General features: G+C 27.6%; 1 protein-coding gene across 1 annotated transcript; it reads right to left on the bottom strand.

The window, feature by feature from the left end:
• Positions 1 to 2,966: 2,966 nt before the first annotated feature.
• On the bottom strand, positions 2,967 to 42,774 carry LOC129957931 (homeobox protein rough-like). Its single transcript, XM_056070184.1, has 3 exons — positions 42,102 to 42,774; positions 13,267 to 13,501; positions 2,967 to 3,442 (listed from the first exon to the last, which is right to left on the bottom strand). Exons 1-3 carry the CDS (start codon positions 42,601 to 42,603, stop codon positions 3,277 to 3,279), a joined length of 903 nt encoding a protein of 300 aa, XP_055926159.1. The 5' UTR covers positions 42,604 to 42,774; the 3' UTR covers positions 2,967 to 3,276.
• Between the last annotated feature and the right edge of the window lie 29,315 nt (positions 42,775 to 72,089).

Raw genomic sequence — 72,089 nt, forward strand, 5'->3', positions numbered from 1 at the left:
AAAAAGGCGGGGAGAATGAATGGTTTTGGCAAGAGAAAAAAAAACTCCGACTTTTTAGAAAAAGGCGATATCAGCAGAAGCGTTTTCCTTTCTTGACATACATTGTTTGAATAGGTTGCAGCATCAGTGGGGAAGATACGTAATTTTAGGTAGGTTAGGTTAATATGGTAGTACTACTTATTTTTATTTCATGGCAAGTATAACAATGATATGTCAATGGCGTCAATTCGCTTTGAAAAATTTTATCAGCTTTCAAATGAAAAAAAAAAAAAAATTGAAAGAATTGTACATCAAAAAGCAGAAACTCTAAAAGACTTATTGTGTATCAGACCTAACAAGTAAGGGGAGATATGATTAAATTTGCTATGTTCTTCATAAACTCGACTTGAAATGCTTAGATAGATATAAGATGTAACTAAAAAAAAAATCCTATCTGACTTGGTTTCTATCAAGGAACACAAATACATGCTAGTTCCAAAGAAATTAATTCAAGTAAAGGGAGAAATTTGTGGAAACTGTAATTGTGTAAATCATCTGACATTTAACTATACGTAACTTTACTGGCTATGGTGACATTTTAGCATTTGCAAGACGGAGAATGAATTGCAGGACTAAATTCTCACAGCGCATTTGCCATGTATTATGTAAACCTCAATTAATTCCATTCTAAATTTCTCTAAGATTGCAATGTTTAAATACGGTCCAAGTGCAATATAATCTACTATTCCAGTATATATTCAGATCAGTTTCAAATAACAGGAAGGCAACAAGATCTTTTAAATATCTTCTAGTTCAAACTCAAACTTTTATGCTATGAATTCTTTTTTCAGACTACTGATGTTCGGAAATAAATTTATGCTGCAAATAAATAACATCTACTAATAAAGAAAGTATTAATGTTGATAAATAATTACGATGACATTATAATTGGTAATGTCAGCCATAATTACCATTCAATGGCCATATTCCACCATTCAATTATCATTCAATGGTAAACATACTGCGTATTTTATCAAACATCCAGCTGTAAACTCCTTATGTTGTGCTTGTGACATTACGGTCTATTTACATTAGAATACGCACAAGGAATTCCAAACTGGCCAATATGGCTTATGTGATGTGTATCGTGTGAGCATGAATTTATCCTCCAAGGAAATGTGAAATACAATTATTGAAATTTCAAAAATAAATAAGGTAATAGCTAATACGTATATATTCCATTTAAAAAAATTCAATCTTGTTTGGAAATTGAATATATTAATGAAACAATGATTCATTCATTAAATTCATGATTTATTTAAATTTTATTTATATATACTATACACATGGTTTATGTACAAAAGATAGTTATTTCTCACAACATACATTTGTTCAGGATAGCTAAAGTTAAATGTAGTGCTAAAAATAAACACAGTAAATGTATTCATTTCAAGGCACAATGCAACAGCATTGTTTCATGCAATTAAAATTCAAAACTTTGAATTAAAATATTTCAAAACACTTTATTGAAGATTATGAATATAATAGTCTTATGCACGATAAGTTTAACAAATAGAAATAATTCAAAATCAATAATACAACTTTTTAAAGTATGCAACATAATGTAAGAAGTGCATTAGCCTTTTTTAATTTTATATAAAAAGGACATTGTTTAAAATCAATCGTTAATTGTTGTATTTAATTTTTTCTATAAAATTAAACACAGTTAGCTAAGGAGAATTAGATTTCAGCTCATGCTGAAAAACATGCGAAAAATAGAGTGCACAGAACTACATGTAAGCAATATTTGATGTTATTAAAATTATTATAAACCTCTTAAATTTACCTTCAAAATAATTATTATAATTTCCAATTCATATTGCATATGTTTAAATTAATTTCAAATCGATTACAGAATTCTTGCTCAAAACTTTAAAGTATAAAAATAAACATCCGAATCATGATTATTCTAACAAATTTTCAGCTTGCGTTATTTAACATTCAACTAAATTATTCTGAAAAAGAATTACTGCTTCCAAGTAATAATTTGCTTTCATTTGACAGTGATTATTTGCATCAACATGAAAAAAAAGCATTTTTTTCACTAATACAAATTGAAATATTCTTCAGGAACCATTTATAACCAATACTGGTTTTCACTCTAAAAATCTTCAAAACAGTTTTGACTCATTCACTTTTGAAATAGTAATTAACGGACCATTGCTGCATGCATCAATTCATATTTTCGGTATCTTGAGGTTCTGAAGTTCCCTTCTTACGCTGATTATGTCTGCGAAAATTCATTGTGCTCGTCTAAAATATAAAACTACTATACAAAATGTACACATTAACTGATATTACATAATTAGTTAAAAATCAAACGAGCAGTAATATCACCTTTTGCCCACAAAATTGTCGAAGTTTAACATTTTATTATAAGTGAGCAGTGCATATCGAAAGAAATGTACACAAGCATCCATTTATATGAATGACTTTCGAGTCACCTTCAGTTATGGAGTTTTAATGCTCCAAAAGTTCATATTCTTGGTAAACTTTATAGATTAAGAATGACTAGTTGTCTCATCTTTGATAATGAGTAATGTCATTAAAGATATCTTCTTGTAAGTCTCAAGAATTATTAAAGTTGTCAAAGGATATTGTTGTCATCTTCAATTGTTTCCGCATAAAATTTATGAATTCTTCATAAAACGAAAATCATTTTTTTGTAAAGTAATCTTAAAAAGAGAACATTAAATATGACGTGCTGTTTCAATTCAACATTATTTTAATACAAATATCTGCTCATATCGTTCCTGGATAGCACATTATGACGTCAGTTGATGCAGAGTATGAAACGTCAGAATACAGAAAACTTATGGTTACAGAGTTCTCTGCAACTCATTTATTAAAAGTCCATTTTGAAATGAAACTTTAATTTATTATACAAATAAGACTTATTCAAAAATAATTTGTTAATATTCATACCATTTAATAACATAAAGTCCAATTTCTTTTTGATAGAATCATTTTTATAGTTAAATCAACATTAAAAAAATGGGGAGCAATGTTTTTTCCCTTGCATATACTCCTTAAAAATGAAGTATATTATCAAGTATATCATCATAGCATCTTCACAACGGCAAAACCATGAATAATTGTATGAGCATAGCATTTGTTAATGATTTTGGTTTTATACACGGAATTGTCACCGGGAAAATTTCGATTATTTGTAATTTACACGTCTTCTATCTTTCAATGTTTGGTAATCCAAATGAATGTTGATATTGATTTCAATTTCTAAAACCTGGAGGTCAACATTGATGTAGGAGTAGCAGATGTGGAACTCAAAAGCGGTGATGTACCCGGTTTATAGTAACAGGTACCACAAAATGAAGGACACACACCAGCACTTGAAGTTGGAGGAGCATACAGTGATCCTAGTGAGTTTGCTAATGCCATGCATCTGTAAAAAATATGTATATTAGATTAAAATTCAAACAACATTAAGAGTATGAAATAAATATAATTTCTTTAATTAACATTCAAGTTTTAATAATCATGAAAAGAGTGTTATATCAGCAAAACTGCTTTTGAGGTGATTACTGGAAAGAAAGGCATTTTATAAATTTTGAAAATACCTATCATCTTACAGTCGTTGATCAGTGTCTACTAACATAGATAATATGTTATTAGTTTATTTATTCTCATTCAATAAATAATTAAAGAATAATACTCAAAAAAGTTACAGAAATCTTCAATTTATTATTATTTTTTTAATAAATATTTTATTTTGAAAAAGAAAAGAATATGGGAAGAACAAGATTATGTTTAAGATATACGCTAATTCCGAAAAGGCTCAGAATAAAAATGTTAGAACTAAAATAAGGACTTGAATATAAAATTCACAGGCTCGTCTTTTTGATTTTTGAATTGTTTGTAACTCAATTCATTTTTAATCTACATTTCAGAAACTAGCTTCATTTCATTGCATCAAGTTCAGATCAATATCTTGTCCCATGCATTTTTCAATACATTTTTATATTTTCTGATTTATTTAATGTTGAAATTTTTTGTTCTTCGCCAATTTCTATTTATTTTCCCCTTAAACTTTGTTCCCTGTTTACTTTGAACATATGTTTCTTATAGTATTTCTTAATACTTTTACAAGCCATGTTTTTTCCTAAACTAGGATCAATAGAACCTTGTTGCCAATTTGTTTATATATCAAGATTTATTCCAAACACATAATGCTGAAAAGGTTTTCAATTAAATCCGAATTATTTTGTATAATTTTTTAATATGGTAAAAGTTTCTGAGCAGTCTTCGACTGAAATAAAATAAAATAAAAGGCATGCAGCTCGTCTTTGTATTGAAACTGAAAAAGTAAAATCACACAAATGGCATCTGTCAGATTTAATTACGTAATTTCTATGTTTCCAGTGAAATGAAAACGTTAAATCGAACATCTGTTTCAGGTAATAAACACTGCGGGGGAGAACTCAACGTATCGAACAACAAAAGAGATGATACTGCAGGTGAAAATGATTTCTTATGTAAAGAAAAAAAAAGGAAGATGAAAAAAAAAAAAAAAAAAAACTTGTCAAAAGATTATATTTTTTTAATTGTACGCAGTAAAAATGATATTGGTTATCAAATCTGAAATTAAAACAGAATGTAATATAATATATAAATATTACACTTTATTAAAGAATAAATAGTTTCTACACAACAGCTATTAATGCATCTTCAAATATAAAAAGGATCATATAAAAATCAAAGGAAAAGGATCATATAAAAATGTAATTAATCTTAAATTCATTTCGAAATTTCCTACTCATGAATCAAGCATTTTTAATGTTTCTAAAATATCTTCTGATGGAAATTTTGAAAGAATAAAATTTTATGGAAAAAAAAACATTTTCAAAGGGAATTTTTTACTTTTTTTAGATTAAAAGTTAAATAATAGGAACAATAGTTGTACATGTTAAAATTATATAAATTTATTTGAATAATTGTTTGCTTTTATCAGTGCAAGCAAATCAAATTTGAATTTTATTTTAAATACTTCGATATCAAAACGTCGACCACTATTGTCTTTTAAAGATTGATTTATTCTGAATTATTAATTTGATTATCAATATTTTTTTTCCAACAAAAGAAAATCTCTTTTCAATATGAGTGACAGTTCAAACGAAATTATAATTATAATAAACGTTATATCTCAACCGTCTCTAACATTTATCTGTACGCTATATAACGCTATCTGTTACAATGTGTTCCTCCTTTTCCTGGGATGTTGTGGAATACATTTTAAAATAATATTGGAGGGGGCTGCTTGAAAGGTATTAGTCGGTATATATTTAATGATTTCGAAATATTATTTGTAAACAAATTAATACAAATCATTGTTTAAATAATGAATCATGCATTAAAATCCGCGTTAATTTATAAATAAAAAATAACAGTATTTATATTATTAAAACTATTAATCTGAAAAACTTATGAGATGTGCAGTTACATATTATGTAAGCTGATATAATTTAAATAAAATTGAATAAGATTAACTTACGAATGAAATTCGTAACGAATTTCTCATGCATTTGTAACAGTCAACTACTTACCAACTACGGCAATATTTTTCGTTCATGCATTTTCAGAAAAGTAAATTTAATAAATTAACAAGCAAAAAAAAAAAAATTGGATAAGAAAAGAAAACCCTGAGGAAAACAATTATTCTATTTAAATATATTTCTTTTATTATTTTCACACATTCAATCAATTCATTTATGTTCACGATATACAGGTCAAATGCTCAGCGGCATTTCCATTTTGGATTCCAGTGACATTTTTGCATGAGGGAAGCAAAAATAACATAGTTATGCGGCATAAGATAAAGTACAATCAAACAGAGTATGATATGTGCTTCAAACAACGATATCATGTGAATGCTCCTCATTCTGATCACTGTAATGTATGCCAAAATATTTTAAGCAATTGCAAATATATTAAACAATTAATAGAGCATGATATGTGCTTCAAACAATGGTATCCTGTGAATGTTCCACATTCTCATAACTATAATGTATTCCGAAATATGTTAAACAATTACAATGTCAAGCAATTACATATTTGTCATCAAACAATGAATCATGTAAATTCACCTCATTCCTATCAAGTTAACGTACATCAAAACAATCATTTACAGATAAACACTAAAAACATATATTCCCTGAACATTATTTTCTTTTCTTTAGAATTAACCACGACAATTTTTCTATAACAAAGTAACAATCTCATGAACAAACTTCTTGCAATGTGATCATTATTATTATACAGTTAGTTTGACATAATTTTAAGTTGAACCAGATAGTTCAAAGTCATATGAACAAAATTCTGAATAAAGCAGGAAGAGTGCCTCTTCTAGAAAAGTGCTTTACCGCTCTTAAATGCAGATCATTCTTCATCGCTAACCTATCATCTCCATGATCATAACAATTTGACAATTGGCAACTCTATCACATGCACGACGTTTAATAAGGGATTTACCCGGGCAGGGAATGAAAGCGAAAGGGACCAACGCCCGTATCACCTGCTTGTTCCAATCGTTCACTTAATCATCTGGTGATCAACATTAATATTAATTAGGTTATAAAGCGGCTACTTTAAGCGGAAGGGGAAATTAAGCCCTCACTTCAGATAAGCTCAAAGTTACTTCGGAATTCAGCACGTAATTGGCCTCATTGGAGGGATTGCTGGAAAAGTATCTATGGAAACTACTTATGTTTGAGCAATGTGTAATGGAAAGGAACCACACTTCCGTTAAGTTTTTTTTTATTCATTTTAAAATTTTAGTATTTTTTTATGATGTTTAAAAATATATAGGGTATCACTAAATTAAACAATTAGGCAAAATAAAAATTTAAAAAATGTTGTAAAAACTATTTAACGAATAGTTTCAAAATGCATAAATGTTTAATGTTATATTTTGGTTCGAAAAGTTATTGTCTGTATGACAGAAGAAGAAATTTTCCATTTTCATTTACGAAAAAAATGGAGGGAAACTTCTGAAAGGAGGAAGTTGAAATAGCATTCAAATTACAACTAATGTTAATGTTTTAAAGAAAAGGAGTATGATATTCATGTTGGAAATGTTTGATAAATAATGAAAATAAAGTTTAAAAAACACGCTTTTATTAATTTGCTAAGTGATAGGAAATAGTTTTTCTCCATCAGAATTAATGGTGTCAAATCAAAATCATGAAAGCTAGCGATAGTCAGTATTTTCAATTCACAGATGGCCTTTTTGTATTTCATTTTTAAGATTTCAATTTTATTTATTTATTTATTTTCAGTAATTTCAAGACGCTAGTACATCTAAAATGAATAAAATTTGTATTACAAATTTCCATCCCCACAAGCTAGAAAAAAGTCATTGCAAATAAAATATTAGAAAAATCTTTAATTTTGTGATTTAAGCCAAATAATAAATATTTTGTCTATATTTAGTGGCACAATTTTTGTATTATTTTTGTGCCTAATGATTATTTCACAGACACCTTGTGTCATTAAGATGCTGTAATATCCTTTTCATGAAATAATTTCATTTTCGTAGAATATACTTCAAAAGAGACGATTGGTTTAATTTTAAAATTTCATTGGATATCTTACAGCATGAAACATGTAACGTCACAATGCTGAGAAATTCAATGAGCAATCAGAATTTAAAGAGAGTGCGCAATTATACTTTTCATTTGATTAGATTCATTAAGTGTAAGCAACTCCGTTTCACAACATGACTAAATAAAATTTGTTAAAATCATCCCTTGTCTTATTCAGTTCTTTGAACTGTTTTAATATTTTAGAGCTAAACGCTTCAAAAAATTTGAAATTAAACTAAAAAACAAAATCTTGTTCTTTTATTTGTCGAGAAAGTCGTCGTAATACACAAAGTATTTATTTTATTATTAAAATGAACTATAATAAATATATTATGAAACAATGTGCCTGCTTTTAACACAACAGAAATACAAAGAGATACTTTTACTAATTATTATACTGCCCCTAGTGTACAACTAACATGCATAGTTTTAAAACTTGCTATTATCGTATTTTTTTCATTTATTGGAATTGCACAAAACAATTTATAGTTAAACGTTTTTAATTTATGTATTAACTTAATCAGATAATAAATAGAAATTAATTATAATCAAATAAGGAATATAATCCGGTAGTGGAACACAGAAATCCATTCGATAAGAAATTTCCTCATCTTCACCTCTAATTCTGAATAATTGGCTCATTTAATATAAATGAATTTATATTATAAATTAATTTATTTTTAGAACATATTCCACATTTTTCAGGATAAAAATAATGCGACTACAAATTTTTTAAATATCTTGCAGTCGAAATGTTTCTATTATTCTAAATATTTTTTTTAAAGAATTGCAACTGGATTAACTGTAAAATACTAAAAGCTTCATCCCATATTTTGAGTATCTAGGAGAATGTTGTTCTTTTTTAAACACATGTTTATTTTTTAAATAATGATCGTAATTATTTCATTTGAAAAAAAAATTCAGCTGATTTTTAAAAGATCGTTAAATACTTTGACTAATTATCAACAATAAAAGGTTGTCAAATGAATTGTTAAGCAATGAGGAAACATGTTTTTAACCAGGCGTTTAAATTTCTAGTAGAAAGTAAGTGACATTCTCATTCTTTCTTTATTATGTATATGAACTCTAATACACTAATTACGTAATTTGCAATGAAGAGCAGAGAAAGTTTAGTTATGTATCTTGTTTCTTTCTCTTCATCAAATGATTATTTTTCTTCCCGAGATACTTAAAATGCTTTTTTTTTTTTCAAAATATATCAAATAATATCTATCATTAAAATTTGATTAAAAATGATGATATCAATTTTTTCTCTCTCTTCGTAGAAAGTTTATGAGATTTGAACTCATGCTTAGTGTTTTAAAAAATACATACTTATCTGATAATTATTTGATAATATTAATTTATTCAATTAAAAAATTGTAATAATAAATTTATTACAAATTTTTAACTGAAAAAACATAAACTGACTCGAAATACTTTTAAAAAAAATTTTTTTTAATATATCAAACAATATCTATTATTATCAATTGATTAAAAAAATGATATCGATATTTCTTATTTTACTCTCTTAGTAGAAATTTAATAAAATATGAACTCATATTTAATGTTTTAAAAATATATAATCATTTGATACTTTTTCAGGTTTTTGAATCATAGAAAATCCATATAGTAAATTCCAATAAATTTAATACAATTTTTTAATTGAAGAAACATAAAGCTGACTCATAATACTTAAAAGACTCTTTTTTTAAATTATTATCAACTAAATAAAAATAATGATATCAATGTTTTATGGCTTATAAAAACAATAACCTCGACAAAATTACAAAATTTTTTTTTATTTATGTGCATAATGAATCAAAAGAAGCAAAACAATATATTGCATCTTTCAAATTCACGCCTTGCTTTTGGTTATAGAAATTGAAAAATGGAGCAGGTGGAAATTAAGTTTTCTGCAAGTACAATTTTCATTCGATTAACAACAGGTAGTTATTTAGAAACATTTTCTCTACATATTGATCAAACAATTGTGGCTCACAAGGCAGTCCCTCCCCTCCTGGGCCGTCTTATTGGCTCCTAACATATCACCTGGACAATTTCCGTTTTGTTACTGATGACGGAAATTGTGTTAAAAAGCAATCATATAAATACCTCACTTCACTCTGTAACACGCATTATTCTTAGAGTCATAAATTCGAACCTTTTTTCATGCTATAAAGGACATTTTTGCAGGTGCTTCCGAATCTAAAAAGAATTTGCATTTCCGTTGCTAGTGGCGATAGCTTTGCAACAGAAGTGCAAAATGCGTTTACGATATTGCTCATTGTTTTTCTGATATCCGTATGCCTCCAACTGCAATAAAGTTTGGTCAGTTTCTTATTGAAACATATCCGTTTGGCCTCAAGTTGTGTCGTTAAAGTGAGCACGTAATATAATTGAAAGTAAAATCATTGATTTAGACAAACACTTTTTAGATTGGCTTCATTTACTTTGGAGGCGTGTTGAACGAATGTTTACCGTTTAATACATGTAAACAAGTACTAATAAATTAATGAAAGAGTATTAAAAATGAACTGAAATAAAGATTTTTTTCCTTCACAAAGGTAAAGGCTTAAACTTAGTTTCATTTACTCATTACGTGAAGAATAAAATCTGTACTCTTTAAATCATAAAAAAACTTCCAATTCCTAGAAATTTTGTGAAATGAAAGTGTTTAAAAAAATTTAATGCGTCAGCATATTTTAAAGCAGATTATTTTAATAGAAAATCATTGTAAATATTCAACCCACTTTAATTCGCTTTAATTTTTTTTTTTTTGTTTTGTTTTGTTTTAAAGAAGTCCGTTATTATTCCCATTCCAAGAATGAAATAAAAATTTTAAAATCCTCATAGAAACGAATATTTTCTACCAGGTTTAGAAAAATATTAATGTCAATACAGTTTCTGCTTTAGATCATATTTTAATTACGGTATTTCAAAATTTTAAATTAAATTAGAAAATAAAGGAACCTATGTCATTGAAAAGTTTTTTAGATGCATAAATGCATTCGAAATGCCAAATCGGCGGCCCTTTTTTATAAAATGCAATGACAAAAATCATGGATAATTTTTATGAAATGCATTATTTACAGAAATATTAAAACACTGTTTAGTATTAATTACTGTCACTTTCAACATTAAATCAATATATACATGTTGTTACTTGTTATTTAAAACTAGTCTAATACATTATCAAAATATCGATGTGAGGAATGCCCGATTGAGATTAGCATAGAAAGTGAGATATTAAATTTGAAGAGCCTGAAAACTTTTACCTTAGATCAGTTCCAGAATCATTCGTTTTGAAACGTTTCATAAAAATCTTCAATATCTTTTATTGAGCAATAATACAAACTCCGTTCTAGGTACATCGAAACAAAGAATATTGGGGTAAAGGATTGAAAGAATAAAATTCCCCGATATAAAATAAGGAAGTGTTTCTTTCTCTAACATATATTTGTATTAAGGTTTACAAGTTTTTATTTCAAAACATGGGTTTTAAATAAGCCAAAAATGTCCTTTTAATACGTTACTCATTACTCCTTTTAATTAGGAGTTTTTACACATTACTCCTTGTTTTTAACAGCTCTTTCAATCATTGGATGAAATAGAATAGCATAATTTATCTAAATAAACCAGTGTAAATGGAATAAAGAAATTTTTGAAGCAAAATCTTCAATCATGATTTTAAAAACTAGGCCGCAAATAGTATTATACAGAAGTGATTGTTTATACTTAGAATCACAATTCATCACCAGTGTTTCATCAGTTCTGAACGCCAATTGAACATTGGAATATACAACCTTTCATCTGATTGGTTCTTTGCTAATTTTTTCTGAAAAGTACCTCACCTAAAAATCACATTCCGAGGTTTAAAAGTTGTTCGATATAAAATGTTTACTCTTCTAATATATCAAAGGGAATCAGAAAGAAAAATTTTAAAAATGCATGCATATATATCATCTTACATCTCCACACAACTTTATAAATATAAAATGGAATAAATATAACTATTTTCTGCCAGACTGTACAAATAATTCCTTGAATACTTTATGATCCTCTTAAATTAAATTTGAGCATTTAAAAAATCTTTTAGTGCTTCAAATATGCAGATGCAGAAAAGATTTTTTTAATTAATATGCTTTGGACATAAGAAGTTTTACATTTGCATTATACGATAAGAGGCTTAAAGTCATATTTTAAATGGAGACATGAATTTCCTCACGCGGCAAGACACGTGGAGTCAAAAAGACTCCATTGTTATTTTTCTTTTTTGGCTTTTGTAAACAGCCTTGGAATTTATTTTGGAAACAAAATGCATTCAAGAAATTACCAAACATATTAAAAATATTGATATTAAGAATGTTTTAGTATTAAATGTTGGAAAGATGTTATAAGAAAAATACAAACAATCTTTTAATAAGTATTTATTTCATTTAGATATTACGAAATGACACTAATGTTAATAACTGTTAGAATTTAACTAACAAAAATGAAGAATATAATATTTTAAATTATTATTTTAAGAATATATTTTCATTTCATTATTCAAATTTAAAAGCAGCAATGCAAAAGAGTACGCCCGTAAAGTCGCGTCATTCTACTTTATCCAAATCACGCGAATCTGACTTCCCTTGTTCTGTATAGTTTTGCCTAGTTGAAATAAATTTAAAATTTGTATATTTTACAATTCTAAGCAACCTGTCAGTCGAGAAAATGTAGGCCTAGACTTCATTTTGAGTCAGATATAGCAGCTGCAAATTAGGACGAATTCTGGGTAGCTTCGAAATAATATTGTGTTGAGGCGTCCGGAAATGCGAACTCACTAACGGCTGTTTGAACCATTTGAATCTATTTTGTCCTTAGAAATAATTTTCCTAGTCAACCAAATCGTCTTTCCCTTTTTCTGAATCTACGTTCAAATTTTCTTCATTTTCTTGTTCCCTTTTTTCTTCGTGATCGCGTATAATCGCTTCTACATCACTAATATCAAAATCATGTTCCGGCATTTCGCATTTTTCAAATCATTGCATTATAGTTTTATTAAAATCTGTATCAATTTTGTATCTGAAATTTTTTTCTTGAAAGGTCCTGGTTGAGTATTATTCCTTTGTTTTAAACAACAATATATTATTTTAGGCAAAGGAAGCGAATTGCAATACGAAATAGGTAGGAATTAACTGGTGCATTATATATTTTTTGCAATCCCCAGTTTCATAGACGTGAAGTTAATGACTCCCTAAATAACAATAAAAACTTTGAGATAGAATAATTCGGTTATATTCACATGTTCATTTTTAGACCTTTGCCAACATACTACTAAAAACTAAAAGAGCAATTGAAAGTATTGGGGAAGATTGTGTTCAAGGCAAAAAAAAAAAAATGTGATAATAAGAGCTTATGAGCAACGCGTATTCATTTTGACTCCCGTCTCCAGTTACGGGTTAAGTATTCATCATAATTCAAGACTTTATTAGACTTCTGCTCTTATTAACACCATTTTACTTCAATAAGGCCGTTGAATCAAAACTTTATTGGATTATTTATTCCAATCTTATTAAAGATGTTATTAATATTATTTCCAATAACTCTATTAAAGCAAAAGAAGAAAGATTTGCTAACTCACCGAAATTGTTGATCCATTTGAGCTTTTTCTATCCTTTTATCTTTCGCCCGTCGATTTTGAAACCAGATTTTGATCTGGGTTTCAGTGAGATCCAAAGATTCTGCCAATTCGAACCTGCGCGGCCGGCTGATGTATTCGTTCCTGTGGTATTCCATCTCCAGTCGAAGAGTTTGCTCGCTTGTAAAAGTGGTTCGCTGACGACGCTGACGTCCATCCTTGCGCCTGCGACGGTGGACTTCAGGATAGAAAGGAAAAATGAAAAGTAAGTTATTGTTATACAGAATCATAACTTTTCTATAAGATATCACTTTAGAAATTCATATGGTGTAAATAGAAATTTGGTTCATTCGACAAGGGAATCTTTTTTTTTTTTTTTTAACTTCTAGATAGCTGAAAATGAAAGCTTGAAACAAACTTCAGGAACAAGGATTTTGGTGATGAAACAAAAAGTTGATTTTTCCATCAATACAGTTAAAGACAAATAAGATCTGTTATCTCCTAAGATTTTGTGTGGTTTATTCCTTTCTTTCTTATTAAGATTAAATCATTTACATTACCGCTTACGTCTTGATTATATAATACCACGAAAGCGCAAAATTACTACATAGCAATTAGATTACAATTAGTTACTTAGATAAACAATTAGATAAACAAATTAGTTACTAATTAAAAATTAATTTCTTATAACTTAAAATGTCTTAAACCCATGCATCCGTCATTGTGCTCAACAAGAATTTTTTTTACTAAGAATTGATGCTGCATCGAAGAAGAAAATTAGAATTCATGAACTAAATCACTGTAACCAAATCTGTAATTCTGATTCCAAACTGAATCAAGGAATTTAAAATATAAAAGTGCCATATCAATAAGCTATAGGCGTTTTTCTTCTTCATTTTGAATGTCTCTGTAATAAGTATTTTTCAAAAGAAAAAAATGTAAATTTAAAATTCATTTCTTTGTTAAGTGGTTAATTATATTTTACAGTTATTTATTATCGAAACAATTATTCACGCTTGAATTTTTAAAAACAATTAGGTATTGAAACTTTAGATTTATACCTACTTTCAACTGCATCTTAATATGTAACATCATGAATAATGAATTGTAACTGGCATTTTTTTTAAATTTATACAAACTTCATCGAAAAATGAAAATTTTCCAAAAATGAAAGCTAAAGTTTTAAAATATAAGTAATTGACAAGTGGAAAGTTTTTTAAACTTTAACTTTTAATAAAGTAAACAAGATTGATAATCAAATTACTATTGTATCAATGAAAAATCTTTCTCCGGCCTATATTACCATTTTAATAATTCATTTCTAAACTAAACTTTGAATAATTATCAAACATTTACTATTATTACTATTTCTTTTTTCATCAGAGCATTTCAAAAACATCTTTGAAGGCATACAGTAAATGAAAACGGAAACAAATTTTCAATGAAATTTTTTCAAGTACTTTTCAACAATAAAAAAAATGTTTATCTATGTTTAAATCGTTGTTCAGTCTCGTAATAATGTTTCAGGCTGAATCATACAAAAGTAACAGCTTTTTATTTAATAATCTACTTATTTATTTATTCTCAGTTTTAAATTCTTTTAATACTTAGCATAATAAAAAGAAATTAAATGAGAGTTTTAATGACAAACTGTTAAACACATATAATCAATCAATTACAAATTAATTAAGTTTTTACTTCTTTTGCTTAGTTTCCGTTTATTTTTAATAAGCATGTATAAGAAAAATAGCAACAACAACAAAAAAAACTGAAACTCAAAAAATTTAATCAGGTAGCTAGGTAATTAAACAAAAAAATATCTCATACAAACTAAGAAACAGTATCGAAAGGAAAATAAACATTCAGTCGATATGCTTCGTTTTATAAGAAAGTTTCCAAAGAGTAAAACTATATTCTCTGGTAAAATACAGCAAAATGCAATCATTAATTGTTAGTTTTTCACCTGTCATATATGAAGGCTTAATTTGTTTCCTCACGGAAATAGAATGCTGCCGGCAGCAAAAAAATTAAAAACCTTTTAAGCTCCCTAACTACTTAGTACTGTAAGAAAGGAGTAAAACAGAATAGGATGCATTTTGCTTTAAACGTTCTTTTTTATCTTATTTTTTGTATCATGTTTCTAACGCATTCTAATGCAGTAATTAAGACTTATTATAATTTCCATAATTTAATGGCAATTAGAAAAATTAGCATCGAGAGACTAATTATGAGAGCGAACAAGTGGTAACTGTAAAAAAACATTTTAGTGAAACTAGGTTTTAAAAAACTCTATTTTGTGTGAACTCAACGTTTTAATTTAGAAAGTAAATTTTTTAAGATTGATGTTTGTTTATGTATAAACTTTTCTTACTCTTGTAAATAAAAAAATAAATGAAAGTTTTGTTTTCCGCTTTTTAAGCATTTCTGAATAGTGATTTAGAAAAATGTGGTACTTAAGCACTTTCCTGTAGATTTCCTTAATTAAAAGTGCCTACTTTTTCTTGGAAATTCATGAATGTAGAACAGTTAGAAGATAAAAAATAAAACATCTTTGAAATAATCTGTTTACAATAAAAAGAGAAAAAAAATACGACGAATTTTTGATAATATAAAACTTTTTTTAATTACTGAATTTTGTAGGGAATAAAAACGCCTGTGAAGTTATATAGGCAAAGATTAAACAAGTTTATATAATTTATTTATTTTCATATAGAAACAGATTTTTAAATTTTAATTGAAGAACTTCTGTTGATACGTAACAGTAAATCCTTTAATAAAATAGATAGATCTATTCAATTAGATTGATTATTAATTCTTTATATGCATACGAGCATGAAAATAAAATATCTACATCTTATTATAAAGGGTACAATTAACATTTAATTTCTTTCATCTTTCTTTTTTTCTATGAATCTACTTTTTATTCAACAATATTTAAAGTCAGCAACTGTATTTTTACTAAAGTATATATAGAATATCCGCCCTTATGGTGGCCCAATTGCTAATTTTTAAGTAAGAGACAGACAGAAAATTCCATTTGGAAAAATGCTTTAAATGGTGAGAAAGAAAATATTTAAATAGTTTAAGACAATAAACATATTTTAGAGAAATGCAGGAATTCCACTTAATATACGGTTCCCAGGCTCTATCAGTCTAATTTAGTTTTAAAAAATGTTGTCATACGATAAAAAAAAATCTCCCAGTGTTTTAAAATTAAACCAACTAAGTTATAGGGATCGAATAGAACTTTTTCGGAACAATTTGGAGAAAAAAAATATTTGGATGAAATTGGAAAGGACATTGTTTTTTTTTATTGTTGTTGTTGATGTGTCAAGTAGGAAGGTATAAAGTAAATTTCCAAAAACAAATAAAATAAATTTCCATTGTACAAAAAAATAATAGAAATATAATACATTTTCATCACTGAAATATATAACGGAAAGTAAATAATTTTTTTTTTTTTTTTTTTTTTTTTACAAAACAAAGTAATATTTAAAAGGCAATTCAATCAACTATTCTAAAACCGTAAAGTAAAAGTCACTTTGCTGCTAACTTTTAAAAATTACTTACATTCAAAATGATTTAAACTCTCAAATTAATCACTGCTTTGCCACATAGAAGAAGTTTAAATAACAGTAACAAAAGTGTTAACACACAGACGCATTTTTAATTCAAAAGTAGTCACTACATATAAGAGAAAATATAAGAAAAATTAAGAATAACATATCGCTATAAGCAGCTGAATTTTTCATCGTAGAAGGAAGGTTTGAATTTTCATTTACCTAGTGACAACTAGTCTGAGATCTGTTAGGCATAACTAACGTTATCATTTAGAAATAGATATTTTAGTTTCTTTTCTTTCATTCTTCCTTTTCCCCCCTTTTTGAGTAGTTAATAATTTACAATCTCAAGCCTTTTACAATCTCAAACACAAAGTGTAAATTTTGAATAAAATAGATTAGCTTAAAAATATTAAATAGATTAGCACAAAAAGCATTTATAGTCCTATAAAATACAAATTCTGCAAATATATGTTCTTCTTAAATATAAAAAAGCGAATATAAAAATTGAGGAAATAAAATTAAATAAAGGATTGTTTTATAAAATTCTTATTCATTATAAATATTTTCAAACCCTTAGTAATACTTCTTCACGTAGACTATTAGAAAAAATCTCAGCTTAATAGCACAGCCATGTATAATATCGCATTTGCAAACGATCCTATAATATCTGCCATAATATATGTCCCGAGATCTCAAATATAACAAAATTCGTCTAATATAGAGATTTTCAATCAGTTTGGATCAGTCGTAGTAGCAGTATAATAATATTTTTTTTGAAGTGTAACAATGTCAAAATTATTTTGCTAAATATGATTTATAGGAATGGTGAAGAGTAAAAACAAAAAGTTGGATTTTGTAAATTTTTGGCATATGCATTTATTGACTAAAACAATTCCTTCATTTAAAATATTTTTTTCAGTTGGAACTGTTGCCCATCTTTAAAGGCTCAGAAATTATTTTCTGGGCCAAGTTAAGAGTGGATAACCTTTGTATACAAATTTAACAGACTTTACAGCTTAATTCCTTCTTATCTGGTATGACATACATATGCAGGTTTTTGTTGTTTATTCAGTGTTATGTCTTTCTATCACATGTCATCTGTAGTCGTCTCAAATATTTATTTTAAACAAAGTGTAATGCATTGGAAGGACTTAATTTGTGCAATACAGCGTATTTTTCTTATACCTAAAAGCGTTTTTTTCTTATACCTAAAAATATTTGAAGAAAGTATAAACATATAATATTTATTTGAATTTTCATAAATTGCTTTCAGAAATAGTAGTGATAAGCAGACACTTTAGTCTTTTTGTTGTTGTTGTGTGTGTATGTGTGTGTGTGTGTGTGTGTGTGTGTGTGTGTGTGTGTGTGTGTGTGTGTGTGTGTGTGTGTGTGTGTGTGTGTGTGTGTGTGTGTGTGTGTCTGTCTGAGTGTGAGCATAATATTTTTCAAAGCAGAGTCGATCCAAAGACAGAGAAGACTGAATTATTAAGTTCATTTTATTGCATCCCGAGAAGCACGAATTATGTAGCACAGAAGCGACGAGCACAGCACAGAATGACATAAAACAAAATGAGGAAAAGCTAAAGAAAATTTTATTCCTGTGAATATATATATATGTAATGATATTTTAAAATTTAATTTAAACTTGATTAATTTCTATTTTACTGCCAAAAAAAGAAGCTTTCTAAAATTTTAACTTTAATTTATTTCACTATGGGACTATTATTACAAACAGCAAAAAAAAAAAAAAAAAAAAAAACGATCAGAGATGTGTCAGTCAACACAGCGATGCAAGAGCTAAGCGACCGAAATTTTTTTCTTTCAGTGATTCTACTATAAGATAGGGATTTCTTTCACACGTGTAACTTAGGAAATATAATCTTATATATTTCTAAAAAAATGTTTATAACATGTTATAAAAAATATATTATAATCCCTATAACATTATAATGTTATAGGGATTTTTATTCCTTTTTTCGGAGTGTGAGAAAAAGCAAAATCATCAATTTCTTAGAGTGTGTTTTAAAAATAATTAAATAAAAAGTGGGAACTGGATCAGAAAACAAAAGAACACTTTAGGCGAAATCAACATGGATCAATTCAAGATAAAAACCAAGAAATTAATCAGGATATCATTTAGATTTTAAAATATCATTATATATATATACACACACACACACACACCATAGAAATCTTAATGAAATCATACACAATCCTAATAAACGCGAAAAGGAATGTAGTTGCATAATAAATGATTGCTAAAGACACGCAGGAAGATACTACTTAAAAATTCGAAATATATTCAAAATAGAAAACCTTTTTTTATTATTATTACTAATCTTTTTAACTTGAACTTTGACTTTTAATTTACGCGCTATGACATCAAATAACTGAGCTTAAAACCTACATTTGATACAGAATTTTGGAAGAAAAAACATTTCAATATAGTGAATTTTTCTAAAAAGTATTTGGTTTTCTTGTGTACCATGGATTTAAGACATGAAAACGTTAGCAAACTTTAGCATATTTAAAGCTATCTGCCCAAATGCAAATGAGCAAACTAAGAACATAAAAATCATCTTATTTTCAGAGAGCAATCAACGAATTTTCCAAAATAGAACACCCATAAAACGTTTTCTTAATAGACTTAATAAACATGAAAGCTTCTACCTCAAAGAGTAGGAAGTAGTAGCCTAAAAATTATAACTTATCATTGGCTGTTTGGCAGAAAACCTGTAATTTTTAGACAATACTCGTAACGCTATAATGTGATTCACGTGTCGGAAGTCACAAGTAAGCGCTGACTGCTCTAAGTGCTTCTTAAAATGGTGATGAAATAGTGCTGATTGGCGAAGAAAATAAACTGATGACGATCATAATGGGCAAAACCAGTTTAATCACTGTGATTAAACGACTCGAGGGGACAAGACTGCTTGCTGCGCACGACAGATTAGTATTAAATGGTACTTAAGTTGTTGCCATTTTGTTTGGAAGAAAAACGCTTTTTTTTTCTGTTCTTGCTTTTGAAATTGATCGTGTAAATGCAAAATAATGTGCTCGTTATTTTGCAAGATGATAGAAATATGAGCAGTTTCACAGTTTTATAAATCAAATTTTCCTTCCTTAAAAACAGTTGTAATGTAAATGCTTAAAAATAGTTAAAATTTAAAGTTGCTTAGTTTTGTAGGTAATTAAATTCGTTATAACAGAACAAAAAGTGAGATGATGAGAGGCAGATAGAAAGATGTGGCGGAAAGATAAATAAAAATACATTTTTAATGAAAGCAATTTTTATTTAAAAGCAATTTTCTGTTACATATTTACGTTACTACCCCTGCAAATATGAAAATAGGTATGAAATAGCTAAATATCCAAACGTATTTTTATTTAGTATACATTCATTTTATTTTGATTTCTACTAAAAATCTGGGTATAGTTTGGAGCAAACCATTGTTGAATTCCTTGTTAGCTCTCAAATTTAAGAAGAAAAAAAACTTTTCACAATGATATTAAAGTATTTTAAGGAAAATAAAATGATATTCAAGCATTTGGATTTAATGTAATAAAAATCAGTTTAGGTGAGGTAATCGAATAAGTTTGTGGGTAATCGAATGTATAAAAAAATATATAAAAGAAATTAAATTTTCAATGGTAGGTTCGTTCATTAGTATATTAATTTTATCATAGAATCACATTTCTGATTTTATAACACAAACAAAGCTCTTGATCCTACAGGAATATTCAGTGCATTGTAGTATCATGGGAATGAAAATAGCTTAAAATAATGAATTAAAATTCATCATCTCTCAGCATATGGAAATACTTTATTCTAGCTTATAGAAAATTACCTTAACTTTAAACTGATGCAAGAATCAATTTAGCTGGTTTAATCATTTTTAAACGCACTAAATTCTTATAAAATATACTTTTGTCATCATTTATATACTTTAAAGCTATGAATACTTGTTAGAAGTACATATTATACTTTTAAAAAGAAGTAAGTAAGGTAAATGAAGTTGATATAAAATCAAACTGAATGATTTCAAATCAACAAAGCGAGTTTTTTTAATCCTTTCTAGGGCCGTGAGAAGTATGCTTCCCACCAAATTTATCAATCTTTGTATGACAATTATGTAGGTTGGCATAAGTTCTGACAAATTTTTTTAGAAGGTCAGAAACTTAGATGCTTCAGTTCTTTATCTCAGACAAAATGATGTGTCTTGGCTTGTCACTTAATTATTAATTAACCAAATTAATTAATTAATCAAATTAAATTTATCTAATAAGCTAAATCAATCCCTTTTCTTATTCTAATTTCAAGCCTAAAAATATTTTAACATAATATGACTAGAAAAAAAATGGCCCTTTAAAGGGTTAAGTAAAAAAAAAAAATGATATCACAAACTTTTTTTATTAAAAAAAAAATAAGATATTCCGCTAAATATGTTGAAATAATTTTAAAATAAAGAGTAAAGCAGATAACAATTTATTAATGTACAAAGTCTAAAGCAAAATAATGTAAGATTTGAAACGCTAAATTTCAGGAAATATTGCACCGTTTTAGCTATCTTTATACATCATCAGATTTTACAACTTTTGATCACACTAACGAGTTAAGAGAAAAATTATACAAAATAAAATATATATGTATTAATAAAAAGAATAAAACCTTCTTAAACTGTAAGATCTGATAGCTGTTCTCATTTGGTATGACATCTGTTGAGCTCTTCTGCTCGAGGTCTGACCATCCTCTGACCTTAAAGTAAAAGATAATCAATAGAACAGATGTCACGGAGAGGGAAATTACACCTCCGATCTTGGGGCTGGTATCCGATCCTAATAGTTATTGTTATGAGCACTTGCGGAGCTTCCGGTAAAAAAATCTGACGGTTGACGGTAGAAAATGGGATTTTAAATAGATATTTGGGGAGTCAATCGCGATGCCCCGGATAGTGAACTTTAAAAGGCCTTGCTTTTAGAAAATAAAGCGAAAGATGTATTTCTTAAGTAAGAACATATAAAATATATGCTTTTCTTGAATTTTTTTCTTTTTAAAATCTTTATTTAATTTTAAAATGCATGATTAGTTTTAAGATTAGTTGCTCTTAATTGTAAAATTTTAAATAATGAAAATTTGAAAAGGAAAAAGAATGAGAAAAATATTTTTAAAAAAGCGAATGCTTCAATATTTTTGCAAAAAATAAAATTTTTATTGGATAGTTGACAAGTACCACATGCGCATAAATTTATTCTGTTTTCTGTATAAAATAGTTTAATATTTTATGGGAGACTAAAATTTTAAATTTTCATTTTCTTGAATTCCCTAAGAAATTATACAAAAAATACGAATCTAATTATTTATATTAACTTCAGTTCAAAGGAATTCGAAGTATAAAACTACATTTGTCTCAATGTTTTGATGTTTTTGAATAACTTCATCAAAACAAAATTGATAACAAAAATAACAAAAGAATCGCTCTGCCTTGAACACTGATTCTTTGAAATAAAAAATAAACGAATTAGTAATTTTGATTAGATAAAATTTCATATATTTCATTTAGCAATAAGAAATCATCAAAAATTTAATACATTTCAAACTTCTAAATATAAGTAACTCGTTCAAAAAATAAATCCCACTTTAAAATATATAAAAATCATTAAGTTATAGCCAGTTATATGTTCATTTCTATCATGAAAACAGTGGATTTTATTCCAGAGATATTAAAACTTAGTTTTTTACTGAAGCTTTTGCAAATGATATTCTCATATGTACATATATATCGTTAAATATTTTAAATTGTTTCTCTTTTAAGTCTCTTTTAAGATATCTTGCGCATTTAAATGTTATGACGCATGGCATTGTGAATTATGTAAAAATGATTAGTTATAAATTACGTCAAACATTACAATCATTTTCTTGGTAAAAATTATGCCTGAACAAGTTGTCATAATCATGTTAGCTAGTTTATAAATTCGGCTAAATTTTTACAAGCTCACTAATTACTATCTAGTATCTAGTATTTATCTAGTATCTATTTTGACTTTGAAAAGGATACTAAACCATAACTTAAAAAGGTCTAGATTTTATCGAATTTTTAACTATAAAATTATGAAGAAAATAAATGTTTGAAATAGTGGTGTAACTATTTTATACTTTAATTTATAAGTAATCTTCAGAAACTAATCGTTAATTGAGTAAGAAATCAGAATTTCGTGTAATTCTGAAAAATTGCTTTAAAATAAAAAGACATACACATTGTGTTTTATAAAAGTTCTACGTTTTCATCTTCATTACTATCATTCTTTTTCAAAAACATCTGTTGACATTCAACGGTTGATAACAGTCACTGGTACGAATCGTTGAAATCTAATTAACTGTCAGAAAGGCGCACATAGCTTATTTTTCAATCACAAAAACTCTACGGTAAGCATTAGAACATTATTTCTACTGTCATGAGCGAACAAATGTTGAACCAATCTATTTCACTCGCTTTTTTTTTAATCCCAACTTCCCTTATTATTATACAAGAGACACAAATAGAAAAAGGGGCCAAGGAAGCGTTTGACCCATTCCCCCTTTCTCCAGTTGGGGGGGAGGGGAAGTTCAGATAGTAACAGATGGAAAGCGGATGGCTTCCGTTTGCCCTTTAGTAGAAGTGTCGATCCTGCCGAATAGGTGGATGAGAAAAAAAAAGAAAACTAATTCTATGCCGATGCCAATGATTGCACTCATCACACAGTAAACGGTACTGTTTGTAGGATTCTTAAGCCTTTCTATCCTTGTTCTGGTATTAAGTTTCAGCTACGCCAGAGTAAGCAAGAACAGAGAGTAAACACGCAATAATCAGAATATCTTTTCTCAGATATTAAGACAGTGCGTTTTTTTTTATTGTCCTTGTATCAGATGTTACTTTCGAAACTTTGGTTACAGTAAATCATCGATGTTCCAATAAATATCTTGACTTTAGAAGTGTGTATGTTAAGATGATGCTTTTTTTATTGTCCATGTATTTCATGTTACTCAAGAAACTTTGGTTACAGTCATCGATATTCCAATAAATTTCTTGACTTCAGTAAAGCATATGCACGTTTGATCATCAACTTAAATTTTGCGCAATAGATTTCCGTGAATTGTTAAAATTAGAAAAAATATATTTGTAGACAAATTATCATGTAGCCATCATTAAATGTGATAACTAAATTAATGTAGTTTTTAACAATATCAATAATATTTTATGCTTTATTTTATAGATAAAAAATTATTATTTGAATATAAATTAAAAATATTTTTCAAAAAAAAAAAAAAAAAAAAAAGATCAAGCTCAGAATTGACCTTTTTTTTTTTTTTTTTTTTTTTACATGTTTTGAAGTTAAAGGCCTGCAAATCTACTTCTAATTAACGTATTTTGTTCCAATTAAATGATTTGCTTAAGTTTTAACATCTTTCTTAAATATATCCAAATCGGGTTGGAATGCGATTTAAGAAGTAAAAGATTTTTTTTTTTTTTAAATCTCATGTTAGTATTGCTTTTTCTGCCGCTGCTGTTTGAAAAGTTATTAAAAATTGTATATTTATTGTATATAAGTTGTATATAATTGTATATAAGTTGATATCAAAAATAGTCTTCGTGTTTTTATTTATATAGTCTTCATGTTTTTATTTCCACCGAAAACTTAGATAATTTTGAAAAATTCGACAAAAAATTAGCAAAGAAGCTTTTTCATGTTTCTAACATTTCGATATAAATTTTTAAATGTTAATTAAAAAAATATTTTATCTATGAGTAAATGTAACGGCGTTTTTTTAAAAAAAAAGATATTCTAATTGTCGTCCAATACAAACAAGAAAGGAAAGATTAGAAATTTAAAAAAATACATACATGTTTGAAAAACCATTGTTGATTCTGTATTTATTTTTATAATTTCTTTATTCATTTATTTGTATTTTTTATTTAAATACACAATATTTACTTTTTTATGATTATAAATGCATTGATATAGGTTGAAACCAAACGTCAGTTATAAAGTCTAAGAAAGAAATTAGTACTAATAAAATTAACTTTCACAACAGTTTTCTTTAATTTATTTTCCATATAAATTAATGGTTAGGAATTTTTATGACATAAGCAAAAGAATTTCTGATAATAAACTAGCAATATCTGAAATCGCAACGATAACTTTTCATTAAAAAGTTCTTAGTTTTGGTTACGAACAGAAATACATGTAGAATTCATGTCTTATTTCGAAGCCCTATAAATTGTCTAGTTACCAAAAAATAAGATTAAAAAATCAAAATCACTATCAATTTATCAGTTAAAATCGTGATGCCTAACTCAATTGAAATGCAAAAAATTGGCAAACAGGCTTCAAGTCATAATAAACAAAATCTATTTTAGTTTAAAATACTAAGTGCTTTATCGCGTTTGAAAGTAATTGTAATAAGGTTAAAAAGAAATATTTCTTTGTTTCTAAGGCTTTCTCAAATTTAAATTTCTCGTTAAGCTATGGAAAAACCAAAAACCAGGCTTTCAACAAATTTGCAAGATTACACAAACAGTTGTTCTGCGCAGTTCTTCACTTTTCAAATACCTTTTTTTTTATTTTATTTATTTATTTATTTTTCAGTAGTTTTATCTAAAATCATATATTTATTAGCTTAACATATTTAAAAGCAAAAAAAAAAAAAAAACTTATAATTTAAGATGTACAACAATGATATACAACTATCAACTAAGATGTACAACTATTGTTGTACATTATTATTGTTACTAGTGTACGACGATAGTTGAAATCCTCAGTGTAAATGATCATCGCCAATTTGTTACCAACAGTGCATATCTAAATAACAGCAACCCACATCATATTTAAATATACAAGAATTTTCTTCCATTTCTTTAAGATCTGGCTAGCTAAATGAATAGATAGAAGAAAAAAAAGAAGAGATATTAAATTTAAAATAAGTACAGTTGTACTAATAAAAGTCAAAGCCAAATTTTAGTTCCCGTGTCTTCTATTATACATATAAGTTATTTCTGAAGAAACTCAGTCTATATTTTTAATCTAATGCCGAAACAGTAAGAAGGAAGCATTGCTTAATGCGTAATTTAACCCATTAAGCAATTTACACTAATGAAAATCGATATATTTCATTGACATGTACTAGTATAAAAAAGCATAATAATGAAGTATTAAAATAAAAATCTTGTTCGTTTATCACATTTAAATGACATAATATCAAATTCTCTTGCATTCGTTTCATTCATCAAACTTTAGTAGAACGCTTTCAATATGTATTTTTAAACCTAATTTAAATTCCAAACGAAAGCTGAGGCACTTTCTCCGAAGTGAAAGTCATAATCTTAAGTTTCCATTAGCCTTAAATTTCGAAATGGAATTCCACAGAATTCATTTGCATTTGGTTACAAATCTTTTTCACCGGACTACTCTCACATGCAATAACATCATATTTAAATATACAAGAATTTTCTTCCATTACTTTAAGTTTTGGCCAGCTAAATGAATAGATAGAAAAAAGAAGAGATATTAAATTTAAAATAAATACAGTTATGCTAATAAAAGCCAAAGCCAAATTTTAGTTCCCGTGAGTTCGATTATACATATAAGTTATTTCTGAAGAAACTCAATCTATATTTTTAATCTAATGCCGAAACAGTAAGAAGGAGGCTTTAAGGTATTAAAGCCATCAAACGAAACACTGTAGTAATGGAATAAATTTGAATATACTGTGGTGATAAGAGAACAAGCTTTTGATTATGTATTATCTAAGTCTGGATTGTTTCGCTATCATCTTTGAATATAAACGAGATTGCTTTTGAATAAATAAGTTATTAAGCAACGAATGTTTTTTTAGAGGGAGAAATACGAATCCGCCGCTTAATTTATATGCATGAAAAATTGCTTGAGATCTAATCTTGTGACGTGGCTGAATGAATTTTATCTAAGCAGTATTAAGATGGAAGTACCGTTTTTAGTTAATGAAGCGAAGGTTTTTGAGTTTACTTGGACCAACTTCAATTCCAGTTTATTGTAATGAAATGTTTCAATTTGGTGATAAATGAATGCCAAGAATGGTTTAATGTCTTCTTATTGGATTTTGTTTTTTAGTTTGGATTTTCATCAGATTGAAATTACCATTTTACTAAATTAGATAGCATTTTTTTTTATATCTTGCTTAATAATTTGCTCCGAAGTAATAATAAGATACAATACTTTTACTTAACTCATTTATTTTATAAAGTTAAGAATTTTTTTTTTTTTTTTTTTTTTTTTTTCCTTACTAGATAATCTTCCAAAGTTTCGATGAATATTTATTCGCAGTATTTTTATTAACAAAAATAATAAGTTTCTTTGACTTTGATGAAGAAATATTTTAATGATCAAACTTCATGAGTTCAAATTTTTCTTTTGAGCCAAATAATGTTTCTAGTTTACAGTGATAACTAAAAAATATAAAAAGAATGTTATGTGTTCAAAAACTGTGATTAGATTTTCCAGACTCATTTTCTATCATCAGGGACTGATTATAAAAATACAGATAGTGACTATCACACTAAAGCTGTCATAAGGTTTAATTAAGCTGTAATCAGGTCATTAAATCAGGTTTAATTAATGTTTAGAAAGAGTAGTGAATAATTATAAAGTGAGATATTTTTTTTCAAATTATCGCTCATTAACGTGATTATTCTGAAGCATTCATGGAATATCTATATATATATATATATATTGAAAGGATTTCATGAAGTTTAAAATATTTAATTAAGTGAAAACGAAAAGCATTTCAGTTCAAATTGGAAATAAAATAATATTTTTCATCACAAGCGAATTTTATTTATTTTACTTTTCATTTCGCTGATTTCAAGTTTATTTACTCATGGCAGATACTGAAACTTTGTTTTCGGATCTAATCCTGATCTTGATCAAATACCATTATCCTGATCTTGATCAAATACCATTGTTTATTAGCATTGCGCTTATTTAAACTCTCTTTTATGTGTGTGGCAAGTAGCGTTTTTTGCACCCCAGAACTTCCGACCTCGTGCCGTGGCACGTGCTACCCTTCACCGCCCTCGTTGATTGGCCACTTTTCGAAAGTAATATGGCATTATTGGCCTATTAAACAAGAACCCATCCCCAGGATTGGGCGAGTTGCGCAGAGCGGAACAAATTCAATTACTATTCAAGTCCTCTTCCTTCCTTTATGCGGTGGTTCTGTAATTGAGTTTCCGGGACTAAATGGTGGCAGTCTCCCCCTCCCTCTCCCAAACCCCATAAAAGGAAACACTTTTCTTTTTCCCATCTTCCCTCAGGTATAGTAAGTTAACCTCTCAAAATGGTGACCGATGAATGTAAATATTATGAAAAATAGAGCAGCCAAGAATAAATTCACAAATTATTTTAAATATTTAAAAACTGATCAAAAAGATCACCAGGTGAAGTGAATATGATATAATTTATAAAAAATAATAGCTGTTTAATTTTACTATGAAAAAGATAACATTTCATTTCGAAAACGCAAGGAATGCACTTCGAAAACTAAAAAGATATTATTTTAGGATGAATGAATGAATGAAAAATTTCGAAATATTTTAAATTTTTGGTTTTATCGAAAAAGAGTTGAGTTCACCAAGGGAGACAGAGACGGGATCAAAAGGATTAATTAATATTATCTGAAACTCTTCTAGTATTAAAAAGATGGAAATACTTCACGTTAATGACAACACGCATTTTGGAAATAATGGATGGACATTTTTTCGATTAAGTGTTACTTTAAGTCAATTTTAAAATATTAGCTGCCAAGTAAAAATTTGAAATTGATGTAAAAATTATCACTATAAGTATATAATTCAAACAGAAGATGGTAAAAAAATTTTCCTATATGTTTCAAAATGCTTTATTCCCCCCCCCCCTCAAATGTCTCCGCATCAAGAAATATAAAAATTTATGAAAAAAATTGCAAGTTTATTACAAAATAAATTCATCTTACTTTCAATTTTTGTTACTTAAGATTATTCGTGTTACTTTAATTTGCTTTGACAGTTTCTTCCACAATCAATTCAAAGCTATTGCATCTCATAATTTATAAAATTTAAAATGCAATTTCAAAAAGAAGGTGTTTTTGGAAAGAAAAAAGGGAAAGGGAAACAGATACAGGAATGGATTTGATCTATTGACATTTAAGGATCTATTGACATATTAAGTTAAGGTATCCTACAAGGTTCGGAGGGGATTTTTCAAAAAAAAAAAAATTATTATTTATTCTATGTGTTTTTATTAATATAAGGAAAAAACAACGAATAAAAGTGAAATTATTTAAAAATATATATGTAGGTTTTGAAGAAAAAGCCTACTTTTATATAAATTTTAGCATTTATTTACAAAAACTAAAATTGTTCCAGAACAAAAAATTTTTGCAATTTTTCCTTTTTCTTTGTAACATTACATGTGTAATATATCTTAAAATGTAATTAACTATTATCTAAGAATTATATTCAAAAATAAAATTTTTGTGCGCAGTATATGAAATTATTTTTGAAATTTTGGAATTTTTTCTATTCATAGAGCATCTATTCATAGAACATTCAACACCAAATCCATAGTTCATTACATTCTGCATAACATATCGAGCACTAGTTATAAATTTCATTAAATATTGATTTTTTTTTTTTTTTTTTTTTTTTGAGATATGATGATAAAATAGAACTATGAAAACATTCGTTCTTCAGAAGTTGTATTTAAAGTGTTTAAATGCTTGTAAATAAGAAACACTTACATGCCAATAATTTGCTATAACTTGTCTTCTAATTGATATAAGGACAAAATAAAGATACCACAGGAAACAGAAACGTATTTAGTTTCTGAAACTGCAAAAAAATAAATCAATAAATAAAAAGAAAAATGTGAAATTTCATCCATATTAACCTAGTCTTTAACCTAATCGGATACCTTAAAAGAGATGCTCTGTATACTTATTTATTAAATGTCCTTCAAAAAATCAATCATTATATAATGCAGTTTAGCATCTTCTTAACATTTGACGAAATTAAATATTCTCACATTAAAACGGATGCTTCAAAACGAACGCCCGAAAACGATTTATGAATTTAAATCAATTAAAAATTTCATTCAATGTCTAACGAAAGATACTCGAAACGGAAGAAAATTATGTCATTTCTTCACGTGAAAGCAATCAATTAACAAATTAATCAACGTTTTGTTTTCATTTAAAATACTATTTGAACATTTTTCAAAGATCGCGTTTTAATCAGATTTGAGTTTTCCCAAAATCCATTTACACGAAATTCGCATTCATTTAGGAATGAAGTAATAAATTCTCGAAAAAACAGTTTGTTTTTTTAATAACCGAATGTGTCTAGGGGTAAATTGAAAAACGCCAAATCAATGCCGTTCATTTAACATCTTCAGAATAGAGGGATACGGGGATTCGAAGAGAAAAAATCTTTCTCCTAACCCCACGGAATCATTAGGAAAACGGCAAAAGTTAATTTTTTTCATCAATTTCATCTATTTTTTTTCACTAAATTCTTCTCGAATAAAAACGGACCGGCTCTGCGTGAGAATCTGCGAAAAAAAGTTAAATGACTCTAAAATAAAGTAAGATAACTGTTTTATACGTACCTTTATACATTTTTTTAACTTCCATTTTCCAATGGCTTCTTGAAAACTCATAAGTTTTTTCAAATTAAGATGGCAGAGAAAGAGCAGAAAACGTTTTAAGTCGTAGAGGAATTACAAGTTACGAATGTAAAAGAAAAAAAAAAATCTGCTCTTTCTTTTCTTTTCGTGCATTTTTTTTTCTCTCTCTCTTTCTACCTGTCTTTGTATTAGAAAGAAAGAACTACCGCCAGCAGCGTTCGGATGATTCCTTAAGCCTTAATGATATTGCAGATTAAACACTAAGAGAGCATTAGCAAAAAAGAAAAAAAAAGACAAAAAAAAGTGGCTGTAAGGAAAGAAGAAGAAGCTATTCGCCAGACCCTGCATAGCTCTCCCACACGATAGCAGTCTAGCTTTTTTTTTTTTTTTTTTTTTCAGCCCGCCTATAGCACCATCCAATCTTAATGAAAAAATCCCGTTGAGCTCCGGGATTGGACGTAGACCGGAGAGGCAAGTCACGCCAGAATTTTAGCTTTCACTCGTGTTAAATTAAAGAGCGAACGAGAAGGAGAGCGAGAGAGAGAGAAGAGCAAAGTCAGGCTATTTCAACGTACGTTTCTCCCTCTTTTCATCTGACAAAAATTTAATTTGCCCTTTTAACTCAGACGGAGCTAGACTTTAAATCACATTGTAGAAACAAATGAAAATTACGCTGAGCCAGGAAATGCAATTAAATTTAATGGGCTTTTCCTCCCTCCACCCACTCTTCTCCTTCGCTCCTTCCCCTTTGTTTAATTTTCTCCTTCTCCAAAGGAGTCACTCCTGTTAGGCCTTTTAACTTTTCCTCCCGCGATGGAGAAAAGAATCAGAGGCTCCACACGGCACGAAAAGTGCTCTTTTAAAAGCTTCTAATCGGCTAGCTATTAGGCAACAATTAAAACGTTGTTAATTAGGGGGGAGCAATTAAGCAGCCCCGCTCCATTCATTAGTTAAGTCGGGAAAATAAATGTAGTAATTATAATGTAACAACGCTGTTCAACATCACGCGGCCCCAATTAACTTGCGGCTTAGTGTTTTAATTAGGCAGTGGTATGCTCTCTTTCGCTGCTAGGCTCGATAGAAAGGGGTAAGCTTATAAGTCCCTCCCCTTTTCCATCTGTAGGACGCAGTATTAAATTCCTCGAGTTTTCAAGTATTTCGGAGCTATGAGAGATTGAGTTTCCTTTACTCAGAATTCCACCGATTGATGAAGTCTTTGGAGTATGTTTCCAGTATGGGAAAGATGTATGTAGATTAAGATGAAAGTTATACATTTTTTTAATAGTTGATCTTGAAATATTACGCCAAAAAAGAGATAAAGCAATTTATACTTATAATTGAATATAGTTATGCAGTTAAAAAAAATCAGTTATTATTTTAAGACTACCGTATTCACCACCAAATATTACATTAGCGTATCAATCGACTCTAAATGAATCGCAGCCGATGAGTTGAATTTCAGTTAAAATATGTGATCAAAAATTAAACCAAGCATCCCTTTGAACAACAGATTATTTCTAATAACATAAATTTCATGAAAATACAGTTTTAGAATTTATTAAATTAGAATGCATTACTTTGTGGGAAAAAAAGATAATTTAAATAACTTTGTTGTATTTGTCGTATTGTGTGAGTATTGGGTACTGAGTATTATATGAGGTGCACAGATATATTTTTAATCCATTCGAGACAGATTGCATACCGTGTACGCAAAAATGATTATTGTAATTTCATATTCTTCACCCCCACCCCCCCAACAAAAAAATGCTCTGTCTCGAATGAGTTAATGTAATGTCTCCAATAAAACTAAACTTAAAATTAAATTCTGGCAAGCAGTAAGATTTTAGATCATGAAATAATTGAAACAGGAATTTATAAAGCTAAGTTTATTGAGATTCTGGAAAGTTAGATGAAATTTCTAAATTTCTAATTTTAAAAAAGTGTACTGAAAAGTTTTGATTTTTTTTTTTCATCTGGAAATAAATACTTCTAAAACTGATCTCTTTATAAGTGAAAAGATACTGTGAAAAACTGATTAAACAAACATTTAACTAAAACATAAATTACATTAATTTATGCTATAGAAATTGAGCAAAATATGAAAAATATTGTTAAAAAAATCGGTGAATTCTTTTTCCTCGGAGTTCTACCAATGCAAATATTCTACGATTTTTTTTTCTTGATGTTTTCTATTTCACAAATGGCATTTCTAGGTACTGTTTTAAAACTGTGCTAAACAAAATCCTTTTTCCTTATATTACAGTAAATTATTCTCTTTTTTTTTCAAGGAGAGTTATATTAAAAAAATTTTATTATATTTTAGGCATTGCTAATGTTTTTATATATTCTGCATAAGAAATATATTTATGGACCAAAAAATAACTGGCATAATACTTGGATTTGAAAAAAATGTTATTATATGAGTAATAAACTTTGAGTTGTTTTGTGTGTGTTTGTGTGTGTGTGTGTGTGTGTGTGTGTGAGTGTGTGGTTCATACTTTCATATTCCTATCAAAAATATACTTATTTGCACGACTTAATTATAAAAAGATTAAAATTGGCAATTTGTAATATATAATTATACTAACTTCACATATTATAGAAAGGCGAATAGTACTAGTTTTAGAACTCTGAAAAAAAAGTTCAGGCAATAATTATTTTCTTACATATATTAGCTCTGAGCTGAAAACATCATGATTAAACATGAGAAAAAATTAAAAAGTATTACAATTTTGCTGAATTTTTTTAAATATCTAATTTTATTAATATAAAAATAATATAAAGTTATTAATACATTGTTTAGAATATTTGCAATGAAACAGAAAGATTTGAAATTTTCAACAGTTGTAGGAATAAAGAGAAAGTAATAATGCATAACCCACTGGGAAATTACCAAAACAAATTCTGACATGCTAACAGATTTTCCGAATATCACATATCAGTGCATGTTTGAATGGAACTACGATAAGTGGAAAATGATTGATAAATCTAAGATGAGTAAAGAAATATTTGAAAAAAAAACTATTATGAATTTGCAAAATTTAATCTGCCTCATGTTTTATCTTTTGAATGTAAGAAATAATTACAGTAAACTAAGAAAATAAGACGCTTTAATTTCTGAAACATAGTTCATTACCCGATTTACGTGGTGTATATATATATATATATATATATATATATATATATATATAGGCTACTTATTCTGATTTTCATGTCATTCAGCAAATAAATTAAAAATTTTAAAAGCCTCATTCTTACGAATCCGTATAAAAAATAAAAAGATGAAAAAGTAAAAAAATCAAAAAAGTAAATTCTGTATCTCTTTCCATTGAGATAAAGCCAAATAATGCAAAATGTTTATTATATTAGACTTGTCTTGAATTTTTTTCTAAATTAATTAAATAAAATTTTGACATTTCTCTTGCTAATATAAATCAGGATGAAGTTGAAGATATGAAATCTGAAGTTTATATGCATTCAAAATAAAAGCGAAACTAATTCTGTTAAGTGTTAACTGTTAATTTAAAAATAAATACTTACAAGTAATGTGAATAATGAAAAAATAACCTTTTTAACCGTTTTGAAAAGTATCATATAATGTTTCTTTACAAGAATCAGATTTTTTAAGTAAATTTTTAACATAATACCTTAGAGTGTTAAATTTTATTGCGAAATTTAAGTTACAAATAAATAATTTAGAGCTCAATTTCATTAATTAGTTCATTTCTTTCACACTTAGGAATAAAAATGATATCATCGCGATTAATAAAAAGTAAATTTTTAAAAAAAATTATGCCACTGTTCTAAAATACAGCATTAACCAGGTAGTGGTCGGCATGAAATTTTCCCAACGTACTCTCTAATGAAGATCTTATTCCTTTCTCAAAAAGTGTTCGGCTTTTGGAAGGCCGCGAAAGCCTTATATGCCTCCTTATATTATATATATAAAGCATTAGTAAGCTATAGTTACGACGTATAGATTTTTCTTAATTCAATCTAACATTTTACTCAATTTATAGTGCAAATATGCATTTGAGTGTTTTTTTTTCGAACGATGGGCACCATAGTTTGATACTGAATTATATAGACTCATACCGAATTTCATTGATTTATCATTGCAGCCTTTACGCGCATACAAGAGTACAGACAATCAAGATTTTGACAGATTTGTTTAAATATTCGACAAAAATTTACATTTTAGATGATAAACATCTATTTTATCTATCTCACTTTGTTCACTTGTACTCAAGCAAATATTTTCTCAAAATTTTCACTTGTATTCGAGATGAGCAAATTTTTTCCCTATAAGATTTCATTTTAAAGAGTGATAGAAATTTGAACGCGAGTCGAAAAATGAAAAATCCGTACATCAAATTTGGTGTTAAGTTCATACAGCAAATTTCAACAGTTTAGCTCAAAGATTTTTTTTTTTTTAATTATTGTATTCTCAAATGGACAGTCAGCGTAATTCCTAAAATACGTTTATAGGAAGCAGGAGATCTGAAACATCGAGATTATTCAAAATCTAGAAATAGAATTTTTTGATAATTAACAATATTTTCTCTATATTTCATATGTGGAAAAGTAAAAAAACGCTGCAATTTTTCAGATTAATATTTTCTATAATAATTTTGAGAACTTTAAAATCTTATAAATATATGTATATAGATCATCCAAGAAAAATTTTAATTAATTTCATGAAGCATGCTGAAACGTACATTATTGCAGTCAGTTAGGTAGATCTGAATATAATCATAATAATCATATTATTTATTAAAGAAACTGATATGTTTGAAAATAGTTTAATTTCCAATTGGCAGAAACAACAACATATTTACATATTTAAAATGAAAATAGCATGAAATCTTGAAAAGAAAATTCTGATCTTAAAGGCACACAGAATTTTAATATATAGTATAAGAATTTTTAAAAAAAAATTGATGCACTACAGAAAAGTTGCGAATTGTTGATAAATATAACGATGAAAAAAAATCATAAAATTGATTCATATCTATCGCTTTTGCATGGGACGTAAAATCGCAAAATGGGCGAAAAGCGACTGTTTTTTTTATAAATTTAAATTTTCTCCTGATCTGTTAATTGTGACAATGTTCAACCTCTTAATTGTAACAAATTTAGTTTATTAAAATCGGGCTGTATGTACATTCCCCTCGAATTAAACAAGAAATTCGTGAAATAACCTAATTATGAAATTTTTAACTCCTAATCCTCATCATAACTTGTTCGTGTCATTCTACTGATCAATAATTACAATAACTGTATGAATGCACAAAGTAAGATATTATTTAGGTCTTAAAAGAAATCTTCATTTATTTTTAAAATATGCGGAAGCACGTTGCTAACTGAGCTTCAAAGCTAAAATAATTTGGGATGAAATAGTAAACATAACGATAAAAAGGTACTGAGAGTAGCAATGAAGAACTTCAATTATTAAAACAACTTTATACGTTTCAAATTTTTAGAATACATTTCACTCTCTTATTCTCGCGCCAGACGAAGTGTGGTAATTCTAGAGAATTTAGGCATTATTTAAATCACCGCTTATGTTGACTAGAAAACACCCAGTGGCAATCACAAGTACATTTTCTACATTTTAGAAATTATAAAATGTGTAAATTGTATTAAGGAATTGACTATTCACAATACTGGCAAGTTATCTCATTTAAGTGTCTAGTTATTGCAAATAAAATACTGTTTTGTTTAAAAATAAAATCCTGAAATGATATGAAAATTAAAAAAAAAAAAAATGATACCAAGATAGCACAAAAAAAAGCTAAGAATACTTAAAGATTTTTTTAAGCTGAAATATTTTTGTTACTTTCTTTCATGCGTGATATTTAATTTTTCCAAACGAATGGTGTTCGAGTTTTGGAATTCTGTTTTGCTTTGAGTGACCATAAACAATAAACAAAATATATGAACGAAAATAATCTTTTATTTAGACCTAGATAATATATTGTTAAGCATATGCATTGAAGAATTATAATTTCTTGGTAAGATGATACGCGACATTTGAACAATTTGCTCTTATCACTTTGATAAAAAGCTTTGAATCTACTGCTTCCGATCTCGAATCGTCTTTTTATCAAAAATACAATAAATCGTAATTTTTCGACACAACGTTTCGTTTTGATAAACAATCACATCAAGTTTAATGAAATAGCATCTTCGTTATTTTTTTTTTAAATATTTTTTTTATAAAGAGAAAAGGTGGTTTTTACTAAAAAATTTAATAACGAATTTATGAAAATAAAACATTTATGCCTGATTAAAAAAAATAATAACCGAATGTGTTCCTGTTCCATTTTTGTACGTTAAAGCATTCTACCAAAAATATTACATATGAATATTAATTATTTATAAGAATTTTCAGTCTTCCATGAAGGGGAATGCTATTGGGATATTGTACATATATCCTTCACTTAAAAAGAGTTTTCAAAAATCCTGAATTATAGAATGAATTAATTGAAATTTAAAAATCTTTATAACCAGCTAAATGACTTTAAATGCATTTTAAGCGTTTTTGTTCAAAGAAATAATAAATGAGTCTGATAATTTATCAAAATAATTCCTGGGGCATTTTAAGACCATCATCAGATAATTTCTTGAACAGTTAGTTACCTTTGAGAAGGAAATTTCACATCAAAAATGGTAATAATGGTAATCAGAAAAGACTAGCGGGAGTGAATTCCCCTAACCTTTCTCGTACACTTTAAAGTAAAAGTCTTAGCCTCCTTCTATCATATAACATTATGGTCCTTGAGCAAGGCTGCGAATGTATTGTATTACACTAGCGAACAATAGTATGAAACATATATATATATATATATATATATATATATATATATATATATATATATATATATATATATATATATATATATATAGATAATATTCCGAATTTTATTAATTTGGTTTATTGCGCTTATGAGTTATTGAGTTTACACGCCAACGAAAGTCGGTAAACTGTTTATGAAATTTTAAAGAAATCAGTCAAAGAATTTCATAAGAATCTAGAGGCTAAACCTATGTATCAAATGTTATCTATATACCTAGATCTTTGCATTTTATAGATATAAAGTTCACTTGTACTCGAACAGCCAGACAGACAAACTTCCTGTAAATGGATTTCATTCAAAATTTAATAGAAATCTACAAATTTGGACGTAATTACTTACTTAATTTCTTCCGTGTAGTTCAAAATGTTTCAGAATTATCATCCTCATAGACAGGTAGGTATAATGTCAAGAAAGTGCTTTTGCGGGGCAGGGAGGTTCTAAACATGAAGATTGATAAAAATCTCGATTTTGAATTTTTTGAAAACTGCAATACTTTTTCTATACTTCTTGTATGAGTAATTAAAAATACCAAATTAGTAACAATTCCGTGTTTGAAGGTCAAGGATCGTAGGTCGTAAGATGAAGCTACTTCTAAATGTGTTCATATTCAACATGCTTGAACTACGAGTTGGAATTATTAAAAGCGTTCAAACAACAGGATACTCAAAAAGGTTTACATTTAGATATAAACTTTTTAATTTAAGGATGGTGAAACTTTTTCAAACACCTTTAGGGGCCCTCATTAAGAATTCTAACTTTTACTGTCTTGAATGTAGTATGAGCCAATTTTTTTCAATAGATTTCAAGGAATTGTTAAAATTAATATATGTATTTGCTTATTTGATGTACATTAAGCTTTCGTGTGTCGATCATGCAGATGGGTAATATTGCTCCGAAAGGGACAAAAAGAAATGACAAGGCTCAACAATTCAATAAGGCGATCTCCTTTTATGTTCTGCGTCAGAATGTGTTTAAAAAAAAGTAGGACCTGTCTCACCGAAACTTTCTCGCATACTCTCTTATAAATACGTTTTAGTATTCTTAACCGTACTCTGTTGGTGGATATTAATTACGAATGAACTTATTAGAATGAGATCTTTGGCAGTTAATCTCGGGGATATGATTAGTACAAAAGTATCAGATAACTGAATATTTATTTTGGAATTTTCCGGTCAACGACATTAAAATTTAACATAGAATTATAATTATAATTATAATTACAAAATAATATAACATATTTTATTTATTTAACTCAATGCATTATTGAGTTACTACATGCTTGCGAAAGTACACATCGGTAGACGGTCAACTCTAACACTTTTGATTCAAAGTTTAATAAGGATCTATAGGTTCTAAAACCATTCTACCAAATTTACCCATCTAGATCTCTTCATTTTATTGCTATCGTGTTTTATTGCTACATTTAGATAATCGAGCAAGCAGACTTTCTCAGAATCGGTTTTGTTCAAACTTGGTTAGAAATTTGTAAATTTGGTCTTGTGTTCATATGTTAATACTTTTATAAGCTTTCATCATATATGCTAAATTCATTAAAAGTATTTTTGAGCTATCAGATAGTTTGATGCCAAACTAGAGAGATAACTCTTGTTTAGACACAGATAGTTAGATGACAAAAAATATACTTTTCAGGCTCAGATAAGTCTGAAAACTGCAGTTTCTTTAAAATCTCGACTACGAATATTTTGATGGTTACAGTCTTTTTTCTTTGCATACTTCATAAAAGAGGAAATCAAAAGTGATTCCATAAGAAAATTCAAAACATAAAATATTTAATTATACTTTTTATTGAAGGTAAATATATATAATTAAAATTATATTTTTAATGACATATCTTTACCTTTCAGTAGTCGAAAGGAAATAAAGGCAATCGTCTCTGTATTATTACCTGTGGTTCGGCTCTCTGCCCGCCTACATCGACTAAGGGTGTCACCACGTGACATGTTTCATTAAGGTATTATTTCCCATAAATATATTAACAATTCAATGATAAAAAGTTAATTAAGACTTTTAGAGTAAAATTTTGCTTAATACATTAGTTGTCGTTTAACATGTTTTTGATTCACACCTACTATTTGATCATTTCACTCTGACTGTTCAATTAAATTACCCCTTTTCTACTACATTTAACAGGTCACATATTTAGGTAGATAATTCTAATTACAAACGTAAACCATGGAATTGTTAAATAGTCAATCGCCAAATTGCGATGAAAGAACATTGAAGAAAGAAAGCTTTCTAAAAAGTAGTATTACTAAACTATTTAATATGTAATTGGTTTTCATTATAACAAACTAAATATATTTCTAATTTTTATTGATCTTATATTAGTAGATATTTATTTTTTCCCTTTATATAGTTCCTAAATAGGAAATTTTTCCGAGTTTTTAATATATGGTGTTATGGTTTACCAACATAACTTAAGAAGAATGCTATTAATTTACCATAAGTGAAATGGAATTCAGTAGTTTTGTTAGATTAACAGGATTTTTGTTAGATTAACAGGATTTATCATTATCAATAAATACTTTCAATTAATCTCATTATATTTACTATAATATTATCAAAAAATACTTGCAATTAGTTGTATTATATCATGTACTAAAAGTCACAATTACCAGCAAAAACAGAAAAAAAATATTTATGCATTTTATATTTTTTATTTCTTAGATTTGTTAAATTAAACGCTAGACTTTTATAAATATGCATGACAAACATTATTACTTTAAACTTAGTTATTAATAATTTTAGTCTCTTTTCTTGAGTTAAATTAACTGACATCATGGCCCTCCAAGTATTTGGTGAAAGAAGAAAAGATTTCATCATTTGGAAATGTAACGCTTAATTATATGTCTGAAGAAGAAGATTTAAAAAAAAAAAATCTTATTTGTTTAAAGGTTTTTTTTTTTTTTTTTGTCAATTTATTTCTATTTAACCATTTTCTACTTTACCATTCAAAAGTTTAAAGGGTTTTTTTTAGTCCAATAAAACTTAAAACAAATATTAGAAATTACGTAAAATGCCAAAATAAGCTATCTTATATTATGGAATAGGTTCTGCTATTGTTAAAAAACAATAATTTATTTTTTACATATATTTTTAACAATCTTAAGAAAATCAGGAAAATACTTCTATTTTTATGAACTTTTTTAAATATTATTTTGGAATCATATAAATATATATACATATGTTATATCATTGCCGCACATTATTTCAATTTCTTCTCATCCATATTCTTTCATTTTAACCTTTCTTCAAATGCCTCTTTTTTTTTTTTTTTTTATGCATCCGAAATTTGGTTCATCTTGTTTTTAAAGAAGTTATAGTTTTATCAACATAGAAACAAATAAATCATAATTTTTTTTCAATTAAAAAAGTAAATAATAATATCACAATGCTTATAAGAATATATCTAATAGAATATGATTACAGCAATGCATTCAGAATTTTTCTTTAAATTTATTTTTGGATAAATAATGCATAAAAGATTTTGATCATATATAAGATTTGTAACTTATTCTTTTTGTATTTGAATACAAATAGTAAATATGAAAGATAATATTGTAGTATAAAAAGAGAACCAGTAAAATTCAATTAAAAAACGGATTATACTTCTGTGACATTTTAGTGAATTTATAATGTAGATTAAATGAATAAATAAACTAATTTTATAGTCTTAAAATGTTTTAATTTTACAGTCAATTGTTATAACATAAATCACAAACAGATCGTTGATTTCCGTAAGTATACTTGCTTTCTGAAGCGGGAAATATATATATTTATTCAATCAATATTGAAGATATCTTTATCAATACAGTTTTTCCTTCCTTTAAACATTTTGACTTTCTTCTAAACATCACAACAGAAATCAGAAAAACACACTCACACATACCACAAAATTATCATGCTTCATAAGTGTCATATATTTTAAATAAAGAATTGATTTAACTTTTTCAAGTACAATAAGACATATTTACATGCAAAAGAATCGAAAGTCATGCAACCAATTATAATTTTTATATATTTAATTCAAAATAATAATAAAATAATAATTCAAAGACAAAATAATAATTTTCTTATTACTTATAATAAAAAGTTTATTTATAATAAAGCATAAGGTTTCTCAGGTCCTTTACATTTTTACTTGAATCGAAATAACTGTTCTATATAGGATATATCATTCATCTATAATGTTGAATAAGTTTATAAATAATTATGACAGATTGAAAAGAGGAATTGGGATTTTAAAACAAAAATTTCTAGAAACTTCAAAATTGACCTTCTTTTTACAGAAGTATCATAATTGTTAATTATGAAGTTTTTAGGTGAGATAACTATTTTTTTCTAATTTAATGCTATATTTTTAATTATAATATTTGGGAAGAATTATAGAGAAACCTGAAGTGCTCAGTTATGAACTTATTTATTAAAGAAGAAACCTATTCAGATAATGCATTCTAAATTTTGTAATTACCATTTCTTAAGGATGATATTCGTAAATTATTTCATTCATTAAAATACTCGGCTAACTTTATCATAACAATCAAGCAAATAAATAAAAAAATAATTTTTTTATCAGAGAAACAAAATTATTATTATAGTTATTTACTTATTTATTTGCCATTAACTGATATTGTCTTTTCTTAAACTTTACGGTTCACTTTTTTTTAAAAAAAATTAATACTTCGAAATAATAGAAAAGAATTTAAATAAATGAACTTACAAAATGCAGGAAGACCAGTGGGAGCTAGAGGGAATTCTCCAAGTCCTCTGTAAATAAGTGCCGTGTCTGCTCCTGGAAAGAGTCCCCCAGGTGGGAACATGGGACGGAAAACAGGTGGGAAACTGTCGGGAGTTGCAGACGCCCCATCAGTGCTTGAACCGCTGACTACGGATGATCTACTGGCTAGTAGGGTAGAACTTTCTGCTTGGCTTTTAGCGGCCAAGTCGGCAAATTTGGCGAATGGTAGCATTCTAGAGTTCAGATATTCGGATAGTCCGACAAGAGATGGTGTCAAACCAGGCAGACCTGGTATTTGATGCCCTGCTGATACAGGAGTAAAAGCTGATAGTCTTGGTTTAGCTTCTTCTGACATCAGACCCATGGGTGGAACTTTGCTTGAGGATACGACAGTTGGTTGGTGTTCTGAAGGATCCCGACTGTCAGGAGACGCGGGTAAGGAAGGAGATTTCGAACTGTGGTCGTCGATCTTCACGCTTGACATTATGATTTAGTCAGATGTCGTTCTTGAGAAGATCATGGCACACGGGAACAAACCAAGGATAAGTTTAGGACTGCGAATAAATGTCTTGATAGCAAATGCTTTCGGCGTTCTAATAATCTTGAACTGATACTCCTGTTGATGTAGTTGGAACTGTCATTTGTAGATGTTAATTTTCAGTACAATTCAATATTTATATTATTCTAAATAATTAAAGTATTATTTATACAAAAAGTTGAAAAGTCATTTCTTTGATCAAGATGATAAGAGTCTCAGAATTTTGTTTCAGGCTACTAGAGTGAAAATTCCTTTTCAAAGTCATATCAGAAATTTCAAAAACAGAAATTGTTTTAACTGTTTATCGTTTACCTAACTTCAAATACTCACAAAGTTGGAGATTGTTGAGTCTTGCTTAACTTTTGAATACTGATGTTCATCAATAGAACTAAAGATTACCAGCTTCAAAACTTAACTCTAACAAACATTAGTAATGAATGGTGGATTAAATCTAATTTGTCTTCAATTATCTCAAATGACACAGTTTTTACTTTACAATATTAATAGATGAATATCAATTGCAATATTGAATTGTCTTCCAAATTGATCGATGCAAGGTGATGTCAATATTCAGTGTTGACGGCTGACTATAAACCGTCAAAACAAAACCTATCAGACAGATTCGAAAGAAGCTCTCCTCTCATCTGCGCACAAAAATAGATTGGAGCTCCGAGCGAACAAGGTGCGCTTTACCTTTTGAAATGCACGTGGACTTCGGGCTACGAACTGCTATTCGACGGCGGCAGAGCCAATCATCTTGTCGATTGGGGGGTGCGTCAATAACCATGGACCCTCCCCTTTGATTTTTTGTCCACCCCTCTGATCAGGGGCAATAGTGGTCTTTATCGGTAAGATAATTTGTTTTTGTGGTTTCCCCCCCCCTCCCCTTTTTGCGTAGAAGTGGTAGCTATCGCAGGTAGTAAGAAGTATTGGAGGATGGGAGATTTTTATTTATTTATTTATTTGAGCTCGCGGGGCTGGATCAGCGAGCTTGTGTTGGAGAGGGCAAAAACTGTTTGAGAGACTCGATTTTTATATATATTTATATATAAAGATAGACTCTGGAGAAAAAAAAACCGTTTTCTTGTATAGGTGGATCGTGATAACTATTGTTCTTTGATAAGACTTGAGCAATCGATAAGTTTCGGTCTTTCTTTCCTACCAATTTCTGAGAGGCTAAGAGTAAATGCTTGCATTTAACCAGCTAAAATAAAAGAAAGTTTGAATTATATTTCATTTATTCTAGTTTTATCTCACGATTTTTTTTCGTAATGTTAATAGTTTTGGTTTATTAAAGAAAGAGTTTTATAAAAATATAAACCTCTATTTTAAAGTCTGCTTTTAAAAGAACTTGATTTTAAAAGAATTTGTATTCTAAAAGTTTGGAAGGTTTTTTTATTTTTTTTTTTTTATTTTTTTTTTAACATTATAAATCTTTAAAATGATTTTCTTTATTTTAATTAAAGATATACATGCAATTATATTTGATTATAATTAATATTTGAAATATATTTTACTCCCATTTATGTGAAAGAAAAGCTTGAAAAATATAAATGAGTCACTAATTCAAAAAAAAAAAAAAAAAATCAGTAAATGTGAGGGAGCTAAAAATAAATCTCTTAAGGATTCCTTAAACATTATTTTATATTTAAATGCTTTAAAAAAAGAATGAGCCTATAAGATATTTAAAATTAAAAATGTGCAATTTATTGAAAAATTATTATTTAATTCAGTTAATTTTACAAAACAAGCATTCGTTCCTCAAATCCTTTATGAAATATTTTATAAAGAGTTATTAGAATCTCTCTGATTTTAAAACTTTTGAAATTAAACATTTCGAAGATAAATGGTTCGCTATAATAATTCTATATCGATCTTTTCATTCAATTTAAGATTACTAAAATTTCAGTTCGATATATGATTACATGACTACAGTAAAGATAATAAACATTTTATTTTTTGATCATCTGTAAGATTCAGAATTTTTTTCATACATTTCTTTTTACTTACTAATAATGATTTCATAAATATTTTGTTTATTGAACAGTCCAACGATTTTGTACCCATATTTTGAATTGATAAACTTTCTTTTATAGTGAAAGATATAATACCAAAAATACTAAAAGAATTCGCTTCGATTTACAAACTGTGTTGGAATTTTTTTTCAATCGATTGCAAAGTTATACTTGCCTCTTCTTTATTACCAATAATTTTATGCGGAATTCATGGTCTTTATACCATCTTTTTATAATGGAGGAGGAGCGTTTTTTCTTAGTTCAAAAATCTTGCATCCATTTCTTATCGATAAGCGTCCTTATATAATCAATAATATTTCGCAATATCAGATGATAATTTAAAGTCTAAGCATATAATACAAAAAAAAAATATTTTAAACAAAATAGTTGTTTATATATTTCACTAAAAAAATTCACGGAATAAGAAAACAGTCTGTGTTCAAACTTTAATAACATTTTTTCCCTATGAAATATCTGTTTATAAAATTCCCATTTAGAAATGCATAATTGACGAATTGAAATCGTTAATTGACGAATCGGAAAATAAAGGGGCTTGCGTGTAAATAATATAAACGGAAAGTAATTTGAACCAAACGTTCAAATAATCCCCCTTTGTCCCTCCTGGAGAATAATTTACGTCCACCCCTTAGACGACTTCATCAATGGGAAACCGGGAGATCTGTCGGGAATTTTACCTAGTGAAAATCCCCAGCTGTTTAGAAGGATATGACGGATGGTGACGTCATTAGGAAAACTCTACTAATAAAAGCACTTGGAGTCGACCACTGTCCAGTTCGATGACGGATAGCTGCAGATACCTATATTTTTCGTCCGACCCATCTCTTATCATCATTTTTCTGCTCGCAAGGGAACACGTGTTTCTGATATTAAAGCTCCAGAATTGTCTCCCAAATATTCTATAGACTTAATAGTTGATTCTAATTGGAAGAGAATCTTATTGGCTAATGCATCAGAACATTTCACATCACATGATTTATCAATTAAAAACTTTAAAGTAGTGTTGATTAGCTAATCTATACTTATAATAAAGCTCAGTGTGTGTGTGTGTGTGTATGTGTGTGTGTGTGTGTGTGTGTGTGTGTGTGTGTGTGTGTGTGTGTGTGTGTGTGTGTGTTGGCGCTCTACAGGCCAGACCGTTTGACCTACAGCTACCAAATTTGGTACATGTATACCTTGGAGGTTGGGAATGTGCACCTGTGGTTCCTTTTTTCGAATTTTTAATTAGAATTTTAATTATTAATTAAAAACTAACTTTTCCGCCAAGAAAGTATTCCATTTTCCCCAACGCCAAATGAGTACGGCTTCAGTTTTTTTTTCTCCCAACAGTAATGAGGCTAGGGTTAACAAATTTTCAGCGGATTGTTTCAAACGATTCTGTTTATTTTCTTAATGTTTGATGCATTTAAAATTAAACATTGTTAATTAATCGATCTTTCAGATTAATTCTGAAGTACTTTTGAATTAAAAGAAAACAGAATAAAGGAAATTAAAAATTTCTAATCCGCATAGTGTTGCCCCAACTGGCGTAGAAAAAATCATGTATTTGCGTTACGTAACTGGCGTTGAAAATTCACGCATGCGCATTGTGTTCTGAATTCCGCATTGTGTTGACAATTATTATCAACGGATGCGGAATGGATTTAAATTATTTTTAGGTTCGTTGTATGCTTTTGTAATTAAAATATATTTATGTTAGCTATATATTTTTTGTATATGCTTATAGTTTTAAGTACATCGTTTTTTAAGTAGTTTTTTTTTAAACCTGTTTTCAACCGTTTATTTTAAACGATTCGTTTTATTTTCTTAGTGTTTGATGCATTTAAAATTAAACATTGTTCATTAATCGATCTGCTCATAATGAATCTAAGAAAATTTTGTTGACAAATTCTTGAAATTTTAAATAAATTAAAAAAGATATTCTTTAGTGCCCATAAAGTTTAAAAGCTAAGTGACTCTATTTTCAGTAATCAGATTATAAAAAAAATGCTTTGTTTCAGTAAAAAATATTATTATATTAATTGAAGATTAATTCTTTCCACTTTCTTTTAAAGCATAAATTCTACGGGTGCTAACAGAAAATTAGAGAGATACATATTACGTTATGACTGAAGGCCTTTATAATATTATGAATGAATTATATGACAATCAAAATTTGAAGTTTTAAAATATTTTGATGAAGAAGCTATTAAAGTAGGAATTGCATAAAATATTTAATTATTAAAATTTTAACGAACATTAAGATTGGCGAACCGGCTGGTCGCCAAAGGCGACTAGTATAAAATAAAGTGTCGAAGTTTATTCTACATTTGTACTAAATATCATATTACTTTTAGGATTTGTCATTCTTCTATTTCTACATTTCAAATCACCCCGAAATAGAAAATATAAAAACAACAAATAAATAAAAACGAGAGTTTTGAGCTTGTTTATTTCTTTGTCTTTATCTGTGAACACCAATCTGTGACCTAATTCAAAATATACACCAAGCTGGATAAACAAAATCTGATATGAAATATTTGTCTGCTTAAACATTAAACATTTCGAACGGTTTCCGTTCATAGTTATCTGTTTGTATGCTTATAAACATAAACAAAATTTAACAAATTCAATCGATATAGGTTTCACATGATTTTACTACCATAAATAGAGATCAATATCAAATTTTAGACCAAATAGATCCACTGGCTGACAATCTATCTATCTATTTATCCATATATAAGAGAGTGAGAAAACTCTAAAACACATGTTGCTACATAAGTGAAATTAGGTTTATGGTCTCGTTATTAAACCTCTCTCGACCCGACTACTGTATGTTTAAAATTTTAAACCCCATGTAAAAATCGTTTTTTCTGCTATAAAAAACCATGTAAAAGTAGGATTTTTTTCCTTAATAGGGAATTAAATCTGATATCAGGGACTTATATAAACCTATTAGAATCGAAAGAGTTAAAGGTATCTGTTATTACTAATTCTGTAATAAAGTTCGAGGCCATACTGGTAAAAGAAAGGGTTCTGAAATGCATAGTCGATTCTCATCGCTGTATTACGATGCTATACAAGCTTAGAAGCACTATAAATAAAAGAGGACGGAAATTACATGTTACATATTTGGTTATGGAATAAAATAAAAATAATCATGCGTAACATTTTATATAAAATCTTGACTCATGAATATAAAAGAATGATTTTGTTCGAAAGAATAAATGATGATCTATCTTGCGTTTGATTGCAATTGCCATTTCACCCCACAACCGTTTTCAGTTCTGAAATTCGATATTTTTACCACTAAATGACCAGAAATGATCAAAAATATTACACGGCCAACTGATTTGAAAGAATTGCTTAAAGTTTTCTTTTCTATGTAGGTTTAATAAATGCTTTGTTATTAGAATATCGGGTTTTGAAAAAGGATCAACTTTAAGGTTAGTTAGTTTCTGAATGTAGTGCCGCTTTTTATATTTCTATTTATATTAGAAACTCCTTTGTAGCTTTTCGTGACTAAAATTTCACTCTGAAAGATAAATAAGAGGAATCATTTTTACTAGATAATAAGAGATACTTACGCATAGGTAACTTACGTAAGAGGAGAGAACCATGTGTATATAAAATAATATTTGTTAGAAGCCAATATGAAATTTTAGAAAACAAAATGATTTTTTCCAAAAAATAAATAACTGAATCTGATGTTTATACATATTTTCTATTACTATTCTATGCATATTTTCTATTACTATTCTATACATATTTTCTATTACTATTCTATACATATTTTCTATTACTATTCTATACATATTCTCTATTACTATTCTATACATATTTTCTATTACTATTCTATACATATTTTCTATTACTATTCTATACATATTTTCTATTTGGGAAACAAAATTCTTTAAAAATTAAGAGATTGCTAATAGCATTGAAAATTCTCAGTTTAAGAAGAACATTATATGGTAATGCAGAATTAAATAAAATTATTTCGTTGTATTATTTTTTGAAATGAAGCTGATATTCCAAATGCAGATTTTTAAGATAAAAATATATAATATTCTGCATAAAACCTTTGAAAATCAAACATGTTTTAAACAATAATATTTCCATTTTGATAACACTAACTACGTTGAGAGTATAAAACGGAATTGAAAAAATTCTGGGGGAAGTTCTTCGGGAAAGCAAATAAAATACAAGCTAATGATGCACAAAAAAGAATATCACTCATTTTAGTTATTTAAAAATAGGGTGAAATATTTTTACTTGTGATTTATAATTTTTCTTGATTGAAAAAATAAAGACTGAAAAAATTTGCGCCAGAGATTTATTACGACAAATGTTGTTGTTTATGCAATTATTATGAGCAATTGCTTTTGCTTGGTTTTCTCAAGAAAAGGCATTTATTTTTTTAGCATCTGATTTTGATAACTCAAATTCAAACATTTTGTTTTTATAAAGTATTTTTTTATAAGCTAGCATATTATCAGTAAATTTTATCATACAGAAAAATCACTCAAACGCTCAGCATGGTAGGCTGATGACTATAGAAATACAATAGCTGCCACTCAATGTGATCATTTGGGGTCTTCAGAAATTTTATATCAACAATTTTATAACATGATAAAAATTTATTGATTGTTGCATATTGATAATTAATCCTTAATAGCTTACTTATAAACTGTCTATACTTGAATTATCTTATTAGAATTTGCTGAAAGATTACTATGGATTCCATAATATCAAAAGTTTTACGTATTTTTAGCGTTCGTTGGAAGATTCTTCGACAGAAACAAGATTTCACAAAGAGGCTATGAAATTTTGAATTGCATTATCTAATTTTAGATAAACTTTTATGAACTGAGAATTTTATTTTTGTCTTTAATTCTCAAATAATTTTTTTTCCATCTTTTCATACTTCTTGTTTCTGTTATTCAGTCGCATGCAATAATGGTTCACATCAGATTTCAGGCCAGACCCCACAGCATAGCTATCAATTTAAATCAATCCAGAGAATTTTAATTCAGATTAAAGAATGTGAACCTCATCGCATAAGAAAAATGTCTACCAAACTTTACCTAAAACATAGTGCAAGCAACTCCACGAAGGTGAAATATTAAAGGCTGATTGAAAATGAAAGATTGGCGAATTATCTACTCCAAACCTGATAATATAAAACATGTAGTTATCATATTAAACAAACATTTTTATTTGAATATGTTGATACATAATCAGAGATTTTTGATTACTAAAAGCAAATACTAACGTTAATTCGATCACTAATGTACCAAATTTAGCATGTAATTACATTTTAATTTTTCAAAATTTTTATTAAATTTTCAATGAGAAATTAGTCAACATTTGATTTTATTAATTTTATAGAATATTATCACACAAGAACCATTTTTACATAAGTTTTAAGTTAAAAAAAATATTTTTCCAATATATTAATTTTATTAAATTTTTAATATATCTTTCAATATTTTTCATTAAATTTAAGCGCGTTGTAAAATGTAGGTTTTTTTTTGTTTTTTGTTTTTTTTGCACGTTCGTTTTAGTTTTTTATGACGATGACGAATACTTTTTAAAGGAAAGGGAATCAATCCTTATAAATGACAGATGAATCAATTCGAAACCATTATTATCATGCGATATTTCGAAATAGAAATTTGAATCTACTTTAGTTTTATTTTTCTAATACGTACTCCTCTACTAGTCAATGTTTTCAACGAAACGATCACTCAGTGTTTTGCTGTAGAAATTATATTTTGATTAAATAAACTCTTCTCATTTGATTAAATTGCATCATTCATAAAGCGTAACCGTGAGAATCGTCCATCGTTTTTATTCATACAAAGCAACGAACTTTTATAGATATCATTTTTTTTCATTCAAAGAATAATGCTCTATCAAAATAAATCAAACCGAAATCTACACCGACGCACTTCCACGCATAAAAACCCATCAACTGAAACCCGCGTAAAAATACATCATCCTAAAAAACGTCATTGTCCCGAAGCCATCCCGGGGTCTTCTTCCCCGAGATAAATGCGAATTTGCGAGTTGCACATAAAGGAGCTAATAACCAATCATCTAACCGTAACTGTGAATCCAGGTGTCTATGAATCACATGCTGGGATGGTCTCCCTTCCTCACGGGGATGACCGCCCCCTTGCGTTTTCACATCTTTCCGCATCCAGGAGGTAATTTTATGCACGGTGGAACTTTTTTACGTGTAGTTTTTAAATGATATTTTCATCACAAACCTTCCCAATTTTTATTTCATGTGTGTTTGTTCACTCGACTGCTTCGCTCATCATTAGCATTGTTATCGAAAACAAAGCCGATTTCCTTTAAAATGCTAAAGTTGTAAATTAAAGCTAAAACAAACCATCTGTATTTTTGAATTAAAGATATACCAAGAATGTTTGCATCTCGATATTGAAAGTGTGTATCGAAACTTTATATTTTGCAATCAAATGCTCTGAATTGGTCTGAAAGTCTAGAAAAGTTCTATAAAAGTATCCAAATCTATTTTTGGGTAAAAAGTCATTGATATTTCTAGAATTTCGTCAATACAACAATATTCGACAGTATTTTCGAAAATAATATCAAATGCCTACAACAAAAATATCTGAAAAAAAAATTGAAAATTGATTTTATTTTGATGACTTATGTTTTTTTCTTCCCTCTATCTTTTTTCCCCCTCTATCCCTTAAACTTTTTCACAAAACGATTTTATACTTTATGAGAATTAAATTAAAATATTTTGATTTTTTAAATTATTTCCACATTATAAATGCACGATTCCCATTTATATCATACCTAAATCATGATTTAAAAAATTGAATATGTCAATGAAAAAAACGATAAATCAATATAATATTTTTTTTTCAGGACATAACAGGACAGCAATGCCTGAACAAGATGGTGATCTAGTTATAACTTGCTTTCTTTGAATTTACTGCTGAATTTAAGTGAAAGTTTATTAGTATAGATAAAACTTCTTAGCGAATAATCATTTATTCCTTCTTGGATAAAACTTATATGCAGGATTTTATCATTTGAAATCTATATACAGCTTTACTAAATTCAAAAACCATACTGCTCAGGAATATATAAAATTCGTTAACATGAAACATGTCATTTGTAACAAAACTGTATATCATAGAATTTTTTAATTATTTTTTTTCTGTTCAGAATCAAAAAGATATAAAAGAAACTCATTATTCCTAAGATTGTATAATCAGTTGATTATTGTACTATATGAAAATTAGTGTTAGTTTTACTGTAGTTCTATTTTGTCTTAATTTTCCAAACTTACCCACGCGCACATGCATATATATATATATATATATATATATATATATATATATATATATATATATATATATATATATATATATATATATATATATATATATATATATATACAGAGTGTACCCGAATTTATGGGCCAGCTTTTAAGGATAGGTAAAATGCATATAAAGAAGCAAATTTTTGTATACCAATATGAGGCTAGAAATGAAAAGTGTAGGCCCAAAATAACAGGAAAGGCTGAGAACCCAGCGGCCCACCTCCATATCTTAGCATGAAGGTGTAAACATGAGAAAATTTTGTGCTCCGGTTTTTTTTCTTACCGGGTAGCGTTCATGATACAGTCTTAAAGACTTTACAATTCGCGTCCCCGTGCATAGTATGATTGTCTGCTTTCACAAAAGAATAAATCACTCCATCATGCAAAAGTATTTTATAATAAATAATCGTTTTGAACTTTTAATATCATTCAAACTCAATAAAATTGTTTTGCAGATGATTCGATAATGGAAATTAAATAAATTTTCATAATTATTTAATATTTTTGTTACCAAAAATTCATCTTTATTTAAACTATAATAAGGTATCTGAGCTTCTATGCTGCGTGCTCTAAAAATTATACTTAAATACATGTTCGTTCTTTCTTCAAGAGTTCTTTTTTTGTATTTATTTCCTCGGATTTTTTTGTTTTTTCCTTATTCACTTTTCATTTCCAACCTCATATTGCTGTACAAAAAAAAAAAAAAAAAAAAAAAGAGTTTTTCTGTACGTATTTTACATATTTTTGAAGTTTGACCTATGAATTCTGGTTCGTCCTGTATATATTAATAACTTAAATAAATGATAACTTACATAAATTAAAAAAAAATACTAGCCCAAATGGAGTGAAACGTTTATTTAAATAAACTCAATAGCAATGATGTACATGTGATTGACATTTTGTTGGTACAGAACATCATGTCTGGGCAAAAATTTCTTAATTCAAGCTCGCTGAATACTTTATTTTATTATAAAAAAATTTGAACAGATAAATATATAAACATATATTAAAAGAATTTATAACTTGAGTGAAAGCTAAATTAAGGAAATTATTTAAAATTTCTGACAATTAGAATATTTCTCAAATGAAACTAATCAATGTTAACTGAAAGAATTTTCCAGTGCATTAAATGATTGTCAGAAATGAATAAATGCACGCAATATAATTTTTTATTATATTTCAAAACGCCGCTGTACAATTATGATAGAATATAATAATTTGATACATAATTTTCGATTTGATTTTAATTTTTTTTAATAAATGCATAGAACATCCGAACTCTAGATTTTTGTTTATTAAATGATAGTTTATTAAAAAGTTAATTACTTTTTTTAAAGTTGCATAAAAATAATAGTTTTGATTAAATAATAAAATTAAATCTGAATCAAATTTTCAAATTATTTTACAACTTTCTCTTCAATGACAGTAAGAAAAAAATAATAATAAGGATACCGGCCAGCGACCTACTACTCACAGTGTTTAATTTTCAATTTGCCTCCGCAATGTAACAGCAAAAATGTCAATTTAAGGTATCCGACTAGATAGAAAACATGATTTTTCCTTTTCATTTATTTATTTTACAATTTCAAATGATAGATAAGTTGCAGTTTCTAGTGATACCTTTATTTTGACTCCACATCACTTAGAAGCCATGTTATGGCAAATTATTGACATGTAAATGGTTCTTACTTAAGCATTTAAGAACTTTAAATGCATTTTTTAAAGAACAAATTTTTCATAATTCTACTGTACGAGTATAGTCATGTCTAAAAAAATAATCAAAATAATGAAATCTATAATTAATGCTTGTTATGTTATGAAGAATGTTATGAACTATAGATTTGAATGCTCCGGAAGTTGATTTGTCATTATTTAATGCAAATATTGCTGAAAAAATTCCAAAATTTCTAAGATAATTTCATATATTACACACAAAGATTTTATTTTTGAATCGAATTCTTAGACAATACTTAGTTACACTCTAATATATGTTTCACATGTAATGGTGCAAAGAAAATGAAAAACTGTAAAAAAAATTTTTTTTCTCTAGAATGATTCTGGTTTTTGTAAAAATATGCTAAAATTTACATCAAAATCTTGTCTCTTTTTTTTAAAAGCTATACATATAATTAAATAATTTCATTTTTATTCATCATTTATTAAAAAATACCTTATAATATTAAAATATTTTTTAATCCCCTCAGAATCTAATCGGATGCCTTAAAAAATGATATAGTCACACAGCAACAATAACTGCGTTTATTGTTTAAAATAAAATCTAATTGTTAGCATCGTGTAGTGTGTATTGGCTTCATATCTTTTTTTTTTTTTTTTCCCCTTCAAGATACTCAATAAATTCCAAAATTAAATTTGTGCAATTCATTTGGAGTCTACGACAGAGCAAGGATTGACTCCTATCCTAGTTATTCTTCTTAAGTAAATTTACTTCCTTTCGTTCTCCATAACACTATTGTTTTTCCTCCTCGCATAATGCAGATTATGATTCCATCCATGGCTCCGGTCACTAATCACGATTCGCTCACCATAAAAAGACCGGGTTAAGAGCCGATAGCTGAGTAATAGAAGCGATGTGGATGAACTAAATAAATACATTATTGGATCGGTGCCCGCAGCTGCGTTTTTTTCCTATATCTATCCACCCCTTAGCAATCCTTATAACCGTAACCGGGTAAGTACGAAATAAGGATTGAGGCGCATGGGTACGCATCCAGATGCGGAGCAAAACCATCTGATTTGTTCCATTATTGCGACGGTCAATACCAAAGTGATAAATGTGGACGGGAGGGGGTAGCAGGAAAATGATGCTATTGGTCGGTTCTTCAGCGATAGATAGCGTGACGGAAAAAGGTCGCCATTAACTGCGCTTCGACGTCGATTATTACCTCCAGCCCCAGTCACGCGCTGTGACAAGCCCTGCCTCTCACTATCTTCGCCGCAGCCAATGAGCAGGCAGGGAGTGATGCGCTCTCGAGTCACTCAGGAGAAAGAAGGAAGCGCAGGATGAAGCTCTGGGATGCTTTCTTCTCCTTTTTTTTTTTTTCCCTTCTTTTTTTTTTCTTCGTACTTTTTTGTCTATTGTCGCGATTTCTTGTCTTAGACTGCAGTTTATTTCGTACCTCTCTTTATAGAATATCAGAATGATGTTAACTCACGAATATAAAGCAATGACTTTTTTTAAAAAATAATTTAAATTTAAAATAAAAATAGTGAAGCTTATAATATGCCTGATATTACTTAATATATCTGCTAATTTAAAAGGTAACTAAAAGGATTTAGAACAATAATTATTTCTCTTTGTGGTTCCTGCATATTAACATTTTTAAGGATAAAATTAAAATTAACATTCTTAGTTAGTACTAAATATATTTTGTCGTTTGTACATTTTTTTTTCTTTTTTTTATCTGCTTCTTATTTTATAATGCCATTGCTGTTTGTGAATAAAATAGGGAATGCAGGATTAGAATTATAGAATAAAAAAGAACGCATCGTTCCCTATTATTTCATACAAAAAAAAGTGTATAAATACCAAAGTTTAGAACCTTTTATTTCAATATTTTGATTATTTGTCCTAAATTTTAAAAGAATGTTCCAGCTGTTTATTTATGTCAATTTAGGAGCTTTAAGAACAAAAAATAGAAAATTACATATAAACAAGAATTTTCTGCATATCTAATTTTGCTGAAAAGAATTCGACCTATAACAAGATACATATAACTAGAAATCTTTAACTAACGATAAACTTATTTTAAATAATCGGGAAGAATATTTAGGAAAGCTATCTTAACTGAAAATAAGAATTTTATTTCATGCTAAACTGACTTTTATTAACTATAGATAGTACATTACTAATTCATCTAAAGTGTTGCCATTCGCAAAAAAAATTAAATTATAAAATAATTGAATTGCAAATTTTACAATCAAATGGTATGAAATGAAACCTTGGATTTCGTCAAGGAGCCACTGAACACTTGTGAGTATCCTAAAGACCTTGTCAAGGAACAAGAATATGACAAACGAAAAAAAAAAAAAACTGGATAGGCAAATTTTAAATAAAACAAATTTTGAGATTCAGTTCAAGCGTAGTCTGTCTTAAGGAAAGGTACATTAAAAAATACAAAACAAAAATTAATGTTTTAGTATAAATTAATAATAAGTTTCAAAAGACAGCTGTTTTAATATTATTTTTCGATCTTGTCAAGATTATCTGGCTATTTTTTCCTTTGAAAATCTCTGAAGTCGACATTATATATTTGATATGATGTCAGTTTGTGTCAGTTTGTATTCTGGCAGACAGTACATTATTTTATATTTTCAGAAATTTGAAATTAATTAAAGTTATTTAATTTTTGATTTCATTCTCATGGAGCGAATTTAAGATTTTTTTTTCATTTGAATTCCATAATGTTTATGATAATGAATTGTCAGTTAAAATCTGAAAAGTAGAAAACAATAAAAGAAAATCTACTTTTTAACGTATTAATAAAGGTGTACATTAAAATTATGTTTTGATTAAATTAATTAGCCGTTGATACGTATTAAAACAAAGATGACTTTCTGAAGATGCAACTTTTTAACGTATTAATAAAGGTACATTAAAGTTATGTTTTGATTAAATTATTTAACCGTTGATAAGTATTAAAACAAAGATGTTTTTCTGAAGATGCTATTTTCTAACATATTAATAAAGGCGTACATTAAAATTATGCTTTGATTAAATTAATTAGCTATTGAACAGTATTAAAACAAAGATGATTTTGTAAATCAAATCTAGGTTAATTTCCTTGTCTTTCTTGTATGGTTAGCGTCCACATTTAGTACTTTCATTTGCATGTTCTTTTATAAAACATTATGTTGATTTGTTCAACATATCAATTTATTTAATTCATTTTTACTTTAACAATAATTCTAATGCTCTTTTTCTAATTATCACATATAATAAAGGGAGCTGCGGCACGGATTATTGAGGTGGTCTGGTATAAGGTCTACAAATCATAATGATAGTACGATAATCAATTAAACGTAGTAACGTCGCTTCTTATATTTGGAATTGAGAGTGAAACGTTCATCTGCAAATGCAACGTTGAATATTATACAGAAAATTGAAAATCAGGTGTCGTCCTTATTTTCTGATCAGGGTTCAAAATGGTGATGTTTCTCCCAAAGTAACTACAAGATTGCTTTAAAACAGGAAGGTTAAAATACTTGGGCAATTTGATACGATAAAAACTAATTACTAATTCATTTTTTTTAAATTTTTAAAATTTAACTCTTTTTGAATAATCTCATATTTTAAGCAACATTAACCACAAAGTGAGATTAATACTATTATTTTGAATTCCGTAACATTAGCTCCCATTTGCACTAAGATCTAAACATCGAATAGCCATTTATCTAGTTAGAGTAAGTACCCGAAGCCACAGTGAAAATTGGAATTAGATAAACTGCGAATATAGTCCGTTATCGAAATCCGAATACTCCACCTATACCTATTTGCTTGATTAAAATTAAGGTTAATTGGACGAGAAAGCTATCGGCAATATTGCCCGCTCCTGCTCTCCCGGAGTTGTTCAGCTTATCAGGAAAGTGTCAATACATTCCTTGTAATAATTATTTCCATTAATCTATTTTAACATTCATGACTCGAGTTTACTATGCAAGTTATTACATTAATCTTAAAATTAGCAAACAGACTGCAATATAGGTTTGATCGAAATATTTAAATACTATTCATTAAACTTCTACTTTTAAGGTAGAAAAATAATTTTTTTTTCTAATTAAAAGTAAAACTAAATAAATTTTGTTTCATTATTAATATGTTAAAAATTTTTAGATCAGAAATAAAAGTTTTAAAATTTGGAAACTTTTGAAGTTAAATAGAGAATATTTATTTTAACGCGATCAAATTAACAAAATTTAGGAGCTAATTTCCAAATTTTTAGAAATAAGCATAATTTCGAAATTGAAAAATGTTTTAAATGATATAAAAAGTTATATTTTAGGTTGTTTGAGTCAATAAATGTATTCCGAACAATTACAAGATTTAAATTTTTATGCAGTTCCTAGATTCCATCATTATATATGATAAAATATTAACAATTATGTTAACATTTTTAGCAAAAAAAAGATATCCTTCAGCGATTAAAATTGACGGATTTATGAAGCTTTTGAAAGTCATTAGTTAAGTCCGGGAAAAATACTGCATTTCAATGCCATTAAAATCGTCTAAAATCACGTAAAGCTAGTTATAATAAAATACTTAAAGTCCAATATGTCCGGCATTTTTAGACAGTTCTTTTAGAAGTGTATGTTAAATTCCTTTGTTTCTGAGGTAGCATTTAGTCACAATTTTATAATTTTAAAAAATAATAAAATCCTAAAATTCCTTATCCGTTCAAATAAAACTGCTATTTTTTTAAAACAACTATATGAATAATGAGCCAAAGTTTTTCACCTATTGTTCAAGATTCATATCTTATTAAATGAAATTTGTAAAATATTTGATATCATTGAAGTTATATTCAAAATTTTTATATAGAAATTATTTTTCGATTTACTTTCACAGAATCAATTTAATCATGCATAACTGTAATGAGATATAAAGTGCATTTGAGCAAAATTTTAGAAATAAAGAAATACAAAAATTGAAAAGAAGAATCATGAGAAATTAATTTTAGAATTTGGCTCTACAAAATAACCTTTTTAATTTTGTAAAAATTTTGGTGGCTCATTTTCTGTAAAATTAAAATAATCACGATTAATTCATATGCAAATAGCCAATTTACATTTAAAAATGTTTTTGAAAATAATTTAATTAGAATTTCAAAGGAAAATTAATCAGCTTTACTTTCTCTCTCTCTCTCTCTCTTTAAAGGAATTTATCTTTCTAATTGCTCGTAATAAAAATAATCAGATAAAAATAATAATCGGAGTATTTTGTAAATTTTAATTAAAAATTAAGTAAAAGTTTGGCATTTCTCTGTGATAACTTTCAAAAATCAAACAACAAAAAATAATTTCTTCTTCATTTAAAAATTTTAAAACTTACCTTTTCAACAATACCAATTTTTTGTCGTATAAATATTTCTGTATTAATTAATTAAAAAAATATTTTAATCACGTTTTCCTGAAGAATAGTCTTATTCTTAACTAAAAATAGAAATATTCTTAACTTATCCTTAACTCAGATTAAGAATAAGAATAGTCTAATTTTATATATTACGAATAACACGATATAGAGAATTGTATATTCAATATATCATGAAAGTTAATACAAAAACATAAGATTCTTGGGCAAAAGTCAAAGTTATTGATAAAATTAAGTCTTTAAACTGCATATATATATATATATATATATATATATATATATATATATATATATATATATATATATATATGCAGTTTAAAGACTTAAGCGATATATTTATTTAATTCTGGAAAATATCTATAAAAAATTTTAATTTATACTTAAAATACTATTAATATGAATAAAAAGGCCATATTTTAGATTACTGTAGGTTAGAAATTAGGTACACTGTTTAAAACGGAACTCGGTACACAAATATTTTTTTCCATAATTTCCAACAAATTTTTTAAGTCTTGGGATAGATAGACGTAAACTAAGCACAAACTTAAGATTCTAAAATATTTTTCAGTTTCAAAAGTTACAAATTTAAATATTCAATTTTTTTTTAATATTAGGCCTTTTTAAGAAATATCGTACAATTTCCAATATTTTTTCCATAATTTTTTTTAAGGGATTCACAATATATTTAACAGAATCGGGAATTGGATTTGTGATATCTATATTAGTTTCTGAAAAAAAAAGGAAAAAGAAAAAACTTGATCAAAATTTTGTGAAATTTTTTGGAAAAATAGTAAAATTTTTTGGAAAAATAGTAAAATTTTTCACTTTGTATATTTTTAGAAAAAATTCTTATCAAAATTTTTACAAATCCATCCCTTATTTTATTAAGCATACATTTAAGAGTAAGCAGAAAAGATTTCCTGCAATTACAATACAATTTGATTGACTTTTAACAATTTGTAGCAAAAAGAATTTTGGAATAAAGCGAATTGAGATTACTTTAAAGTTTTCAACACAATAAAATTGTACTAAAAACAGTTCAGATCAAGCTGGATTTTTTTCTGATAGAAATAATGTGGCATTTGTAAGCCCTAAGGTATCAATTTTATTAATATGTATTATTATCATTTTTATTAATAGGTATTATCATATATAGAAAATATTAGAAAAAATTTAGACAATTTTCACTTTTCTTGTTCGATAAAATTTTTTTCGTCAAAATATTTATTGCATCAGCTGCAGTTTTATTTTTCAAATATTTATTAATATACAGTAAGAATTCTAGAATTCAAATGAAATCAGTCATTTTGAAGATGATTATAATAATCATTGAGAATTTCAATCGAAAAGAAAAACGAATGCAATAAAAAAAACACCGATTTAATCGTTATAGTATCAAAATACTGTCCTTATTTTTATTTCATGGGAAAAATTAAGCGGCTTGGCTACTTGCACGTGAAATATGTTTGATGTAAGCACTGAAAGTGGGCGTGGCACATGATATCGTGTTAGACAAAATAATTCCATATCTCACTAAGTGCTTGCCCGATTATTTTGAAATTATCAGATTATAAGTCGGAGGTCGAAGGATCCTTTTACACTAACAATTGGAAAATCAATATATTCGACGATTTTCTGAAATTCGCAGTATACCGTATCCCCTCAGGCTAGAAATAGTAAAGTGTAACTATTTGTTACGAATTTTAGGAGAGCTGACAGAAATTAAGAGAAACACATAATAGTAGAAAGAACAGAAGGGCATAAGGCTTCTAAAATAGTATGTATTATATATCTATCAAAATGTGAAGCCTGAAAACATTTTGAAGAAGAAGTCTTTAACACCAGGTTATATAAAATTTTTATTTATAAATGTTAGCTACATTAATTCGGGTGAATCACCAAAGGTGATTAGTTTGAAATAAGAGGGTAACATCATTGGGCTTAGGGTTCCACTTTCTGCTACAAAAAGCATGCTCATTTTTTATAAATCGCATCTTTGAAAAATAATTTTATAAACAATTTCCTTTTAAATAATTCTAAATAGATTACATACCAATTAGAATTATAATAGAATTGATTTTAATGATGCAAAATTACCAGAAATCAATTTTTAAGGGGATTTTTTCACATGAAGAAAAAGTAAAAAACATTCATTATTATTGTTCAGATTACTTTTAACAATATACTATTTTATAAAATGAGCGGTTTTCAAAATGAGAGAAAAAGCAAACTCTATTCTAACTGTTTGCAGAGCTCTCTCTCTCTCTCTCTATATATATATATATATATATATATATATATATATATATATATATATATATATATATATATATATATTACTTTGAATTACAATAAAGTTTTCTACAAAACGAAATATTTATTTTCCTAAAAAGTTATTTAGTTATAAATAGTTAGCACTGATTTAAATGCCTTCCACCAAAGGCAAAGTGTTGACTTATTGAGCATTTGTCAATAAAAATTTATTTTAAAATATTTTAACAATTATCATTTTACTAAATTGTAGATTATACAATTAAATAGATTACGTATAAAAATATAGATTATACACATGATTTTTTTTTGCACGAAGTCCTTTTTTGCATCATTTATATTATTATTAGATTAAAAGAAAATAAACAGAAGTGGAAAAAGCAATGAAACTTCCGATTTCATCGAATAATTTGCAGCAAAAAAGACATTTATAAATGATGTTTATAATTCAAATTAAAAAAAAATCTTTAAGTTATTAATAATTTTTTTCCAAAAATTTGAAATGCACAAATTATAAATACTATGATAATATATGAAGATTGGTAATTTTATATTTTCTTGCACTTAACGTTAAAATAAATAAATTTTTCAAATTGGTTGAACAAAAATGTCCAATGTGATATCTATAACGAATATGCCTTTCTAATTAAGAAGGAAAAAAGAGATTTAACATTTTTAACGATAACCAAAATTTTAATAGCATAAGTTTGAGAACGCTCTCGTGGCTTGCGGTCGTGCTTTAGAATTATTACATAAACTGAAACCAAAGAACAAATATAAACCGCAATCTCAGAAATAAAAAGAAAGATCTCAAAATAACTTCAAGAGAAGTACTTAGTTGATAGTCAGCATAAATTGCGACAAAACAGAAACTAACGATAGACATTTCTCAGAAACACTCACTACCATTTACAAATTGAACGCACTTGAGGATTTTACTTCGTAAATATTCGTAATTATTTTTACAGTGTATTTCAAACACATAATTTTAAATCTCTGACAAAAACAAATATTTCCCAAAATAATCACTACTTAACCCTTACCCCAACAATTTGGCCTTGCCATTTAGCACTCAATAAAGACATTCCTCCAAAATGAGCTAATGGTCGTAATCCAACGCCTAGCATCTCGCCCACTGTTATTGGATAATTTTTACATAAAACCATTACTTACATCGCTTAGATGAAAAGAAAGAGAACAAAAGAAAAAGGAGAAACGAAACCTCAGCGTTCCAACTTCATCGAACGATTTGCAGCGCGAAACCCTTTTGCGTATAATTGTCATCATTTGGTTCCACTAAAGACCATATCAAATCACATTTGCTAAAGAGCCAATAAAAAACTCCCACTGAGCAGCAGCAGCAGTTTATTTCGATCTTACGAAGGACCTAATGACGTAATAAAAGTGACATTCGAAATCTTGCCCGCAAAACAAGCATTAGTCCCAAAAGATAATTGAAGTGTTTTAAAAACTCTTCCCAGTTTTGTGCCCCATCGTGTTCGCAGTCCCTGTGAGAGCGTGGCAAGGTGTTTGACGCATTAAAGCTACTTTCTATTCTTATTCATGTTGCCTTTTTTTATCGAAAAGTCATCACTGTTTCGCATCCAGGAGAGGAGAATTTCTTTCGTTGTTAGGACAACTTAACAGAAGTAGAGTGATTTAAGTCACGCCATTTCGCTTTCTCGATGGGGGGAAACTTTTATTTCTCTCATTAGAAAACATAACGAGGGGGCGATATCAGATAAATGTTTGCGATTCTTTCTTTCTTTTTTTCTTTAAAGGTCCCATAAATGGCAATTAAATGTTGCCCATTTAAATCTGGAAGATTTAAATGACTTAAAATCAAGAACAGGTATTCGCAAAAAGGAACCGGAAATGAAGACTAGTTTTTCCTGATGAAGAATCTTGTAACATTTTGAATATAATGCTGTGAAAATCTGAAAAGCAATACATTTCTGCTGCAAATAACAATCAATAACCATAAATGGCAATTAAGTATTGCCGAGTTAAATCTGGAAGGTTTAAATGACTTCAAATAAAGAACACAATATTCGCAAAGAAGGAACCGGATATGAAGACTAGTTTTTTCTGATGAAGAATCTTGTAACATTCTGAATATAATGCTGTGAAAATCTGAAAAGCAATACATTTCTGCTGCAAATAACAATCAATAACCATAAATGGCAATTAAGTATTGCCGAGTTAAATCTTCATCAAAATATTATTATTTTTAAATACAGTCTGTAATCCCAAAAATAGCAATGCTATTTAGAATGATGGTTTAATACAGCATTCTTGAAGTAAGTTTTTATTGGTTGGAATTAAAAACTTTAGAAATTTCAAGCCTATCTAGTTGAAAGAGATTATGATAATAATTTTATTCAACAAAGCAAATGATTTACGCGAGGTTTTATAATATTCAGTCCATAATAAACTGTAGTTGTTTTTTTTTCTATTCATTTGATGAAGCAATTATCTAATGCTACAAACAACAAAATCATGGCATATAAACAAATGAATTTAGATTTGATGAATATAAAACCATATTTTAAACATATAATTAAGTCTATAATAAAACATTTAAAAAAAGAACATTATTTTATTGCGCTTCTTTTTCTATCTTATAGCATTACTTTATGCAACTCATCGCACATAAGTTCAAAAGGCGACAGCATTATGAAAAAATAATTAAAAAATTGATGCACATGGAATATAAAACTTATTATCTTAATAAGGCATTTCTAACTTCCATATGTAGTTCAAACAAAAATGAATAATTTAATTTCTTGGCAATTTTTAACTTCAGAAGAAAAAGATTTTATTGTGTTATAAAATCCTTTAAATTTTATGTTACAATTTTCAATCATATCAACAAATAAATGCTAAAATTATAGTTGACTACCATTGATTTAAATAATTTTTACTTTATAAAGAGAAATACACAAAATATCTTAATTTTTCAATAATTCAAACAAATAACAGGTTTTTTTTTTTTTTTTCATCTTTAGAAAAACTGACTATGTCAAATTAATAAATTTTTCTTTCTATTTTCACCCAAAAGAGTAATCCGTTGCAAAATGTTCAGTAATGAATCATCATGTTTAATTTTATATTTCTAATATTGTTTTCATCACTGAATAATACTAAATATATTAGGATTCTAAAATATATAAGGATTATAAAGAAATTAAAATATTTTTATTTAATAACTTATGCTCCTTCATTAATGTGTTAATATAGAATTATTGATGAATTAAGGTATTCCAAGTTGAAAAACCCCAGAAATTATTTTAAAAAAAAACATTTTCCTATCAAGCCGTCATTTTTTCAAAGTGGTAATTTCTATCGGAGAGAAAGACAGAATTTGTAACTGAGCGTGTTCTTAATTCGTCAGAAGTGATAAAACTAAGGCAAGTGTACATCCTTTATATAACAAATGTATATTCTTTATAATTTCAAATAATTAAATTGAGTTCATTAAATAATTTGTATGAATTAAAAAATTTAAATATCTAATAAATGCTAAATGTGACATAAATTTCTAAATTTTGCTTATTTTCATTAAATTAAAATGACTCATAACTTAAATCGCATAAATAAAATAATTATATGACAATTTTTTTGTCTAATACTTTTAGGTGTATTTTGGAAATTTAAGCGTCATTATTCATTAAAAAGTTATTGCATGATCCAATTTATGGCTATAAAATTATGAATCAAAAATGTTTATTTATAATAATAAAACTTATATAAATAAATTATAAAATTTTTATAACGTGATTGAAACATTGATAGCACTTCCTTATATCATCTTGCTTTGAAACAGGTTTTTCCTACAGAAACAGATTGAAAATTTTCATTTATTTGAGTATTATGTTTGTGTTACAAATTTCAGATTTAAAAGTTTGATATCAAGTAGTTGATTAATTATTAACAACACTTTTTGATTAAATTAGAATTTTTATCTTATAACTCAATAATTGCTTTAATTTTCATTTGAAATAATGGTTTTTATTAGAAAAAAAAAATTCCGTGACCATTTTATACAAGAAACAGGTTGCAATTATTTTATATTCGTCCAATGTAGTCACACTTATAACACTAATTTCAACTGGAAATATCATGATTTTCTCTATAAAGCACTAATGTGTCACTCACGCCATTCGGCCTCGAAGTGCGGAGCTCGAAAGAGCTTAAAAATGACCCCCCACAAAGTCATTATACTCGAGAGTGAGGAAAAACGAAGCGACAAAACATTATTCAAAGTAGTATGACGACATCACGTGAACGAAGCACCCCCGTTTTTGCTTTCGAAATAAATGCAAATGGTTCCGAGTATTTTTGTACCTCCTGATGGTGTCTCTTCACTGTAACGTGACAATTTCCAACACCCCCCTTACCCTCCCTGTATCTAACACTTCCCTGCCAAAACTTTTCGCTCAGATCACAAAATTCAAAAATAAGTATAACGTAAAAAATAACAACAGCTGAGTTGCAGTATCACCGTGAAAAAAAAAAGAAATTTTTCGTCTTAAATAGGAATGAAGGGGCAAAAATGCGTGATACTTTGCGCTTTTCTTCTCTGATGCATGATTTTAGGAAAGAAATGCAAATAAATACGCGAAATGTAATCAGAATCACACAGAAAATGGCGAATAACAACTAAAACTTTTATTTTTTTTGGAAAGAAGATTTGCTGGTTTAAAGATGTGCTGTAGGTAGGTGAATAATTGGAATGATATGTTGTTGAAAAGACATTAAGTAGAGCTTAGAACTGTTTTTTATGCGTTTGGATGTATGTTTGCGTTGAAGCATAGTAATGCTTAGAATTATTAATAGAACGGATTATTGACATAATTAATTCTACTTATTTTTTCAATTTTAAACAAACATTGAAAAGGAGGTAATAAAGATTTATCAATTACTATGAAATATATTTTCAGAAGTTTGCAGTTAAAAACGCTGAAAATTAGCCTCATTTGAATGTTTTTATTTCAAGAAAATGCAAAAACTGACAAAAAAACGTAGTTAATACAATATGAATGAAAGATTTTGTTTTGTTTTTAAAAAAGTTCGAAAAGACAGTCATTAAAAATTTAATATGCAGGGCTTGCATATGACTGTCGAATTCAGTCATTAATTTATGCTGATAAATTAAACTCCCATTTCCTTTAAAAAAAGAAAATAATCTTAATAGCTAAGTGCAGAATTCCAAAGAAAATCATTCTAATATTTTGATCGTTACCCTATAATCGTCGTTCCCCCAGAAGGATTATAAATTAGAAATAGTTCGCGGACTTAAATTAGCATTGAAAATAATTCGTAGCACAAGATTATTATTATTATTTTACTTAAGCGTAAGAAAAATAAAAATTTATTTTTATCACCGTTTTTAATAATTATTCTTATTATCTATTTTTACTTCCTCGTATGAGACATAGGGAGTATCAAAGTCATCAAAAAATACGAATTCGAGATTTTGAAGTATCCCCACGGTCTCCCCGAGTTCGAAATACACATTTTTGGCATTAAGTCTATCAGACTGTCTCTGAACACATTAACTCAAAAACACTTGGAAATGAACAGAAGAAGGGCCTTACACCAGATTTATAGACTACTAGCCGCCTTTGGCGACCAGCCGGTTCACCAATCTTAATGCTCGTTAAAATTTTACCAGATTACACCAGATAATAATTAAAAATTTTATGTAACTCCCATTTTAATAGCTTCTTCATCAAAATATTTTAAAGCTTCAAATTTTGATAGTCATATAATGCATTCATAATACTATAAAGGCCTTCAACCTTAACGTAATATGTATCTCTCTAATTTTCTGTTAGCTCCCGTAGAATTTATGCTTTAAATTAAAGTAGAAATGGTTAAATTGCAATTAATATAAGGACATTTTTTACTGAAACTAAGCATTTTTTAAAAAATATGAGTACTGAAAACAGAGTCGCTGAGTATTTAAACTAAACCTTATGAACACTTAATTATGTACTTAAGTAGGCACTTAATTTATGTAATATCTCAAGAAGTTTTCTACAAACTTTTCTCAGATTCATCATGAACAGATCAATTAATTAACAATGTTTAGTTTCAAATACATGAAACTCTAAGAAAATAAACAGAATCGTTTAAAATAATCGGTCTAAAACAGGTTAAGCCTTCAAAACGTCCGTATCCGTTGTCAACAATCAGAACACAATGCGCATGCGTGAATTTTCAACGCCAGTTATGGTAACGCAATTTAGTATAAGGGCCTTACACCAGATTTATAGACTATTATCAAATTTTGAACAGAGCTCATTGAAAGGAAGTCTGACCGCTTGGCTGTTCAATACAAGTGAACTCGATTATTTCAAAGCATAGATTAATTAAATTTGGTATACTAGTTTAGAATCTAAAATGTAGATTTTTATCAAATTTTCAATTAAACATGTCAAAGTTTGAGTATCTGTCAGTCTGTACTTTTGCGTGCATGTAAACGCGACGACATATATTAATAAAATTCGGTATGTAATCTTGCAACTTAACTGTTTGTTCCATATCAAATTTTAATAACACTCTGCGAGTATAAAAGGCGCCTAAAATGCATATTGACATCGAAGATTCAGTGAAAATGTTAGATTCATGTTAAAGATCCCATTTCGGAATTAATGTTTGTCATGTAAAACATATGCGATCTTATTCAATTCCACAATTTCATGCTGGAGTTTGGGGGAGGGTAATGGCACGCCTGTTTTTGGTGAGTTTGCAAGAAAATTTCAGGGAGGCTCCTGCTGGTCTTGTAACGTAATTATATTTAAGTAATAAAAATGTGACTAGTTAAGCAATCCTTAGAAACAGATTAAATTTTTTCTATAACTTCGAAATTAAATTTTCTGTTCTTAGTAACACAATAGAGAGAAATAATTAAATAATGTTTGCTGCCTCTCTGAATTATATATTCACATTAAAAATAATTATTAATAATCACCCATTGTTATTTTTCTTAAAATAAAGCATTTATAATGAATTAATAATTCTATTATTTTAGCCAAAATAGGTCAGTAGTTCAGAGAACTTATGAAAACAAGTTTCAAGATATCAAATTATTGATTTGAAATCAATTTAGGAAAGCTTTTTTTAAAGGATATTCATTGTAGTGTGACTAATTGTGAAACCTAAAATCAAGTTAGTATTCACATAATTTTTAAGTGATTTTATTATGAATTAATTTAAATTAGGTGAAGTGCGGTTGGATGAGCAAGAAAAATTAATTAGAGAGTTGACATTGAGAGAGAAAATGTAAATTATGATGAGGAAGAAAACAGCTTATCTTCGAAACGAGGCAAGACAGACTGGTTTAATGACTTTTAATGAGATAATGGTTTCAGTTCAAGAAAAATTGCATATTAATGATAAATTTTTCCCATCATGCCATTTCAATATTTTTTGTAATCGGAATTCTATTTTTCCCTATTTTTTGCGATTTTGATCATAAATACATCATTTATGACAGCATTGCATATTGCAATTCAGATTTTATTACAGTTATTGACTTTGAAATATATTAGCAAGCATATGAATTTCACTTTTTAAAATCTAAACATTCTATATATTTCTCACATTTGTGGAAAATAATGGTTATGATGTTTTAATTACTTGTATAAGTTCATAAAAAATTCTCTTTTAAAAGGAAAAAATTGGTATTTTTTAAATAACTTTTTTTTCCGATTTATTTGCTACACAAAAGAAGATTGCGTATATATAAATAAATGTCTTCAGCACTGATGTGGTTATTTATGATCATAAAATTACGTGTTCAAATACAAAAGGTTCTCAATTTAAAAAAAAAAAATTATGATATGGATTCAAATTTGAAACGATGCCAAATTGATGTTGAATTCAAAAATATAAATGAAATGAGTGTTCATAAAAGGCTTTTGTTTTATTATAAATTGTTACGTTATAATACGTAGATAGTTAATTCGTAGATTGATTGAATTTTTTGTTTTTAAAAAAGAAAAAAAATGAAATATTAAAATATTTTCTATTTTTTTACTGAAACATATTTTAAATTTTATTAATTTTTTATACTATTTTTAAAGAATTTATGGACATTTTTTGTTTGTAGATAAAACTACAATATATCAATGAATTAAAAACTGCAAAATGTGAAAAATTTCAAATATGTTTCCACTTTCAATAATCAGTAAAACAGAGAAAAGATTAATTAATTAATTAATTTTTCCGTTAAATATCAGATTACTCGATCATGCACCCAACCATGCTTTGAAAACGATATATTTGCTAATGTCAAGTTGGACAACTGTTAGGAATAATGGTTTGTGACCCGTTGGACATTAAAATCACATCTGTCATAACGCAGGTCAGTTTGTGACGCACTAATGAATTTATGATTAATTTGCTTAACATAACAGAAGGCAGTGAGGTTATTGATTTATCCACAGGTGTTGTGAAGTCAGACAAAACAAACCTTGCGCATTTATCCTTTGACTTTACTGCCAAGTATAGACAATATGAAGTGGATAAATAAATACAAAACAGAAAATATTAACCCTTAACTGGGGAGGTGAAATTTTGACTTAACTGGGGAGGTGCTGTCTACCAGACCGCATTTCATTTACATTCAAATTAAATTTTCTAATGAATGTATTAGTATGAAAAACTGCCAATATATTTTGCAGATATTTTTCCTGATATATAGATACGTTTTCGAAATTTTTCAAAATATATTATCATTGAAAAAAGTAAATGCGTTGGAACATGCATTTTCTTCTCAATTACATGTTGCAATAAATAATATTCTTGAAAAAACACATTACTTTTTACTTCTTAAATCATATTTATTTTTATAGTATATGTATTTATTTTTATAGTATATAGAAGACAATATAATGTAAAATTCAGCAATTATATGAAAAATAAAAAAACTGACAATGGATAAAATTGGCCCCCTTTTTTTTATCGACTTGTGTGACTTTTATAGCACGGTTTCCTAGGGCATTTTAAACATTCAGGTTAAGAACTAGTATAAAAACCAACTTATAAATTCTGTAAATATATCTCTTGGTAAATTAATATATTTTATAAATTTTTCAAAATACATTATCACCAGAAAAATTAATTATGTTTGAACATACATATCAGAATCAGTTGTATGCGAACTTTCATCGAAAAACTCTTCTGTACAATTATCCTTATCACTAAAATCACTTTCTGCTTCATTTAAAAATGTCTGGAGCACTGCTTCATAATAGGATCAGTAAATTGGATGATATTTCGGGGCCCAAGTTTTAACACCATCTGCTAAGCCTTGTTTATCACTTGGACACTAACAGGGAGGTGCAGTCTGAGAGACCGCGCTAAAGAAATAAATGAATTATTTTAAAAACCATCCGCTGAAATCGGGTGGAAAAGTGTACGTGTATTGAAGGTCACAAAACAAGAAGCTACCGAGTCAATCCATTCAATTGAGCTAAAAATAGAATAGGGGTGACCGAAAATCCATCGCTAGCGGTCTCACAGACCGCACGTCCCCAGTTAAGGGTTAAATAAAATTTTCAAAAAAAATCGCTCTTCTAAACTAATTTTTAATGTAAAAACTTGTATCTTTTTGAAAATTCGAATTTCGAAAGAATATTGGAGATTAATTCTCTAGCTGGTGTGTGTTTTAAAATTCTCGATCAGTGTAGTAAAATCCAAACTTTAAAAGATAATTTTTTAAAATAAATTTGAAATATTTAAAGGCATTCTTTAAATTATCATGTTTACAATGTTAAATCCAATGAAACTGGAACACAAAATGTTTGCAAAACATTCTCATGAAAGTGAGGACACGTAAAAATATAATAACTTGAAAATCTTCAGACATAATTCAAACATAATTGAATTGTTTAATTATTAATTGATTTCCAAATGGTGTATGATTTTCGAGTTTTCTAAAAAATGCGCTTTTTATGTTTGTAGGTGCACAATTTTGAGTTTCATAGCCAATTCAGTATTGAAATAAAATAACAAACAAATGTTCAATACATACAATTACCCCCTTAGTCCAAAGCAATGTGTAATTATGGATATTTTTTTTATTCTTAAATTTGGGTTGACACTTAATTCGGGGTAACTTTAGTTTAAGATATCCATTCTCTAATTACTTTTTTTTTTAATTTGCAATTTTTAAAATATAATAATTTTGGAAAGTATATATGTTTTCAATATTTGTGTTCTTTTATTTATGCATTCTTTGTTTTAAAATGTTTTATTATTTAAGCTGTACAGAACTAATAACCCATTATGAGATTCTCCAAAATTTTCAGAAGCCATTTGCCCATTTTTCATTTAGAAAGACTATCAGCTCTGTCACTATTGCACTACTCGAAACTAATTAAATTTAATAATATATTGAAAAATTAATAATCAAATTTGCAAACACAGAACAAACGTTCAAGGTTATCACTTTATAAATAATTAATGTAGTCGATTTATATTCAAGTGATAAACATCAAATGTTCCCCCAACATTTTTGGAATTTTATTATAGTGGAAACAATTTTTTATTTTTATTTCAGATTCTTTTTCTTGATTAAACATGCGATTTACATAATTTTGGGATGGTGGCAACTATCACAGAAAATTAATTGCAAATGAATTTTTAAACTTTCAATCTAATTTAG

Source organism: Argiope bruennichi, chromosome 2, assembly GCF_947563725.1.
Source record: "Argiope bruennichi chromosome 2, qqArgBrue1.1, whole genome shotgun sequence".
NCBI lineage: Eukaryota > Metazoa > Arthropoda > Arachnida > Araneae > Araneidae > Argiope > Argiope bruennichi.

Bases quoted from the DNA above. Each gene is read 5' to 3' on its own strand.
- LOC129957931 (XM_056070184.1), bottom strand. From the start codon at position 42,603: ATGTCAAGCGTGAAGATCGACGACCACAGTTCGAAATCTCCTTCCTTA. The intron at 13,502-42,101 runs GTAAGTTCATTT...TCTATCCTGAAG, and splicing joins CACTGGTCTTCCTGCATTTT to TCCACCGTCGCAGGCGCAAG. The intron at 3,443-13,266 runs GTGAGTTAGCAA...TATTTTTTACAG, and splicing joins CAAATGGATCAACAATTTCG to ATGCATGGCATTAGCAAACT.